A 70,723-nucleotide genomic window follows, 5' to 3' on the forward strand; every position below is an offset into this window, starting at 1 on the left:
CACTTTTTCTTTGGTCATTTTAGCCTTTTTGGCCAGGGTGAAGGGAGTATCTGCCATCAAACAAGAAGGCAGCCGCATGTAGCTATGATGATGTTTGCTAGTTCACCTTACATGCATTAATGTAATAACGTGGTTAGCCTACTCAACGTAAATTAAACACGAACAACATTAAGCTACTCACGCAGAGAAGAACGGCTGCTGCTGCCATCATCATCCTCATCATTTCTGCTACACTGGCAGGGCTAGGAGCCAGGACTCTACTCTTCAGCTTTTTGGGGGATGTTGCTAACTCTGGGTCCGATAACAGGCACCACACCTGCAGTAGATGCGCTCGGTGTGAGGTCTCGCAGCAAACTATCAAATACGGCGCATTTCTCGGCTTTTAAAAAAAGACGCTATGCGTCGCCAGGTGTTTCATCGGATTTCAGGTGTTACCTCCTTTCCACAGTATCAGCTTAAAGCACTTGTTGCAGGCTGCTGAGTTTGCATATTTTGCTGTGAAGTACAGCCAGACTTTTGACCGCTTCGTCTTGGACATTTTTAATCTGTAGCTCTGCTCTAAAAGAACGTACGTACCTGGACCCGCCTACTATCCCCGGAAACGTAAAATGATTGGCTACAATTCGAAGTGTATCACATCTCAGGAAAAAAAAGCACCGAAATAAAGCACCGAAATGTGCGCTGCTTTTCGGTCTGGTTACTACCGTTTATGTCAGAACCGGTGCCATCATGGCACCGGACACCGGTACCCATCCCTATTCATGTGTCTCTTCTCAGTGAAAATAAAGATCATTCTTGATTCATGTGTTATATGTACATTATTCGACATCTCACTTCTGTTTCATTCAGATGCAAGCACATTTAAAGTAGCCAAAGTCACAGAAATTGGCAGTTTCTGTCTCTTGTATAGCTTATATATATATATATTTATATGATCATATAATCTTCATACATTTGGCAGTGTAGGCTGACTGCTACATACACATGTGCATGAAACTTATCATCTAACGCTACAGGAAAGTACAAGATTCAGCTGCACCATGCTAACCCCATCAACCCCAAACATCAAACATTGTTCTTCTGCTCCATAAGACATCTACCGATTTCCCTGCTCAGCTCAGTCATACTCCTTGTTCTAAAATCACGCTGACTAATTAGATTGAAGTGGAACAATCACATGCTGCAACCCACTGACAGCTACTCCAAGTGTGTCACAAGAAATACAGCTGTGACCAAAGCCCAGCGAGGAAAACACTGCACTCATTATCTGCCTCCTCTTTGGCTCCTTTAGCATGTTTTTACCAAGGGAAAAACTTGAGCGCTTTATATTTTTTGATTATAATTAATATAACACAAGTTGTCTGGAGAGAAGAAAGGCTCTCATTGTTTTAATTCAGTGTTTCCGACTGTTGCACCCCCAAAATAATAATAATAATAAACATGGTGTGCAATAGATAATTAAGAGCACACTCGCACGAATACAACAAAAAAATCAGGCGGATTCTTGCTTGGAAAAACGGACAGATTTGACCTCAAATAGAGAACAGAAGAAGGGCTAATAAACAGTCTGCCACGGAGCAATCTTTAGAATAAACTACCCTTTGATACCTTGTGGGACTTGTTGACATTGTTTCCTCCTTTCATTTTAGACGTGGCAATTTCTAGTCATGGATCGCATGCAAAAGAGGCAGGTCACATGCTTGCCGCAGCTGCTCGTCTGTCTGGAGAGCAGGCACGACAGGCGAAAAATAGCTGATAAGACGACTCTCCGGCGATTGGAACAAGCTGCAAACTAGAGATCATGCCAGTTTTCTGATCCTTGTTGAAGAGTGATTGGTTTGCTGATTGATTTGAGCGTAAGGCCTTTCAACAAAACTGGTAGTTGTTGGTCTTCATCAGAGGCTGCTCTTCTTCTTGGTGGTCACAAGACTGGTCACAGGGGCTGTCGAAGCACTCGTCACCCCCTTCACCCTCCGTGACCTGCTCCTGCACGTTCTGGTACATTAACTGCGGAAGAGGTATCATCAAGATGGTGAGAGTTATACAAAACATGATTACAGAGTTGATATTTTAGACTGACATAAATAGTGGTATTGTGAGTATCTTCAGTTGGAACAACAACCAAACAGACATTATCGCAAAGAATCTAAATCGTGTAATTGGTCTGACTTCACAACTAAATTTGCTGTCTCTTAAGGAGCCTTAAATTAAAAGAAACAGGGTTTCCCGAGGTCATCTTGGCCGGGCCGCCACATGTTTTTCTCCCTGGGTGCTTTTGATGAGGACACATCAGGACCACACTGCACATGCAGACTAACTCACCTGTCCCTGCTCAGGTTGGTCCCCAAGTAGCCTTTGTATCATGTGACAGATTTTGCTGAAGGTGGGACGCTCTGTCGGCTCCAGATTCCAGCACATCTTCATGATACCGTAGCTGAAATCAAAAAGAGTTCTTTCAGAGAAACAATTCATGGTGTACATTAAAGGGGTTTTGCACTCTTATTTTCACTCCTCAGACTGTGTGGTGTAAAGTCGAGTTAGATGAATAAGGAGAGGCTTATGGAGGCGGTGACGCAGTTAAAAAAAAAAGACAAAAAAAAAAAAAAGACAGACTTGTTTATAAGGACCCCTGCCCCTACAGTTCCATTTAGTTGCCATGAAATAGCAGTTACATGGCTCTCTGGCTTTGAGATCATGTGGCTAACAGGCAGAACTGAGCCTGACTCACAGCAGAACAAGAAATGATTTGGCCCTGACTCAGATTCAGTCTATTTCCACAGCACATTTATTCCTGGCTAGTGTGACATACCATGGCAAATCAGCACACACAGATGTTAGGGCTGTATCGCAAAAAAAAAAAAAGTCTTTACTTTTTTAATTTCGATGGCTTGCAAAGTTTGGAGTTTGGACTTATTTAGTTTGAGGTTTGAGGTCAAGGGAGAACCCAAAAGCAAATAAAATTCATGAATAATGGAAGTGCATTATGAGGTTATCTCATCTGTTGGTTATTTCAGATGTCAGATAGCCTGCGAGACTGCAGGAAGGGGAAAAAATAGGATCTTTGTTCATTCATAAAGACCATTTAGAAAACAGACTGTTTGAACTTTGGGAGGCTAGCGCCTACTCACGATCAGCTACATTAATAAGTCTGTCATCTTAAATTAACTTGTTACTAGTTAAAAGTCACCGCATGTTATCAGCTGATCTCACTGGTTAGTAAGCATAACCATAGTATTACTCCTACTATTGTTTAACTGCGTGCCAGGAGCTGATACAAAGGCCTTTAATTGGATGATTTGCCATTGTATCAGTCGTAAAAACTCTGCTGATAGTCACTTGATACGCCCGTAAAACTCAACTGATAATCAGGTGATGGCTAGCAGGATAAGAGCCTCAGACAAAATAAAGCGTTTGAGAAAAAGGGGAAGCAGTGACTCATCCCTGAATGAGCCATGCTGCTGAAGTGTCAAACTTACATTTCAGGTGGAGCAAAGTCTGGTTGGGACATCTGGTAGCCACGCTTCACCATCTTGTAGAACCTAGTGTCCACAGCCATGCTGGGGTAGGGGCTTTTGCCTAGTAGTGCATAACATGTGATTTTCAGCACCAACCCATGAAATAAATGCAAGTAAGCACAGAAGACATGTTTACGGATTCTTACCTAAAGAGAAGATCTCCCACAAGAGGATGCCATAGGACCAGACGTCACTCTGGACGGTGTACACGCAGTCAAAGATGCTCTCGGGAGCCATCCACTTCACTGGCAGACGTGCCTTTGCACAAAACAACACACGAACAAATTAAGTGATTTGCAGTGGATACCATGTAAGCAATATTTAGCTCTTATCAGATCAAACGCTTACATTGCCTTTCACCACATAGTTGGAGTCATTCATGATGTCCCGTGCCAGACCGAAGTCACAGATCTTTGCCTCTCTGCGACTGGTCAGGAGCACATTCCTCGCAGCCACATCTCTGTGAATACACTGCACACACACATTTCACACAGTTTGTTTCTGCTTTGCCCAGTGAAAGACAATAAGATCAGTGGAAGGCTTAATTTAGAACAAAAGATCTAATTCAATTCAATTCAATTTTATTTATATAGCGCCAAATCACAACAAAAGTCGCCTCAAGGCGCTTCATAGATACAGAGAAAAACCCAACAATCATATGACCCCCTATGAGCAAGCACTTTGACGACAGTGGGAAGGAAAAACTCCCTTTTAACAGGAAGAAACCTCCGGCAGAACCAGGCTCAGGGAGGGGCGGCCATCTGCTGCGACCGGTTGGGGTGAGAGAAGGAAGACAGGATCTCCATCAAGAAATGTACAATGTCAAACTATGACTAAATATGTAATGGGAAATACCCATCATAAGCCCAGGGGAGTGGTTTAACACACAGGGACGCTGTGTAAAAACAAATGAAAGCTCAAAGCAATGTTTTTGTAAGACATTAAGACCCCATATATTTTTTTAAAAAAGCAAAAAGGTAATAAAAAAGATTTTAAAACTGAAAGAAGTATATGATTTTGATATCAGCTTTAAAAAACATGGAAAGGGAACTGGTCACAGCAGGATGTCTCACCTTATGAGATAAAAGATTTCAAATGCCTTCTTTGTCCCATTTTTTAAAATCAGATAATGCCCCATATTCATAATTCTTGCTATGGAGCCACACAGCAATACATGCATAATGTGGGTTTGCATTTTTTATGTGCATTTTAAAGCTCCCCCTGTTCCCATAAAGATTTTTAAATTAGCCAAACCACAGTTTCTCTTCGATGTCTATTTTTTATTGCAATGTTACTTACGGATTAAAGATCAACCATTGCTCCTGGTATGATTTTTATAATGACATTATGTATCTTAGATAATCTACTATCTACGTCATTTGCAATATTAAACAGAGGAACATTATCCTAAACTGTTTGCCCGGGGTGACGCTCTCCACATTGTTACTTCTAAAAGTCTGAACCTTTCCTGGAAGCTTCTTAATGAAATCATGTTACACCTGCGGTCAGTTAACCTCACACCCATCCTGCTTTCCAATGCATGATTTTTTTTTTTTGGCTCTGGTATGAAATTGAAATCATGAAATAATTTGTCATATAAAACAACAAAGTTTCAGCATTGTTGTGTTGTACTATTTCAAATTAAATGCGGGGCTGTAACAATTTGTGAATCACATTCTGTTCTTATTCACAAAACAAAAAATGTCAAATTTCTAATCTGTTAATGGAGCGTTAAACTCACATTTTTCCTGGCCAAAAAGTCGAGGCCCTGAGCTACTTGGAAGGAAAATCTGAGCAGGTCATCAATATCCAGCGGCCAGTCACCACTCTCCTCACAGACAAGGTCTAGAAAAGAATCAGGTAGGAATAAAATCCTGCGGTCAGCACACTGATCGGATCATTTTCAACAATTGAAACCTCAGGCTGATGATGAGCTTACCTTCAGATGATTCCACAGTTGGCAACTCTGCTAAGCGGCTGGGTCTCATCTCCAAGTAGGTGCTCGAGGTTTCACTGGAGATCCCGCTATCGCTGTTAAAAGTAAACAGAGATATCAGTGCTTGGATACATTTCACATATCCTCTTTCATTAAGTGTGTTTGCTGATGTACCTTCGAATGAACTGCTTCTGATTGCAGATGTTCTTGTAGTCGGTTGAATTTTCCATGATGTCGGGAATATTCATGACAAAGTTCACAAATGTCTCTGCCTTCTGGCGAAGGAAGTTCAGCAGGTCGCCGAGGCTGCAGTACTCAGTGATCACAAGCACTGGACCTGATAAGGAAACCCGCTATCTTATGACCGTTGAAATGAGCTTGCATGCTTAGTTAAACAGGATTTTCCATGATATGGATGACTTCTAATTTTAACACAAGATTTTGCAGTGCTTCCGTTTCATCTGCGTTCTCTGACCTCCATAGGTGCAGGCTCCAAGTAGGTTGACGATGTTCTGGTGGTGACCCAGGTGACTCAAGATCTTCAGTTCAGACATTAGAGCCTCCCTCTCATCTGAATGGGCACGGGCTGCAGAAACAGTTTTTTTTTTCAGAGGTCTAAATATAATGTATTTTACACAGAGTCAGTCTGACTTGCTCATGTGGACAATAACCCCTCAGTTAGGTCCTATTTTCCATGAAAGATCTGTCACGCTCAACTCAAAAAAACTCACAGTGCAACAGTGGATCCAAACCTTTTAACATTTTCACAGCTACACGCATCACATTGTCTTCCTTTCCCATTCCATAAGCAGTGGCCTCAACAACTTTTCCAAATGCGCCTGCACCCAGGATCTTCCCTGTTTGTAGAGAAAATACACAGAGGAGCATTTTGACTTCAACCTAGTCTGCAATTTACAATCAAATATTCAATTATTATTTTGATGTAATATAATGGGAATTTAGTCAATTTCACAAACACGTTGCACACCTAGTTTGAGCTTGTCTCTAGGGAACTCCCACTTTTCATTGTAGGGCAGCTGCGTGGGGTCAATGAAGGTGTAATTGTTCCCATCTCTCGCCTCAATGATCTTCCAGCGGATCTCATACCTCGGTTTCTTAAAAATAAAGTCAGTAAAGAATGGAGTAACTGCTTTCTTTAAATGTTTTTGGGCGTCATATTTGGATGTTGGAGAAGCTTCTTACAGTTTATTTTGCGATGTTATTTTTTAAGAATTGACTCAACCTACCTGCTTGTATTTGTAAAACAGGAAAATGAGGAGCACAAGAAGGATGGTCAAAATCGCTGCCGCTCCAATCAGAAGGGAAGTAAAGGGCCAGTCTGTTCATAGAGAGAGATTTCAATGTGAGTTAACCTCATTAAGACTGGCTGTGTGACATACAAGCTGATGCCCTTAAACAGAATGTATCTAGCACTTGCATATTTATTGAGGATCATTAATAACCATGCTCAGAAAAGAAGAGAAATAACTTTTTTTTTTCCATGAAAGAAACATTAGATCAGATCTGAACCACATCCAGTAATGGTACTCTAGAGAAATTAGAAATTTAGAGAGCAGCCTTAAAGTGGACATATGATCGAGTGCTCACCGTTAACGTTCACAGCAAGAGTGTCACTGCTGACGCCAGCGAGGTTGAAAGCCACACACTCAACCGTCATCCTCCTGTTGGAAAACGCCACAGTGAGGATGCTTTCCACTTCCACAGCCCCGTACTCCTCCCTCTGGACCTCCACTGTAGGAGCTCGGAGAGGGATTGCCAGCTGCAGTCCGGTATTGTTTTCATTGCACCTGCACAGAGAGAGAAAGGCAATAAACTGACAGAAACATCACTGACAGAAAATCACTAAAATCACTACAGTTTGTGTTCATTCACAGGGTCAGAGACTGGGTGAGGTCTTTTATGCGCAGTTATACTTACGTGGGTCGGATTCCAAAACACTGATACCAGATGATTCTGGGAGGAGGATAGCCATGCGAAGTGCAAGTAAGTGTGGTTACATTTTCCCATTTCACGACAGCAATTGGTCTCTCTGCCAGTGGGAAGAAATGAGGGGGAAAAACAATAATTAGTCAACAGTGAAGGATTGAGATATATGACCAGTTGACAAAGAAAAAAATTAGACAATGTTAGTTTGTGTTTCTGTCACTTACGATACATCTGGACTTGAAATGTGATGGATGCATTGGTCATTTCACTCTGAGCATAGAAGGTGTACTGGCCCTGCTCCTGTATATTCATTCTTTTCAGCTGCAGAATAGCATGGTATCTAAGACAAAAATAAATAAATGGTGAAAAAGAGGAATATCTACAGAACCAGAAGTGACTAATTTGGTGGCTTGAATTCAGACAGCTCCTATGCATCATTGGTGAAATAAAAAGAGAACAGCACTCTTCCCTCTTTGAGTTTCATGACCTGAGGAAATATAATGACCTGGTCAGATTTACACAGAATGCAAGGACAGCAAATCTCAAATTTAGTAAAACTTCCTCTTCCTGTAGTACACTTGATTTTCGCACTTTTCTAACTGTACTGCTGAGATACCAGAATGATGAGTAGGGGTATTGCACGTTTCTTTCCCATGAAGCTATTTTAGTCCACCTGTTGTTGTATCGGATGAACTTGTTCTCCTGCGTGGCTGTGTTGGGAGATGTCGGCGTGTCCCATCTGTGCTTTGTGATGTGGGGGTATGCTTCGATGAGCACGCTGAGCTCCAGATCGTCTCCCTCGCTCACCTCGACCGAAAGGCCCTTGTGGGCCAGCTTAGGCGACAGCTGGGGTGATAGTCTGATGTAAGGCTTGTCTGCTCAAACAATGAAGAGACAAACATTTTAGTTTATTGAACTCATTAAACAGCTTATAAAGTGAATACTTTAGGCTCTTCTTTATAAATTCCAAGAGGTTTTAGCTGTCGGGTGTTTTTTTGTGGCTTACCCACAACCAGCAGGTATGTGGTCGAAGTGTTCACCCCTGCTTCGTTAGAACCGATGCAGGAGATGTTTCCTGTGTCTGCCAGGTTCACAGCAGCGATAGTCAGTGTGCTCTCTATGTCCAGGCGATTTTCACCATTGGAGCGAACTATCTCTGTGATTTTTGGGCCCTGAAGACAAATACATAAAGATGTTTAAAGAAGAAAAAGAAAATATTAAAATTTTGATTAGTATCACTGTAAAACGTAGAAATATCTTGTACTGACAGATTTGGTTGTGTATTTCCAGGTGACGTTGTAGTAGAAGTTGGGATTGTGTGTTGTGCATGGGATCTTGAGTTCTTCCCCAACTATGCGTACATATTCCTCTGTCTCCAAGAAGACGTATGGAGGGAAACGGAGCTCTAGAAAAAGGGATATATCATACCCAAATGTCAAAATAGACACAAGTGGTAATGGGCTGATTCTTATATTTGTGTTTTGAGCGCCTACTTGAGCACTCAAAGCACATTTTTCTACACCTAAGTGCTTTCTATCTAATATTCACACATCTGTGTTACATTCAAAATCCTATAAACGCATCAGAGAGCAACTTGGGTTGAGCATCTTGCCCAAGGATACTTAGGCATGCAGACCAGAGACAGAAGCAGCCAGTGACTGAACCACCTGCTCTACCTCCTGAGTTACAGCCACCACAGACAAGTTTCAGTTTAGAGGAATTCTGAAAAAAAAAGCTTTGGAAAATTATTTTTCTCACTCTGAATGACATTGATGGAAAAGGCCTTAGAGGTCATCTCCACTCCGTTGACCCTTGCCGTGCAGATGTAGTCAGCATTAAAGCTGGGGTGAAGGCTGTGGATTTGAATGCCACGGTCTCTGAAGATGGTAAAGTTCATTCCTGGTGGCACAGAAGTGCCATTGTTCATGCGCAGGCTTATGTCTGTAGCTTCTGGGTTGGTCAGTAGGCAGGGCAGCAGGTAGCTCTCACCCTCCTTCGCTACCACCTGCAGGGATGTGCTGCTGGTCCAGAAAACATGACTTGGATCTGGAAGAAGGATTTTCAAACAATTAACTAATGCGAAACTTAGCCTGAACACTAATAAACATCCAGCTAAGCACAAACTTCAGGAAGCTTACAGCAGAACAACAGAAGCTCACCTTTTACATACACATACACCGAGGACTCACGATGGGACCCGTTGGTGTAATAACACTTGTATGTTCCAGTGAATTCTGCGGTGGGACGTTCGACTTTAAAAGTACGGACAGTCCCATTGCCCCTGGATATGTAGCGTCTGTGTTTGGGTAGTCTGGTTTGCCAGATTACAGGCGCTTCACCCTCACACCTCAGATCCAGAGGTCTTCCAGCTCTGACCACCACCTCAGCGCTCTTAACCACCTTGGAGTTTAACTTGATCACTGGACGTCTCCACTCAGCTAAAAATAAGAAACAGTACAAATTAAAATGACTTAGAAAAATAGGGTAGAACGATTTAATGAACTGAATTTGTTCCTGATGGTCTCTGAGGGTTTTTATTTATTTATTTTTTGTGTTGCATATCATTTTTGGTCTCGCCATTTCATTATCTCATCTGCTCTGTGATTCAGAATTATTTTAAGAGTATGATTCAGGAAACAGATTGAAGACTCTTGGCTCCATCTATACTTGATACTTCTGCTTTTCACATTGTTGTTATATCTCAACAGTGGTGGTAAAAAAAAAACTATTACTATGGGAAACTTCAAATATTACTGCTGTAATTTTTGCTTAGACCCTTTGTCTTTGACGCCAAAAATAAAACTAGAGACACACTTAAGAATTTTAAACACATGAGAGCGGAAAAATATTTATCAGCCATTTCTGAGGAAGGGATTTCGTGTAATGGGCCAAACCCTGAGGGGTTAATAAAGCATATTTTTGCAACAAAGAACACTGATTTCTTTGATTACTTTGGTGAGAATCTCAATGTTTTTAAAAACTGGATCGTGCATTACGCCAAATTACCGACACTGGAGAAGCTGAGACGTCTTTCCAGTTAGAGGTCATAAAATTTTCCATTCGGCCTTTCTTGCAGTGCGTGTTGAATCTTGAAGCAGAACTGAGATTCCACGTTCAGCATTTTGTATTCGCCACATAGCACAATGTAAGACACTGAAAATTAAATGTCATGTGAAGCCAGCATTTTATTTCTGATGTCCTGCTCAGCAGTGTAAACAGCTACCTTTGCCCCAAAGTCCTTCAGCTGTTAAAAAGAGCTATTCATGCAACCTCAACATGACCTAATATAAACGTCATACAATAATCAACCAAAAAGCAAAGCTAATTCATTCAGATCTAACTCAGCGAAACAACAAATGCTTTTATCTATTAAAATGCAAATAAATGAAATTGCAATTGGATGGCTGTCGGGTGATACTCATATTTGTGATCTTAAATATTATCACAAGAACAACCCTAAACCCCCCAAAACTGAAGACAATCAACAGCTGAGAAGGCTGTCAGCTCTTTTCTGCTGTGAGTACAAGTGCATCACTCCAAATATGATGAGTATGTTGTTGACATGTTTACATCTCACATTTAAAAACATAAACAGATGAATGCTATTTTCTGTAATCACATTTAATTCGATTTCACTAACTTAATCTTTTAGTGTTACACAAACTTTACTCACACAGTACTTTTCATTCTTCAAGTCTATCGGGGAATGTGACCGTTACGTGCTTTACCCAGTCATCTTTCACATCTAACAAATAGTGGTTTTAACGTGTACGTCCACATCAGTTTTCAAAAACAAGACAAAAACGAAAAGCAAACATCTGATATAAGGGGGGAGAAATCATAGCAATTGTAATTGTTGCTTTTCAGAGCTTACCTGAAGCAGTGGAGGCCACAAGCCACAGCATAAGGTAGGACAACATCCTTGATCAACTCAGACCTGCAGTTTAAACATTGTTACTTATTAGCGCAGGAAGAAAAAACCTGATTTGTAGTGATGGGTGCAAGATTAAAAACAAAAACCCCCAAAGAAGCAACTGTTGCTATCACTGAATTTCATCGTTTACTTCTTTCTGAATGATCAGGAAAAACACTGAACAAACTGTTTCCATTATTATTACCAGTGTAATGAAACCAGAATTGAAATATTAAAACTTGAGCTCATAAAAACAATTAAAGAATGACATACCCGAGAAAGAATTTCATTGGTGCATGTATTAAAAGTAAAGAGTCACTCTAACTTGAAACACAGATTTATGAATTATAGAAGCAGCCCATATTTCTTTCTAGTGTTTTCACCTGCAGATGTCTTCAGCTTGGGTCTAATAACTTCCCTGAGTCAGAAGTTTCCAGCATCCAGAGCTGACACAGCTGAGTTCCTCGTTCCCTTTCTGTGCGTCTCCGTGCTCCTTCTTCTTTCTTGTTTACAGGCTTTTTGCCACAAGTCACACAGCAAACAGAAAGTCGTCTGGAGAGCAAGTGGTAGAGGGGTGGAGGAACAATGTGTGTGTGTGTGTGTGAGAGGCGACGTGTTGGGGGGTGGGGTGGGGGGGCAGTCAGCATATCATGCTTAACAAATTAATGAGGCAGTGTCAATTGGCCTCTGAAAGGCACAATAATATCGAAACATCCGCAGAGGTGAGACCAATCATCTTCATCTCCGCTGAACTTTGGACATGCTTAGAAATTCAGCTCGGTAATAAACTGTGAGAATGGACAGTGAGAAAATTAAAATTACGGAAAGTTTTCCTTTTTTTTTTAAGTGTGCTTGAGTTGCATTAACAGCAGTAATGACAGTGAGAGACACCAAAGAAAACACCAGTTATCCAAGCAATACTACGATTATACACTTTATTGTCACATTTACAACATAGAAAATGACACATATAAAAAATACATTTGTAAACGTTAAGAAGAGCTTTGGTACCATAGCTTGTGATAACAGTGATCTTGTGCATTTTACATAGAGTAAGAAAGGCTACAGGAAATAAAGACGTGTTCTTCCTTTAAGTGGTGAATTACGTTGAAACACAGTCAGTGTTATCCAAAGCAACAGAAGACTACAGGTATTTTTTTTAGATTTTTTTTCATGTGTACATATTGTATGGCTATCTATTTCTTGAGCAGCAGCCCTTCATATGCAAGCAACAACAGCCCAAGACAACAATCAGTCTATACAAAGGCACTCATCTGTGCCATCTTGTGCTAAGGCAGTGATATGCTGTATTTATTTTTTTCACTTGAGAGTCACAGAAACTGCATATCATAATCACTCTAACATTAGATCCCGAGTTGCTGCGATGCAACTTTCACATAATTGAAATTATTTTTTTGTTATGAATATCCACATTTTCTACATAAAGTGCAAATCTGGCACAGAACTATGAGTTAAGCATACAGGACAAAAAAAAACTCCCAAAAGTTTCCATACACACACATCACATACAAGATAATATTCAAAATACACAAATAAAAACACAGATGCTGTGGCATATTAAACTAAAAAATAAAGTATATCTCACATTAAAACAGTGCATGTGGAACCTGTTTGTATTTACTACGATTAGTCCTCTTGACTGTACCCAAGGTAAGGTTTTCATTTATATATCGCCATTTCACATCTGATCATGCTTTAGGACAAAATGTTCTGCAACTTGTCCTTTAAAGGCAAATTAGCTTCTTTTCAGGTTCTTGAGGATGTTTAACCTCTTACCTGAAAAGCCTCTTTAGCTCTAAAAACACTGATGTGGGTTAGCAGGTCTTTAACCTCTAGCCTGGTTGTCACCTGTAGGTGGTCCTCATCATGTGAGTCATTATGGAAACATGGGTGAAACTCACACTTTGACCCATGCCTTGGGTCTGGTGATCCTAAGAACTCACATGATAACAGGGTGGGTGAGCAACTCTTGGGACTACCTCCAAGGAGCTTTTCAGATGAGAGGTGAAATGTCTTCAGAAACCTAAATAGAAGTCTAGTTGCCTTCAATCAGCCATTTAAGCCTGTTGTGACGTGGACAAAATCTACACAGAAAAATGGATTCGAGGTTTTCTCACAATATTGTGTCAATGATTTCGTACTTTTTAAAAAAAGGAAATGCAGCCTACTTTTGAACAGTGAATATGGGGAACAGTTGTTGATTAGTTATCTAAAAGATAAAGCACTTATTTAATAAGGCCTCATAAGCCTCACTACACGTTGTAAACGAAGTGTAAATTGTGAGGAGGGTACCGCATTAATTTGTAGCAAGTTTCCTAATACGTACAACCGAATGACAGAAGACAATTTTGTAGTTTACTTGTAGTTAAAAAACAAAAGAAGAAACGTTCTGTGTGCTTAGTGAAAATACAGAGATTTCCATCTCAGTCTCTACTTTGCTACATTTTAGTTTATTCACGTTCCCTTTTCAGCCCCAGAAAGGAAATCTGTTTCCTCTGGGCTCCTAAATCTGGCTACAGGAAGCTGTCTTCTACCTCGGGTGTCCCGGAGGCGCCCAACAGAGCGTCTCTCTCGCTGGTCTCTTCCAGCCGGTCCTCCTCTGGAAGGGTGTCAGCAGTGTCCTGAGATATGGAGTCGGTCTCCTCCCCCACACCTACAGAGCTGAAGGTGAAAAAAAACATTCACAAGTTCACACAGTGCATTTAATCACAAAGTCGTACACAGACAGCTCTTTTTGAGATGTTGTTCTAGATGAAGTATTTCAACATGAACACAAAAAGGTTCATAAAAACCACCAAAACATATATTGGTGGTATAAAAGCCCAAGGTGCTAGCTGTCTTATTATATCCGTATATATTATTTTCATATGCCAGCTAAATGGTGGATGTTTATTTGGTTTTTATTACCAAATACGATCTAAAAAAAAATCAGTGATCTGTGTCAGTGATCTTGGACAAAGGTTACAAGGTAAGACTTCTAAGTCAAATATAAAACAAAAACATTTCCATCACTGGTTTGGATCACTCCCAAACTGGGAAAAAAAAATCTATGTTCAAGTTAATGTGACTAAAACTAAAACTTTGGTGGTTCAAACATTCATTTTCTCATCAATGCTGAGTGTGTGTTTATCTAAGCAGTAAAAACACTTCTCCATAATACGGCTATTGTTTCAGCTCAACATCTGGATGAGTGGGTGTTTGGATGAAAAAACTGCTTGGGTTAAGCAAACACAAATTCATCTTTGTTTCAATCCCTGCTCTTGGCACACATTTGCAGCATCCTTTCAGTGACTCTGTACCTTCCAGGACTTTCTGATGGCACGTCAGTGAAAGCGTCTTCTGGCTTCGGGTCCGGAATGGGAATGATGTACTCGTTGTATGACAGTATGACTTCCTGTGCCTCTTGTCTGAAGTCTTGTCTAGGCCTTGAGTTTTGGTTGTAGGCATCCAGTGGAGACTGGAGTGTGACAGGAGATGGGGTGCCAAATGCTGGGTTGGCGATTGGAAAGGGTGAGGTCAGCCGAGGTTTGGTGCGGGCGACTGCCGGGTGGTCACTCTTCGTGAAGTTTTCATTGGCTTGGTTGTATCTCTGTTGTCAGGAGAGAGAGTTTGATTACCTTAACAGCGTAGGAGCAGTCTGATGAGCTTGTAAGAAGAATGATGATGAGCATTTTAGTGAAATTACTTGTGTTTCTTATTGACTGTGACAAACCTAAACTCAGGAAGGGGTAATTTCTTCAACCTCTGATGATGATTTAATATATTCAAAAGAGAGCTACATCAATAGTCTCCAAGTCACTAGTTGCACTCCATATAACAGGAAGAGCTGTCATATGGAATGCAACTACTGCGCTATGATGCTGCTGCTTTTGGCACCTTGCTTCACACTTCAAGGTAGGTAGTGTGGCATTGGTGACATTAGCTCATTAGAAAAATAAAAGCATGGAAAATGTCATTCATTTACTTATTATTACTTACTTGAAGAAATAAAATATTACTAAATAAATCATTCAGTATTTCTATTCTGTTTTCTGTTTGTCAAAAATATCAAAATTGTTAGAAAGATTTTTAAATATAGTGATTTCATTTTGAGGTTATATTGCCAACACTTTCTGAAAACACTTGGAACATATGTAATATGTGTTACTATAATATGTATTAATGGTAAATGACTGTAAAAGACTGTAAAAATATTTTTAAATCACTGTATTGGTGGGAGGTAATACAAATACTGAATAAAAGAAAGGGTTAGGGTTTAGTGTGAAACTGCTTTATTTTAAAGAATAAAAAACAAGTAACTATTATTGCTAATGTCATAAGGTGACTGAAAAAGAGCTTAAAAAACACCAGATTTCCATCTGAGTTTGGCTGAAGCAGAAGCATAAAAATAGAACCATAAAACTGAAGTACAATTTTAAGGTTAAAGTGAAATTACTGTGAAATTGCACCAATATAAAGTACTTGAATGCTTGCCAATATCTCATCCAGCTACTAGGAAGTGTTATTATGTACCTTTTTATAGCTGTCCGTCAGCATATTCCCCACGCTGTGGACCAGAAATGAGAACTCGGGCCTTTTCTCATACTTTTCATCCCAGCATTTCTTCATAATCTCATAACTGCAACACGAGCAACATGAAATAAGGAAATAAGTGTGTTTCTTTTCAAAAGTTGTTGAAAAGGCAAGAAAATGTCAAGGTGACAGTGAGACTCACACTTCATCAGAGGCATGGGTGGGTTTGGCCATTCGGTAGCCTCTCTTCAAAGCACTGTAGAATAATTCATTCATGGGCAAATCAGGGTAGGGGGTCCCTCCTGCAGAGAACATTTGAGATCATTCAAAAGCTGACTTAGAAATCAGAAGCAAAGGCTAGGAATCTAATTGAGATCTGTATCTAACATAATGCAACCTTGCACACAGAATTACATTGTTTCAGCCTATGAGACACTGAGACATTGAGTGAATTTAATGTGTTTTCCAAGAAGCAGAACACTGACTTATTATTTCAACTTCAGTAAAGTATTTATTCTGACCCAGATCTGTGAGAAAAATTGACCCATAAAGTCCAGTTAATTTCACATTTAGACAAGGAAATACAGATAATTTCGTAAGTGTCTTGCTTACAAAAGTGAATTGTATGTTTTCATGACTCTTGCTTACAAGTGCATATCCTACAAACTGTCAACTTTGTTTTTATGGTACTTTAAAAAAAAAATGGTGAAAGAATGCTTAAAAACAAACAACAAAAAACTCACAATACTCTGAGTAAGGAAATGCTGATTTCAAAGCTTGACTGTGCCTAATTGGAAGATTGACCTCATATGAAGCTTCAAAGGAACTGGTACTGACTTGCAATCAGACATAGAACAGAAGATTTGCCATGGCCTCCTATACTCTCCTTTACTGTCACATGGAAATAGTATGTCTCTTTATTAGTTACACTTGAGGATAGAGAAGTGCGTAAAGAGTCCAGGACAGTTTGTGTGACAAGCTTCAAAAGACCAAGCAGGTTTAAATGTTCAGTACAAGCAATGTTCCCTCTAAGCTGCACGTGTGCGCAATTGTGCACTGCTGGCACGGTCTCTGCCCACAGAAAATCTGCGTTGCGCACAAAAAAAAAAACTACCCTGAATTGAAATTAAGATTAATACACTAACAATTCTGTTTTGCAGTGTTAGTCAGTAAGTAACTGAAGTAGTTGCAGTGTAAGTAGTAAGTAATCCCGTATGGGATTAGAACGATGCCACCTTATCCCATAGTTCAGCCTATAATGCAATTCACACTTGTATATACGCAGCTAATCAACGTCGTTGACAGGCTATGACAGCGTCCTTATGTGCCGACACCGGTGTTTTAGCTAGCAAAGCGGCGTGGCTGATGTGGAGTGAAGCCACGTTAATGACAGCGTGTACAACCATTGGAGATGTGAGCAGGACAGATGGAACAATTGACGGAAAAAGTGTGGACTTTATACCAGTTTTTAAATTGTGTTGATAGGCCACGTAAAACCAGAGTTATGATAAAAATATATACAATGTTTGGTTTTCTTCCTGAATACTATCGTTGTTTATATTTTAATGTTTATATATAACGGTAAAAACGGCGTTTTATTAGGAAAACGCTCGAAAGCACTCTCCGCCTGTGACCAAAAACAAAACCAAAAAACCCCACCCTTTCCTATTGGTGGAAAAATGTACCATGTCGACCAATCAAAAAATGATATGGCAACAAGGCATTTAGTTGTTTAGGAAGGGAGAAGTTTTAGGAGTGACGGAGGTGTTTTGAGATGTGAGAGATTTTCGACGTTTAACGCAAATCTTGTGTAGTTAGTGTGTAGTGTAGTCAATAGTTTTGTTGTGTGTGTCAGAACAATGAGGCGACTGCTGAATGTTACAGGTGTTACAGGAGTGATACATCTCCCCAGGCCTGCAGGTATCAGGCTGTTGTTCTCCTTTATCTTATAGTGGACAGAAATATTTTTTGGAGTGGCACAAATAATTTGTGTGGCATCAAATTTGATGCAGAACAGCTGATTGTTCTGTAAATAGTTTGAAATGTTTATTTAAAAAACCGCCTTGGCTGCATTCTTAGGTAAACAGCTGCAAAAATGCTTTTGCGTTTGCATAACTCAGTTACTTTTTTGAATAAGTAACTATATAATTAATTGCCCAACATTGGTCATTATATACTGTACAAGTCAGAGCTTTATAAAAAAGAAAAAGAAAAAAAAAGTTTTGTTTTCAAAATTGGAGTTCAAGTAATTTTTTTTACTTCCAATAGTGTTAACAGACTGCACAGGTCATGAACTAATTTTTTTTAAATTTTCATTGTTAGTGGGCTAAAGCAGTTAATTAGAAGTAGTCTAACATAAATGTAAATGCTATAATTTGATTATTTTAATAATAAATAATAAATATAATAATAAACCATGTAACTTGGATGCTGGCGTGACCACAGTGCACACGTCTGGTGTTGCTCACAGTGATCCACGAGATCGCTCAGGGAGTTTGCGTGTTCGCTCAGACACATGAAAAATTAGAGGGAACATTGGAACAAAGCGTCCTACATTACCACTTACAAATAAGGTGATTCTCTTGTACAATATGAATACAGCACTTCAGTAGTAGGACTAAGAGCTTTTTGTGTGTTGATGTGAGTGTGCCTGAACTGACCCAGTGTGAAAATCTCCCAAAGAAGAATGCCATATGACCACACATCGCTTAGGGTGGTATACAAATTATGGAAAATGCTTTCAGGTGCCATCCACTTCAAGGGAAGGAAAGTCTGAATAAAAGAAGAAACACATCTTATTAAAGAACCACTGTTCCTAATTTGAAACATGCAACAGTCAGGAGGGCTAAAAGAGTCCAGCTAGAATTTATTTGCTGCTATTAAATTTCTGTTATACGCAGATAAAAAGCCAAAACAGGTGAAAAATTGTCAGAACAGAATAGAATAACTTTCCATAAGTTTTTCCATAAACCACTGTTTTTTTTTTTTATACTTACATTGCCTTTAGAGATGTAGTTGGAGTCATGCATGATGTCTCTGGCCAGGCCGAAATCACAAATCTTCACCAGCTTCCCCTCACAGATCAGGACGTTCCTGGCAGCCAGGTCACGATGGACACACTGCGGAGGAGCCAAACGAATATACCTGTTGTAATCATCACGAGGTTGCCACATAAGCACAATTTTTGCTTTTACACATCGTTGCAAATTTGGATGCTGATTAGCCAATCTCTATTTCTTCTGTCTTCTTTTGACACAGTCAGGCTAACTGCTTTCTCCAGTTTCTTTTCTCTTTTTAAAATTTTTTTTTACGCTAAACTAAGCTTCCAATTCTTCTCTACATAATCGGAAAATTAAGACTAATTTTCTAATTTTATATTTGTTTAAATGGGCACAAAATGTCAATTATCTAGAAGGTTGAGATGAGTATTTTATAAAATATCATACGTTCTTAGAGGCAAGGAACTCCATCCCCTTCGCCACTTGGTAGCTGAATCCTAAAAGATCTTCGTAGGTGAGACTGGGAGAGTCGCTGATCACCAGGTCTAATCTGTTGACTCCTGAACACAGTGACAAGGTGAAAGGATCAGCAGGAGAAAAAAAAAGGAAGGTGATGAACATGAATGAAGACATTGTCTTTTGTGATGGGGGAACTCTGGCTGTCCTGTGACTGCCCGGGTAAACAGAGATCAGGCTCTTTATATGTTGCCACATTTGTCTGTACATTATCTCCAGCATTTGATCAGTTAAGAAAACAAGTATTCATTAGTCTATTATATGTAAAGCACTGTGCTTTTCAACCAGAAGTACAGCTTATAGTGGCAGAGTTCATCATCCATCATGGTTAAAGTGATTTTAAAACAGTGGTAAACTGGCTCAAATCAAACCTTGTTCCTGGTAGAAGCCGTGTTGGTAGAGAGCCTCGTACGGAGAAGGCTGGATATCTGCATATTTGATGGAATCTATCTGCTCTTGCATGGGAACGTAGACTGAGGGCTCATCTTTGCTCATGTCCATGTATCCTCCATCGCTCTCACTTCCGAAAGACACATAGCTGGAGGGATGGAGATATATATATATTTATATATATTTATTGTGTCTGAGAAAGTGCACTAAACTGACCTTAAAGGCATATTTATTTATGCTCCTTCATCATCTGAAACTTTACAACAGAAAAATATCCCCTTAGGAATCAATAAAGTATATTTACCTATCTATGAGTAAATTTTTCAAAGTACATAAGAGGAGCTTTTAATAAAAACAACCTCCCACATCATACAAAAAGGCCCTTTGTGCAGCTCTGAAAGCTCCAGTCTGCTTCGCTCACCCTTTCCTCTGGCTGAGAGGGGTGCTTCCTCTGGAGATGAGACAGCTGTAGTCCTGGTTTTTCTCAGCATAGTACTGCAGGAACGTGTGCTTGTTCCTGTGCAGGTAGTCCACCAGGTCGCCATAGCGACAGTACTCAGTCACCAGGTACAGAGGGCCTGTGATCAGAGAACAAGAAGTAAAACAATAACAATATTAATACAATATGTTCTTTATACTTTCTGATGTATGATGTATGCCTCATAAAATCAACTATAACTTTCAAAAATATAGAGCTTTTATACAGTACTTTTTTCACTGTGTGGTTGATTCTATGCTTTGAGCATATTTAACTGAGGGACTCTATTTTGATGCTTCTCTTCGCAAAAGCAGCTGTTCTAGATGTACAAAAAACACTTGTAAGCTCTGATGTGTTACAGTTAATGCGCTTGGCTGTTTTCTTTCATTCAGCATTCTTTAAAGAAATTCCACAGCTATTTTAAGTGCAAGACATGCCAACACTCATTAACTCATTATCCAAAGTGCAATGTAATATGAATTCTATAATCTAGAGCAGGAGTTCTCACATTGTTACCCAAAAGGAGTGGAGTGGGAGTAGAATAATGGATACTTTTTTCTATGTTGTAGAGTCAGTAGAGTCAGTAGTCAGTAGTGATATGAATATATTCACTATTAGATGTAGCAAAAGTTTACATTTCCAAGGGTATTATTCTGAGAAACCTCTTGCTATAAATGGTAGAGTCACAACTAATACTCAGAAGCATTGCATGCCATTTTAGGGTAAATCAGAGCACTGTTTTAAGAAGTTAGACTTAAGGGTTTAGGAAGTCTGGTGAGGTAGTATAAAGAGCCATTTAGAAAGGTCCATTTAGAAAGCATGCTATGGTAAATGGGTTAAACATCAAATTTCTAACAAACAGGCTGGTTCAAAACCTTATTTGTACTTGGTTGACTAATTTTGTTCATTTTATTATGCTTTCAGTTTCCAGTAGTTTTGTTTTTAATCATGTGTAAGAAAGCCAAGAAGGCTTTTCTATTCATTTGACCAGTGAAATAAACTTGTTTCTGGGCAAGAAAAACAAACTTCCAAAATTGTAGTTTTCTATATTTCAAAAATCATTTTCTATTAGCCACATTTTCTTACTTAAAAGCCCATTTCCTTACTTGTAACCTTTTGTACTGATTATTTTGATGGTAAATGTTCTGTGACTTTAATGTTAAAAAAAAAATAGGCCAATCCAGCACCACATGCCACTGAACTTCCCGCCTTTGACTTAAACAAATCTTCACCACTATTATCCGGTACCTTTTGCATTAAACAAAGCTAAAATGAGCAGACAGACATGTGTATCAAAGCAGTTTTCCACAGTTTGTCATTGTGATGCATGCTCACCATGTTTGGTGCAAGCCCCTAGCAAGTTTACGATGTTGAGGTGAGGACCCAGATGACTCATGATCTTTAACTCTGACATCAGGGCCTGAGTTTCACTCCTTCTGGCTGTAGCTGGATGTCAGAAGAGGGAAAAAGAAGGGAAGAAGAAGATGGAAAAATTAGATGCATAAACTTAGGGTAGTTGGAAGTAGTTACAAGAACAAGAGAACTAAGAACCCTGAGAGCAGGACACACTGTGTCTTTGCCAAACTGCTCAATGACCTGTGAGCTACGACTTGAATCAGGCTGGCAAGCAAACTAAAGCTCAGCGGGCTGCTGCTCTCTCTGAGCCCACAGGAATATGGCACTGGTGTCACAACATCTGACAGCTATGCGGGGGTCCATATACTGTTCACACAAATTACGCACATGGCTTTCTGCTTTGTTTTTATATTGTAGGGCTTACATTTCAGCATTTTCACTGCCACCTTTGTGCTGGACTGCGAATGCGTGAGACCATATGCAGTTGCCTCGACCACCCTGCCAAATGCTCCTGATCCAAGAGTGCGACCTGAAACACAAAGAGGAGCTCAGAAGGACAGAGTCTGAATGGGGCCCACATTGGCCCTGCAAAAGTAAGGGAGACCATTTTAACTAAAATAATAGTGTCAGCAAATGTATGTTATTTTCTGAGGAAGGGAAGATTATTGCAGATAAATAGTATTTATTAAGAGCATATGATGTTTTTCTCGATGTTGAGATGTGTCCTGTTTGTTGGTGAGCAGCTGACTATGAACATGTCAGTCGTTAAACATGAAAGTTTAAAAGCTCTCTGTGAATAGAGCTTTAAAAATGAAGTGCCACTGGAGCTGATAAGAGACGTTTAACAAGGTTTGTTTAGTATTCCAGTGTCGACTGTTCCCAGACAACACAAACCACCCACAGCACTACAGCTACCGGGCAAAAGCTCCAGTTTAAAATGTCTGTGGAAGCAAATACCTCTATTTAGACAAATAAAAAGTCGCAAGCTGAAAATTTAGCTGCAGCTAACCATGAATTAGTGTCCTCGGTTGACTAAGCTAATTTTAATGCCTAAGATAATAAATATTTGTTCAATCCTCAGTGTGTTGATGCTTTAATAGATTAAAAACTTTGTGCCACATAATTTTTTTCATATTTTTTTAACCGCACATAATATTTTACCATTTATGGAAAACCTCTATTAAAAAGGTTTAATGTAGTGGGAGAAAATTACAAAGACATTTTCTGTTCTGTTTCTTTTTTTTTCTTTTTTTTAAAACTATTTTTTAATAGTTTAATCTAATTTAATTTGGTTATGCCATTTAAATGTGTTATTATGCTTCACAACATAAAAATATGATTCATATTTTTATGCTGTTGTCGCCTTTGTTTTCAGCATCATTCGTAACACTGCAATTTCTGATCTTCATTAAGTTGGTTTTCCCTAATTTGCATGAACAGGAGCAGATTTAAGTTAAAACTGCACACATGCAAGATATTAGGATTTCCATCAGGACTAGTTTTTTTAGCTGAGCTTAGCTTATCATCTCACCCAGCACTAGGTGGTCACGACGCATTTCCCAGGCCAGGTCATAGGGCAGGTGGATGGGGTCCACGTAGATATACTCATGTCCATCCTGGCTCACAGATTCTATCACCTTCCATCTGATCTCATAGCGAGGTTTCTGAGAACAAACAGCATTGCTTTTGAAGAAAGGAAAATTGAAAAATGGAAACTAAAAAATGTTTGAGTTTCTCTTACCTTCCTCCAGATTGCAATGAGGATGATGAAAGACATGATAACAATGACCACTAAGGCTAAAACAGCAGCCAACACTGCCACCTGGGAGAAAAGGGCTGCAATAGGCAAGAGGACACAGAACATTAGACACAATATAAATAACCTGAATCTCCACATTCAGCCACATGGAAATTAATTTATAAGTATAAATGAAGCTATGTTTTGTCTAAGACATACAGTCTACTAAAGGGTAAAAAGTTTGCTTTGTGTCTCTATAAACTTATCAGGCTTTCCTATAGTGTTTGTGCAGTTTAAGCCAATACAATTTAATTTAATCCTATATTATCATTTACCCATGTAATAGTAAAGTGGCATAGTCTATATTTATATAATAAAAAAATTACAAACTTAAAGTATAATTTTCTATAATATCCTTTCATCTACCCTAATATATATATACATAAAAAGAATCACATGACACCTACAGCTGAATACCAGTTTGATGTCCCGCCTGCTGATGAGCCCCTCTTGATTGCTGGTCTCACACCGAACTGTGACCTGCTGAGGTGTCTGGAAGGTCAGCTGGCTGCGAACCTGACTGACCTTTCTTGTCTCATTGTAGCTCACGTTCGTATGGATGCTCAGCACCTCTGGCTCTGGTGTCAGCGGCTTCCACACCTCTGTCTGGTTGCTACACCTGCAGAAGAACATTAGATCGGAGGGTGAAATATTTCCAGTCAAAAACAGACGCACTGAAAGTAAAGCGTGTTTTGGTCAGCCCCCTGGTGTTCCTTCTGTGATAGTTCAATGGGGAAATGGGTGGTAGGGACTCACTTGAGCATGCTGCCACAGCTGTACCACTGTATGGTTGGGGCTGGCACCCCTTCTGCAACACAGGTCACCAAGTGTCTTTTCCCTGGGAGACTGTGGTCGGTCAGGTCTTTAATCTGAGCGGGAACTAAACACGGTGGCAGCAGCCATTAATCATTGCTGACTCGGAGAAAAACACAATCTGTCCTCAGTTTTTTCCATTCAGAAATACAACTTTCAGACAGTCGGTCAAAAAATATAAAACACCACACAAAACACGTGGGAAAATTTTAGCTTAAAAAAAAAAAGGCTCACCTTGGACCTCCAGGTCAAAGGTCATTTCCTTTAAGTCATCTCCATTGGTAACAAGGACAGTGTAGAGGCCCTTCTGGTCTGTCCTCACCCTCACCAAGGTGAGGACACTGACATACCTGAGGGACAAGAAATTCTTTTTTAAAAAATAAAATTCCCTTTCTTCCAGTACTGAAAATGTTGACTATTTGTCTGGAGAAATGTAAATTAAAGCTGACTGGCAAAAAGTTACAAATTTAATCAGATCTACTTTAATAAGAGACAAAACACTCTTAAACCAAAAAACAGCAACGCTGTTTAAAATGTAAATAAAAACAAAATGCAATGATTCATGTGTAAAAAATTTTTTTTTATTTTACTTTTATGTAAAAAAAATTGTAAATTTAAATATTAATTATGTTTTTCATGTTCTGTTGTGAAAAAAAATGTGGTTATATGAAATTTCTAAATCATTGAATTTTGTTTGTATTTACATTTCATACAGCGTTCCAGCTTTTGTGGAAATGGGGCTGAATACTAAATGAACTGTTCTTTAGATATGAGAGCAAACTCATTTCTAAAGTCTTCAAGAGACTTTGTGAGATATGAAAATATTAAGAAGCAAAAACACTGTGCACAAGAAGGACGGGTTTAAATGAAAATATCTGGTAGAAACTCTGTGATGGCACCAGCTGATGAGTTTACACTACACTATAGTGGAATTAAGCTTTCTTTGTTATCGTGTTTGTTGTTTGATTTTTTAAACAACACAAAAGAAGATGTAATGTTTATGATGTACCTCATTATCAGAGGACATGACAGTTTTGTCTCATGTGTTGTACATAGCTGTCAGCGTGGAGGTGGTGACCTTGTCTCTCTATTTGTGAACCACTAGAAAAAAAAACATCTTGATGTTTCTTTTTCTTATTTATTACAGCTGGAGACTTCATGGAACTCGTTAACATGAGTTGTTTCTTTCTAACTACCTATCATCATCCCTGCGGTTGATATCTCACTTAGATATTTAATGTGTGTTGGCAGGAATGTGAAAACATGGCCTTCAAATTTAAGCTTTATTTGACATCCGTTTGAAAGACACAACTCAGTAAGTTGTGACAAGCATTTGGTGTTTATGGTTCCTGTGTGATGAACGATGGCGTCCAGCCCTCCAGAGGGTATCGTGTTTCTCTCCGTGGAGACCCTTATCTGGCGATGACTGACAGGAGCAGACTGACCTGTGGAGGCTGTCGCCCTATCATAGGTCCTGTGCTAATTGTTTAAATGTATCAAGGCCGTGGACGTGTTTGGGTGCTTTGTGGTGTGCGTGAAACTAAATACTGGTTGGATGTTCTACCTTATTTCATGCTCTTGTCTCGTGTTGATGATTTTGTCTCCCTCGATGGTGGCGCCATCCTTGGTCCAGTAAACCTGTGGGGGAGGGTACGCCTCCATCGCCACTCTCAGCTCCACGTTCTCTTGTAGCTTGACTGAAATGTTTCGTTGCTGAGGCGGTTTGATGTCCACAAAGCCGTTTTCTAACAAGAAAAAGAGCAACGTATATATGCAATGCACTAAATGTAGTAAATTATTAGAAAACACATGTAGTGACTTATTGATGCACGTGCAAACATTCTGAGAGGTACAGCAAGTATTCTTCAGGAATAGTTCTCTCAGACTACTTAATGAACATTCAAGGTTATTCTTAGATATTGGCACCTTTTGTTTCATGACAGAGTATCAGCTGTATTCTACAGATGGCTGTAGACTCACTGCTCAAGTCCCGTTGCCACTGATTTTCAGTCCAGTTTGTGTGTAATTTGGCATACTCGAGTCTTTTTCTCATTTCCTTTCTTAAAGAATGGCTTCTACCACTGAGACCATTATGATGAGGCATCAGAGAACAATAGATGGATCAAATAAAGGCAAAGATGCATCTCTCAGATCCTGCTTCAGGTCTTTGTTGGATTGTTTTCCTATTTCTTAAAGGCATGACTTTCAGGTCCTGTTCATCTGCTCTAGGATATGTTTTAGGCCTGTGTCTTCTCTTTTATTCTTCTCTTATTCAGGTTTCCTCAATTTCTTTAAGGACATGCTGCACATCCTGCTTAGGTATTCCCAGTTTTTGGCTAAAGCCTCTTTGGGAATCACCTTGTCGGTGCAAAAATACTATTTTATGTCTGTCAAACTGTGTTATCTTTGGAATTTTTCATAGCTTTAACCAGAAATGGTAGCAACAACAACAACAACAACAACAACAACAGGATGATGCTTCAAAATAAAATTTAAAATTGGACAGAAAATGAGTTGGAAAAGCAGCCGGTATCAAAACAAAAACTTCTTAATTTTCATCTTAAGGAAGCCTGGAAAACTATTACTCAAGACCACTTTAAAAGAAATTCAAAGCAAGTCTGTCTCCTAGGAAGCAAAATATAAAGAAATAAGAGGTGGCTCAAGACTTTTGCACAATACCTACTCTCCACTCCACTGATATTTTTGCAACTAAAGATTTTGTCCATGAGAGCAGTGAGACTGAACCAAAACCAAAAATGTCCTAAAATGTACTTTCTAGTTTCACATAGCTGGGCACTACTTTTCCCTGTGTTTCTATTCAGACTGCTTTTCTTGGTCTAAGGCTTTTTGATGTGACCATTTCTCTGTACAAAACCATTTATTAAGCTGCTTCTGTACTGCTGCTCTACATTCTTGAACCTCTGTGGTCAGACACTATGCATCTTTTCCACTGAGATGTCCAGTGTCCACCATTAAACTGTCCTGGCCTCCTGTCTCTACTAAACATGGAGCTTGGAGCTTGTATAAATATAACACACCTCAGTGCAGGTGGAATAAGCATTAACTGACCTATACGGCATGCAGTGACGATCAGGAGACAGAGCATTAAGAGAAGTACCATATGATGAATCCCGCTTACCTTAGCAGCTAAGATGCTGACTCACTGTATGTTAACATTTGAAGTCAAACCCCAGTTACATAAACACTGTGAGTCTAAATATTGCTGTACCCACTGATTTACAGCTCTGTTTCTCAATGTATCACTCGAGGGATCCACACCGTGTCAAAAGTTTATTTCACACTTTGAAGAAAAACAAAGAGAAGTGATCTTCATTTCCTTTAAAAGTAACTCCTCTCCCACCGTAACATCCAGAGGTTGACATAATAAGCAGTCTTTCCTATGTCAGCAAAACGTAATAATAATCTGCACAGCATCAGTTTGTTTTACTTTTGTGTCTATGTCTATGTGTGTGTGTGGGAGGAAGGTGGGTGAAAGGCTGGTGGTGTGCTTGGGGGGTTTTATCTTACCAAGCACAGTGATGTTGACGCTGGCAGAGGCGCTCTGGTCTTGTATGCCCTCATGGACGTGGCAGACATATTTTCCACTGTGGTCCACCGTGGCCTGGGAGAAGACCAGGCAGGAGCGCATGCTCGTGGGGGACAGGACATCAGTCAGTGGCTCATAGAAGTCAAGCTAAGAGACAAGTGCAAGAATAAGATGTGTTTTAATATCGGACTTTCAGTGAGCTCTTATTTTTGCAGTCAGACTTATTAGGAAAAGCTGTGAGTTTGTTTTAAAACATGTTCTAATAAAGCCATAAAAATAAAACTTCATCATCAAAGATAAAACGGAAACATTTCAGCTTCGCTGTTATCCAAACAAGGACCTACAGAGACCCAGTTATTACAATACCAGCCTAATGTGAGCTGTGAGTAAAGTTTCACAGCAGAATAAAAACTATGAGGTGTGTCTCAACATCTTGATATAATTTGGGCTTGGTCCAGAGGCCTTCGAGTGATCACAAAGGGAAAATGGAACAATAGCGCTTGTTCTGCTCCACTCCTACTCACCCCTCTATTGGGAATATCCCAAGAAAAATTCACCAGCTCCACTCCGTGCACTGTGCAGTTTACTGTCAGTGGTTCACCCTGCTTCAGGACCGTCTTCGAGGCATTGATGTAGGCGTCAATGGCCTCTGGGACTGGGACGAGAAGAGAAAACACAAGGGAGAAGTGAAAAGGGTGTGGTAATGTAATGTAACTAAACAATAATGTCTGCACTAAGGGTGATCAAGTTATTAAGTTGGAAAGAACTATTTCTAAAACAAGCTCTTCAACCTGAACACCTACCCACAATGCTGAAGACATAGAAGGCCTGAGACTCTCGCACTTCCTCGTTCAGCTCTCCCCGACACACGTAATTCCTGTCCTCCACCGGCGCCTTGTAGCCCTCACTAGGAACATACACCCCACTTACGGGTATGTCAGTGTCCCTCTCGTGCAAGGTGACAGTGATTTTTGGATTGGTGACCACACAGGGGATGGTGCTTTCTTCACTGGTCTTTGTTACCATGCCGTGAGAGCTCTCTATGAACCACACGTCAGGATCTGCAGACAGACACATTTTTTATGACAAAAAATATTTTTCTATTGATTTACTGCGTCTTCCTCAAAGAACTTCCTGGAGGTTTTTCACCTTACTCTTCTTCAGAGCACTTTCAAAATCACAGTGTTTTCAGAAGCTCTTTATTTACATGCAGCATGGAATTTAGACAGGTTTTTTTCAATTGTACTGTACAGTTAGCTTTGCAAACTCTGAATCAGGAAGGTAAACCAAAGGTAAGCAAACCGGGCCCCACCTGGGACAAACACAGCCACCTCCTCTGTGTCTCGAGTGCGCTGATCAATGCACTGATACACGCCCGTGTGCTTCCAGCTCACATTGAACAACGTCAGAACGCTGGATGTGGCACCGCTTTGCACGATCTCGTAACTCTGGTGACCCGGTTTAGATGGTTCCAGCTGAAAGTACGGCACGTCGTCCATCTTAAACTTCCACGTGGTCTCCCCTGAGCCGCTGCAGGTAAGGGTAAGAGAGGAGCCCTCGGCCAGAACAAACTCTTTGTCACCGGGCGTGATCTCCAAGCAGCGCAGCTCAGTGCAGAAACACAGCAGAGCTGCAGTTTGCACAGCAAGACAAAAAAGGTCAGGATGGAGGTCACAGAGACTGCAGCAGGAGGTGAAAGGTTAAATCAACAGTGTTGGTCAGATCCTGCGCTATCTTTAAATGATGAAGGATGTGAGTTGTCTGCAGCAATTTAGTGGGAGGGCGATGACGCCTCGTCACTGATAAATACATTTAAATTGAAAGAGGTGAGTGAATGCATCAGTTGTGTTGTGAAATCCCACAGCTAATGAATCACAGAAGAAGTCGCTGTATTCTTTAAACATTCTGAACACAATGACTTCATACTTACTTAATAAAACCTGAAACATGCTGTCCCCATAATCCTGACCACATGTTTTGCAAATTTAATAAGATATAAGTTATAACCCATTCAATTATATCATTTTTTTATATTAAATTGTTATATTAGATATCCAAATCATATTAACTGTGATTTGTTATAAAAGAGTCCCAGTCTTGCAGTATCTATTTCCCCTAATTGTAAAATACTCCATCCAAACTTAGCTTCAAGCTTCTTGCTTCCCTTCAAATCACTTTTGCTTCTTCTTACACAGTTTCACTTTTTGTTGCTGAAGAAAAATTTAGGCCTCACCTGTAAATGTGACTAACAGGTGGAGCGGGGATGCTGTCACCTTCCTCATCACGGAGGCCTTCAAGTCACTTTGTTCTGCAAAAAGAAAAACAAACCAACAACGAGAGTGATCCTTTTCAGAAGTATTTTGCTTCAACAGTTAAGTGAAAATGAACACAACAGCAAAATTCTGTTTTCTATTCAAATCAATGAAGACAAATCTTGAACAGACTTAACATCTGTCCATGTGAGGATGAGCTTCATATCATGATGGATTGGTTCCTGCTCTCGCAGGCTCCACAAGGTCAGGTTAAGTGCGAAAATAAATCGTGTGTGTCAGAACAAACTGCGTCAAATGAAAGAGAATGACACCAAACTATGCTCTTCTCCCACTAAATAGAAACAAAAAGTATTGAGTTTGTTATCAGGCTGCTTTCTTTAATAGCGACTGGCCCTCACAGAGAAACTGAGGTACCGATGCAACTCATCAGGTATTTGATGCCTCGCTGCACCAGGACAGAGCAACAATGTCTGGCTCTTTTTGTTCCCGGTTCACCAGCATTCTGCCCGCTAACAAACGGGTCACTGTGTTCGGCTTTGCAACGCGCTCGCTGGCAACAATGCTGCGTCCGAGCTATTCCACAGCCATGCTGAGCCATTAATTGGTTTTGCTAAAAACAAAAGTAAAAATGAGGGCAGTCACAAAAGCTGCTGACAAAGGAGTGCACTTGGAGTTTTGAAAGGTTGCTATGGTTTGGCATTACTAATAGGGTATCGTGTTGTACACCAAAGCGATGTCAGCATCAATGGATTCAGCACTTGGGGGGGTCAAAGTTGACCCATGCTTACCATCATCGAGACTGTTATCAAAGACCTTGAAGTTCTAATTGTACAGCACAGTGAGAGGCCAAAGGAAAGTGGGGAGGGGTGGTTTGCTGTTATGTTTAGGATAGGGGTTAAGGCCTGCAGCACACAGGCGTCTGGAAACAGTTAAGGATGGATCACAGGCCTATACGAGGGTGGGAAAAAGAGAGGGCGGAAGACTGATTCTTGGGAAGAGCGAGGGTGGAGAAGGAAGAGAGGGAGTGAGCCAATGGAAAAATTGTGAAATGTATTTCTAGAAATCGCTCCCCAATTTAACATTTTTATAAGATAATGTACACCAATTGCACCACCTCTATTTTAAGAAACTGGGCCATTTTCCTACATTACATAATAGAACACATGTTTTGAAGATTACATCTCTCCATCTAATCACGAACAAAAAGGCTTCACGCTTCATTCATCAACTAAATATCTTTGGCAAGACCTCCTTTGCTGTATCCATCGAGCTGCACAAAATTACTAAAGGTGGTGTTTTGACGTATAAACAAGACGACACAGCTGATCAGTTTGAGAGTGGTGGTGAAGCACAAAAAGTTCTGTGACTACCCCAAGGACATTTACTCAAACCAGATACATGTTGTCTCTTTAAATTAACTGCCTCTGGCACTTCCGCTCCCAAAACGAAAAGCTCACAGCTCTTGAGTTGCTCCAAAAACATGACTGGTCCATTTCCTCCCCTGCCTTCTGCTTCCAATAAAAAAGGGTGAAGGAGAAACAGACAGAGAGCGCAAGAGCGAGTGAAAGAGATGTTATGTTTTTATTGTGTTGTAGTTCATTCACATGTGCACGTAAACATTCTTAGTGGCACATAATGGATACTGGATGCATATAATGTACACACAGACACATGCTGTACAAGAGTCCTGTCATACATACAACTTACACACACAGAAACACCCGCCAGACCTCTCCCGCCTTTTCCCCTTTTTGTCACTGATTTGGGTGTACAGTTCACGTTCCCACAGAAAAACTGAAACTTTCCCAGGGCTGTTGATACACTGGGGACCCTGCCGGTGATGACGGCAGAAGAGGAAGGGTCACCTCATCCCCGGGGGACCCCGGCAACATGCGACAAGGTCCGGTCCGCTGAGGAAGCCATACATCAGCACTCTACAAGTACTAGTAACCTCAGTGTCAACGATAGCGACAACAGCCAAACGCAGAGATGCCAAAGGCATGTGTCTTTTGGCAGTATGAAAGCAAAACAAATAGCTCTGTGACTGGCTGCTGATGATATGTTTGCTAAAACAAGCCAAACTGGTACATTAAGGGCTACTACAGGATGTGAATTCACATCTAAAAATCAAACAACAGAGATCATGCTGAGATTAACAAGAGTCGAGGTGTTTTCATTAGGCTTGAGAAGGGACAGAAAAACAATGTTTGGTTGTTCCAACACTGGTTGATGGGCATTGTGACAACATGAGAACACTGAGAGGGAAAAGCTACTTTCAGCTGCTCCCATACTCACAGGAGTCACTACAGTGGGTGTTTGATTGGTTAAAGTTCTTATGCTGGATCCTCTTCCTGAACCTTTTTATGCTTTCTTCCAGGTTCAAACCAATTATCTTTTGCTTGTTAAGCAAACGTGTAAACCACTACACTGTGGAGCCACTGACCTCAAAGTGGGATGTGCTCTCAAGAATCATGGCCCAAAGGAGTCAGAAGACCACTTACACAGGAGTTAGGAGAGTGAACATTACCACAGGAGGGATACTTTTAACACTGAGATTAATGCTCATCTTTGCCTTGGTCAGATCTTTGTGTGAGACGGGAACAAACAGTGTTATGAAGTCTTAAAAGGGTCAGGCCACTAGTAAATCTGCCAAGAATGCTTGGCAACCTTTCAGAGATGTTAATAAAGCACTTGGTAACAGTTTGATCCCTGAACCACAGGACAGCTCTTTGTCAGCACCACAGAGACAACGGAGTCATTTACAGTAAGAAAGGTCCATAAACTAAGTGAAGGGCTTCTCAATCAGAGAATTAGAACGTGTAGAATATCTTAAAGGATCTCGAAAGCATTTTTCTAACCCAGATGTTTATTGGTGTCTTTTGAATCTTTGAAATGGTATACTGCATTCCTGTAGTAATCTTGTAGGTCTGGAAAAAACAACAACAACAACAAAAAAAAACCAAACAAAAAAACACAAGTGATGTTTGTGTTAGTGATGGCATAGTAATCACAATGGGGGATAAATTCTTATCACTCTGCATGAGGTTTCTCACAGATGCTTGGGAATTTGGTGGCTGATTGACCCTTCCCAGTTTTCATAAACAATCCTGCTACACTCAAAGTGTCACCAGCTAATGAGGAAGAATGCTAAAGTCAACCTCCTTGGGATGCACGCAGCCCACGCTCAGCCTCAGGATTCAGCTAAGTGTGTAAACGCCAGTCCCCAGCACCCCGTAATCCCACTCCAGGGATTATCTATATATACTGTAGCTCCATGTTTCAGTTAAACATCTGGCAATGATAAAGCAGTCCTCGATGAGGTGGGAACGACTGTCAGAACCACATTTGTAGCAAACTGTTTGCTTGACCGTCTCCCGAGTGGGGGTAAGCTTGCACTTGGAAAAAAGGGAGGGGGGGAAAGTGTAATCTCTAACAAAAGAGAAGGATTTTTGAAAAGCCTCCCAAAGTGCAGCTGGAAGGCTCCGACTTCCTGTTTCTGGGAAATTTTGCGGTCTTGTGTGGGTGTTAACCGAATGTGTGTCATGGACACAGAAGACCATCATAACCACCAATCCAAATAGGCTCAGAAGCAACAATCAGTAGAAATCTGACAGCAATAAGACTTCTACAAGGAGGAAAAAAACCATCTTTGATTCACAAGCTTCACAGGCGAAAGATGTAAACTCACCACCAGATATGAAAAACAACAGAGAAACAGAAACAAAACAACGGCAGGCAAGAATAGACCAATTACACCAATGACAAAGCATGACAAACCATTAACACACCACAAAAAGAACTGCACACATCACCAGACCAGACAGTGGGATAAACAGCAAAGAGAGCACGCAAACATACGGAATATACCTTATGGGTAAAACCACATCAAAGAACGGAGTGAGCCAGCAGAAGGCGCACACACGCAGACTTGCATCACAGACTGTGATGTTTACTCTGCTGAAGTGCCCAGGAAGCCACCATACAAAAAAACCAAACTTCTCCAATTTAGCAGTCACATCTTTCCAATGAAAACAATTATAGCTCAGAATGTGAACTATTGCTGACAATCAAGATTTTTATAGGGCATGCAGTGTATCATTAGACTATCTACAGTGCAGAATAAATGCACATGCCACATTTGTCTTTTTTAGTTTTTGTTTTTCGAAGGATGCGACGTTTTCCTGACGTATCTCTGAACAGCAGGACTTGGCAAGCTCTGTGGGAAAAAACTGACCCAGTGATTCTTTGTTAAAATAAACCTCCATTTTTATCACTCATCTTGAACTGATCATCCCCCCTGAGGAAAACCTTCTGGTCTCTCTGTAGCAGACCCATGATGCACTGTTCCCACCCCAGGCGGCCTCAGTGTCCATCAACTCCAATAACTCCAGTATCACTAATGCACACTTTGTACATTACAGGAGCTGTAAAAATGATAGCACAGTGAAGCCCTATGAAAGGTTCGGCTACAATCTCATATAACTGATTTTTAGCAGGAACTGCTTTTGGAGATTGTGTGAAACTTCATACTTTTTGATCTACAAATACAACTGCAAAGGAAATTTTTTTTCTTTGATTTGTAGTATAATCTTGGAACAATATATTGCATTTAAAGTAACATTAATTAATGTTATTGGCAACCAGGGACCAGCAGAAAAAAGCAGCTAGACACAAGCAGCTAGGATGTCCTTTGATGATTACGTAAAAGAAAATAAGTGCAGTGCAATTAATCTTAAGACACAAATTAAAATGCTATAAAAATAAAACAAAATTTATTTTTTCTTAATTTCTAGTGAAATGTGCATCTTATATCTACATTTGTAAATAAAAGATTACCAAAGTCTACAGAGGTCGCATTATGCTATCAAAAATAAATGTTTAAGTTCAAAGTAGCAGGGAAAATATTATTTTTAAACTCTGAGATCATCTTCTAGCAAACTAAGAAAAAAAAAGATATTGTAATGCAACAGGCATTAGATCCAGGGTCAAATTACCGAAAAAGGAAATGAGACTCTTCTTTCAGGGATCACAGAGGACACTGACCACCAGGGTATCTGGTGAGATGACCTGCTCTTAACTGGGAGGAGAGTCCTCGTGTCTCAGAAAGCACTTGAAAAAATACCATAACATGCTTAAAAGTGGCATACTAGAATGACACAGAGTTAATACTTTGGCCTGTAATCAGTGATTCCCTTAAGCTGCGGGGACCCGTCTCTTTATCAATTGCCAAGACTCTTCACTGAAAGGCTTCAAGTTGTCTGATCTGCACTTTGCAGTGCACGTTGATCAAACATACTGGCTGTGACTCATGATGTTTACTCAGTTATTCCAGAAGTGTTTCATTCATGCACTGCACCCCTGAACTCCTCAAGACATTGGAAGACCACTAAGAATAATGATGTCTGAATCCAATCCAGTTTTATTCATACAGCACTTTGTACATTACACCAAAACATCAAACAGCTCATTCTCAACCTAATATGGGCAGAGATGACTCCAGAGAAAAAAAGCACAGTTGCCCCTGGTATTCAGTTTAATCTTAGAGACTCCACAAATCTCAACGACCTTGATGTGAAATGTGTAGTCAATAGCTCAGCCATATATCTTGCTGCTGATTTAAAATAAATAAAAATGTTAAAAGAATCCTAAAACGACTGGGGAGTCAGTGGAAGGAGGCTGAGTGGAAAAGGCGCTCCTCTTTATAAGTATTTGATTAAAGATTAGCAGCATTTTGACAATTATGCAAATGAAATGTTGTTAAGGAAGTGTAACTCTTCAAATGAGTTGTAAAACTGATAAGATTTCACCTTGGATAAAAGCCTCTGTTAGAGAAGTCATCTCCTTATCTAGTTTAAGATCAGACTCAGGTTTGACACTTAAGGTTGGTTATTGTGGGTTTTACATATGGCCCAAGTCCAAGAGAGGATCAGCACAATCCCCACTGGGTCTGAACACAATAGCCTTGGTTTTACTTTCACTGAAATATTAAAAAAATTAAGCATATCGATGCTTTTATGTCCTGATATCATCTTTTTACTGAAATGTAAATTTGCAGATCATCTGCATAAAAATGACACGAGAAGACTTTACCTTATCATTCCCCAGGTTAAAGTCCATATAATCTCCTACTGAGTCCACGTGTGAATAAAGCAGTTTTACTGCCCGGAAAATTTGCACACCCTCCTCAGCCTCGGCAGAAAGCTTAGAGCACACAGGGAGCAGCTCTTAAACGTTGGTCTGAATCAGGGTCACTTTCTTAAAAGATATAACTGCACTTTTTGAGTGCCCTTCCAGTTGATCTCATCTATCTAATTTTAGCACCTTTAACAAACTAAACAAATTTAATCTCTTACCTCTCACTCACTGATGATCTAACAGTTGCCATTTGCCAATAATGCACACGTCATACCCCACATGTCTTTCCACTCCAGAGCCTTTGGTGTCATGATGTATTTTCATGCCAGCCAACTTGTATAAAGGGCATTTTTTTTTGTGTTTTTGTGGTCATGACTAAAAAAGGTTCTTCAGATGTGTGACTCACTTGTTCTGACCTCAAAGTAGGTTTCACTATTATGCAGCAGGACACTATTAGAAAACTGTTAGACTATTAGAAAAGTCTCTACCGGACAAAAAGTGCTTGTACGCTGAAACTTAAAAAGCTACAGCTGCACCGAAACCATCTCAAGTTTGCATTATCAGCACTGAAAAATCTGCCTAGTACTCCTGTAACAGGTTTCCTTCTGTTCGGTATTTGGACACAGTGCTTGTGAGGTCTTATCACAGAAACCAAAGTAACTCTATACTCATGCTGAGGCAACACATGTTTGGGAGACTGCGGATTTTGGTTCAGTGCCTTTTAAACAGAGTTGTAAATGCTGTGTGTAGTGGCAGTTGGGGGAGATGTAAAGAGCTTCTGTGTGAAACCCATGGATGTAGAATGACAGCTTTAGATGTGGCTAGCGTTTGAGATCAATTTAATGACTTTTCAGGAACCAAAATGAAGGAAAAAGGGATTACGACTTACAAACTTAAGCAGCCTCTGTCATTGAAGTCAGTTTTCCTCTTTCAAATCAGCTGGATGTGATTTTGTCACTGCCAGTCAACTCAATAAAATTGCTTATAGGGTATACAGATACATGCAGCTCATGCAGATACATTTGCTAGCATAAGCGACACAACATCCTTCAAAGATTTTTCTCCAAAAACGTCTCCACCCATGTTCATTGTGGTACCCTCCTTTTTTGCTGCACGATATGAGACCCCCTGCCTCATGAGAAATGAAGTACGCCTACACACACTTCCAGTCCCTGCACTCCCTCCCAAAAAGAAAGAAATTGAAACAGCTGAATACAATTAGGACTGACTGACTTTAAATTCCATCTGTTTACCTAAAAAAAAAAAAAAACAACCCAAGGAGACGGGAATTTCATTTTAGTGGATAACTTGTGCTATTTGTGCATAAATTCTGTAATTTTAACTGCTGTGCAGTTTCCCACATTTTTTTGTCTTGCTTTCAGTGAAGCTAAACTGTGAAGATTAACTTAACAAAATGCTCCTTCATTTTTAACTGTGCAAAATATTCTTATCTCACAAAAGACTGTTTTTCTTTATCCTCCTTTCTCATTGCACTGTATCACCATTTCCAACATGTTTTTGTTGGAAAGAGGACAGAACAAACTCCAGGGAGAAAGCCTGGTGCTTTAAACGAATCTGATGGAGACCAAAACTTCCTGTTGAAAGTAAGCCTGTATTAATCCTTATGCAATAAATCCAGAGAGGAACTCATAATCAACACTCATACAAGGTTGGACACAGCTGTCAAGTCATTTACTTGAGTAAAGGCAGGAAAATCAATAAAAAAAGACCACATTATAAGTCAAAGTCCTACACTTTAAATAAAAGCTCAATATTTTGTGAAATAAATATTTTTCATCTTTTGCAAAGAGTTCAGTGAAAACATTAATGCAACTCTGGGGGTACTGATTAGCTTAGCTTAGCACATAGACTGAAAACAAGGGAAAGATGTAGTGGACCTTTCTCATCAGTTTCTTGGTTTTACACTTATTTAATCTTTATTTATCTTTTTTTACGCTATATTTTTGTGATATGTGCATTTAGTGTAGTTTTGCATTTAAAGTGTATTGTGGTTTTATGTAAATGAATGATATAAATTTTGTTTTTGCACAAGCCCAACAAAAAACATGGGTTGGAAATAAGCCATAGGTATAAACTGTGTGCAGCACATCAGTCCCATGCTCTATACTGGCCTTATGTCAAACTGCATTTAGTTACATAAATAAATAAAAAATATTTATTTCACAAATTCATCAAAAGCTACAACATGCTCATTTGTGTTGGGCTGTTATTTCCCTTTAGCGACAACTCAGCAGCTGTTATTAGATCTTAGTTAAAATGTTACTAAATCTTGATCTGAGGAAACCTGGAACGTGACTGGGTGTTTACAACAAGATAAGTCATTAATGAGGAAGTAGTCTCTTAATAGTCTTCTAGTAATTTTCTGCACTGTATTCACAGTGCAATGTTTTTTTTTTTGCATGATTATGACACCTTTCTTCGCGATTTTAGGCTGATCCCCTTCCAAAAGTTTGTTATTGTGCGACAAGAGTATATATATAATAAATCAAATGAATGTTTCCTCAATGAACAAACTCACTTCCTGTCTTAAGATGAGATGCAGCTGCCTGACAGCTCTGTGCGAGTGGGAGGGAAACAATGAGGGGGGAGGCCAGATGGACAGCCATACAGGATGCTTTACTGCAGCACCACTTGGTGCTTTTCATTAAAGCTGTGTGACTCAAGCATAAAATCTAAGTACAGCATGAAAGAACCAGCAATGTACAAAGAGGCTCTAGACTGATAGTGTTAAGAAAAGCAACAGCTCATTCAAAAAATATTGGTGGTGGATAATGAGTAAGCCAATGAGTGTCCACCAGGGGATGAGTCAGAGTTTGTTCTGTGAATCTGAAAAATGAACCAATCCGTGTCACGATACATGATGTGAGAGTGTGTAAGTATTTTAACTCAGTGTTTCCTCTATAAACAAGTTTTTTTAGATGAGGGTTGCTCAACTTTGAGTTGAAGTCACAGAGGATAAATGAAAACAGGACAGAATGGGATAAGTATTTTTCAAAAGTTGTTGTTGAGCTCAAAATGTTACACATATGCACATGTGAGTTAAATCAGACTCCTGGCATGTTTTCTGCATGGTCATAATGTGAAGCACATTTTCTCAAAGCTGCTGGCATGCAGAAGGCCTAGAGAGCCAGGAAACAGCTGATGTCGACGGATTAGGTCTGGGCCAGGGGGAATGGAGCCGGCTGGGCTGCACTTCATCGGGGCCGTAGAGGAGCACTCTGCTGGAGTACATACCAGCAGCCTGACGCAAGACAGGAAAATCCCCACTTGTCAGAGTCAAAATTAAACTTTTGTTTGCAAATCTTACAATAAAGATTTGTCACAGCTGATCTAGTGTTTTATAAGTTGGTGCCGTGAAAGTAGAAGCTGACTTTAAAGCTATGAAATGAATGCAATGCAGTCTAGCACCATTGATGGTAAAGGTATGACATGCATGCAGTCTTCCAGCGGTTCATCTACAAAAACAATGCCAGACAGTGCCTGGAGTGAAATATCCACAGCGCCAGAGAAGATCAAAAACTTCAAAAGGACACTCCTGTCTGTAGAGGAGGAGAAGAGCATCCACAAAACACATGCCAACAACATTTTGATTACAGCAGATGCCAAAAAGGTCCCCTGTATGCAGAAGATGAATGTGCAGCTAACGAACCTAACAACCTAAATACCAAAGTCACCATACACAACAGTCAGGCGGGAAGGTTTTCAGGTGCAAAACACGTGTTGGAATATACTGAAAAGACATGTATGCCACATGTGTCACAGCCATTAAAATGGCTCACAGTGCTACAATATAACTCGTTCCAGCTACTAAAATCTTCTGATGAACAGGAAGCGATGATTCAACTAATTATGCCGGCTCGACTCGGCATTCTTGAGATGAGACCAGGTTGCTGGTTTTACGACATATCTACATTACAAAAGAGAGACTGAGTAACACAATTAAAAATTTAGGGTGGTATGTGTTAACACTTAAAGGGAATTCCTCCAAAGAGGATGCTGTTGACAGTGATAGATGCTGGGTCTGATATCGGTTCACAGCTATGGCTCTTCAATGAGCTTCTCCATGAATCAATGCAGAGAAGATTGAAAAGGGAGGAAAGTGACCGATGGTTTGGTGTTGAGGACCCCCGGTTCACTCTGGGTGACTGAAGAGGGCTGTACAAACAAGCCCTTTAGCAGCGAAGCACAAAGTGGAGAGCGTACAAACAGCTTGTACTATAAACCCTACTGTGTTTGTGTGTACGCTAGACCCCGGGACACCTTGTCAAATGCATTCTGTTAGTGGGAAAATAAACAATGTTAAAGTTGTCCAATGTGAAAGTGTCAAACAGTTGCTGTGTACAGAGATGCAAGCCATCACTATGCTGATGTTTGAACAGGTTGCTTACGCTCTTTCACGCAGCGTTGCAATGGCTGTTGTGTATACACACACACACACACACACACACACAAGTATGTGGGTAACGAACACCACCAAGAGACAGCAACAACATCACAAAGACATACAGTTGTTCTCTTGTCAAATCGAATCAGATTTTTTTGTTTAAAAAAGCTATATGAAACTTGGGTCCAGTGTTCAGGATGAAGTGCGTCTGTGTCAGATGGCTGTGGAACTCAATCTGTCACGGTGGGCTTCCCGTACAGGATAAGTGAATTTTCACCACTTCGTACAGCCCTTTTTTACTTCTGCCAGCAGCTGTCAAGCAGCTGGAACTTATACTAAAATACTTGACGGTGACAGAGAAGTATGCTTCTTACCTTCAGACGAACCCCAGAAGCGCAGAAGAATCTTTCCTCTTTGACCAAGAAGGTTGCCGGCCAGCAGAAGGAAATTGGAGAGACTTCCAGTGAGATGTCTCTACAGGGGCTGCTGCTTCAAATGTATAGATCCCTCTGATGTTCACTCTGAGGTTAATCTCTCCTGTCCCAGGAGTCCGTTGGAGGAGGTACTGCAGTGAGCCCGGCTGTTTGTTTAGTCAAATCACATCACCATGGGTGTCTCTCTCTCTCTCTCTCCACTCTCACACTCAGAAAGAGTGTTCTAAGAAAAAAAAAGTTCCCAACAGAAACATGCACACACAAACTGTGCACACTCCACCCCTGACAGATCCACACTAAGCAGAGCGTCAGTGTCCACCCCTGCTGAAGCTGAGAGAGAGCAGGACGAGGGAGAGGAGGGAGGGAGCAGTGAAAGAGCTGAAGCAGAAAGCAAGAAGTTTCTAACAGGGCGACAAAACTTCAAAATACAAATCCAGTTCTGCTTGTTGTTCTAAGGTAGAGGCTCAGAGGTCTGAGCCGGAGCGATTTGTTTATGAATGGAGTGGAGGTGAACTGAGACTGTCTCTATTGGCAACGGCAATCTGGACCGCATCTAACCCCCCTCCATAAAACAACAAACACAATAAAAAGGAGGAGAAAGAGTGAGAGAGTGAGAGAGTGGTCCAGCCAGGAGAAAAAAAAAGGTTTTGGCAGCGCTGATTGCACCCTGCTTTGGAAACAAACATGGAAGTCTCAGTTTCTCAGGAAAAATAACTTCCCTTACATAATCACACTCTTAAAAACAGGTATAAAAGTGGTTAAAAGTCGGGACTTTAGCTTTAGTGAACCAACTTTTTTTTTTACATTGCTTTTTATATCATATTTTTTTCACGTGTTTTCTTTTTCCCCTGCATGAAATAACTCAACACCTCCCACCATCCCCACCCCCTCTTTCTCCCCTTTTTTCCCTTGGCCTTTTATCCTCTCTTTTATAAACACAAGCAAAACCATGTAAATATGTCGGCTCTCAATACTAGCTTTCTTCCTAATTCAATCCTTTCCCAGGATATGAGAGGATGTTGTGAGATTCGCTACGCAACACTGCAGCTGAATAAAGACCTGTTCTATCTAACAAGCAGGTCGGGGCAGAAGGGGGGGGGGGGAACAGGAGCTAAATTGGAAACTAACATGTTCTCCTCTAATTGAGAGGGTAAATCTAAAAGACCTGCTCGCACTAATTAGAGTGCCAGCAAGCCCCCTCCAGTTATTAGATAGGAGGGGAGCAACACCACACAGGGACAGTTCCTCCTTTTACATCTTTCTAATTCTACCTATGTAATTAGCACCTACTTGCAATAAACCTGCTCTAAATCCACTTATTTGAGCTCTTGAATCTATTTGTAGGCGTTTCATTGCTTGTAATGTCAATAAAACTGTAGACCCAAAAGATAAAAAGGCAGTAATACAGCAATAACGTGCTCGTCAGTCACGTATGTAAACACTCATGCACACACAATTCTTTATCAGCATGAGATGTATAATTTTAGCATCTTTTTACAATGCAGTGCTGGAGAGAGTCCACAACGGGATGTCTACTGCTCTATATATGGCAGCAGTCCTTGTTTACCCCCACAGAGTGGAGCAGCTCTTAACAAGTGGGATTCCAAAATATTCTGCCTCAACAATACTGAGTCTCTTCAGCCTGTCAGCAGCTAACAAGTAGTTTCTCTCACTGCTGATCTGCATTAGTGTTATAGCTTGAGTGCAAAGCAGTGCAAACACGCTATACGCTTGTTTTCCTGCTGGGTTTCAGGAAAAGGTAAAAGTTACACCGCTGTGTTTGTCAAGTACAGGCCATTATAGAGGTACAAGAGTTGAGACAAAGACCTGTAGAGGCAGGGAGCATATATGCTAAGGTCTAGACCTGGAGCTGAACCTGTTGGACCTCTGATAGATGAACACTGACGAAAGTGTTTGAACTACGGCTGCCTCCATTTTAAGTTGTCTGGATAAAGGATATATGACTTTGGGGCACCTTAAAGCTTGATTTCGGCAATGTGATCTGGGACTAAATCTGAGAATGAACCACAGTTATAAGACATTCGAGATAGACATTCGAGATAGACGAGATAGCAAAAATCAAGAAGAAGCAATACAACATAAAACATCATCATAACAGCATCATCACATATGCGATAATAAAACACGATAACAAAAGGACCCGAAGAACACAGCCTTACAAGTCAGCTGATATTTATTTGCAGGGCTTTTATTAGAGCAGCCTTCCAGTTGCCTTTGTTGCTCCACACCACACACAACAACTCCTGTCAAGTCTCAGCAACCTACTGAAATAGGGAAGGCTAGCTGTGTTGGTCAACCTCCCCTAACGCCATTTCCTGAACCCTTTACTCCACCCCCCCGCTGCAGCTGATCTGCAAACTACACCCCGCCGCAAACACACATCCATCCACTTTCTTCTTATCCAGTTTGGGGTCTTAGGGGCCCTGGAGCCTATCCCACCTAATATACACCAAAAGACGACATACAACTTGGTGAAGCTGCTATCACTCGCTAAGACACAGAAACAGACAGCTCACAATCACACCTAAAGCCAACCAGTTAACATAAGATGCATGACTTCAGATTGTGGAACTGTGTACCCACAGAGAACCCATGCAACCATGCAACGACAGGAAAACCTACAAACTCCACAAAGAAAGGCCCCAGCTGTGTGCTGGATTCAAACCCAGGTTCCTTCCGTGAAGCAATATTGTTAACAACAACACTGAAATGGTTAATCCATTAATCAACTAGTTTATTGTCAGACTCAGCAACTACTTTACAAACTAAACCAAAAACAGAAAACCTTCTATGGTTCCAGCTTCTCCAGTGCAAAAGAGTTTCTGCTTGTCTTTGCCAAATGTTGTGATCAATTTACAAATATTTAGTTTAGGGCTACTGTTCAAATGGAACGATTTGTTTCATCTGTTACTTCAAGAACTAGTTATGGGAATGAATGAATGAGGTTACTGGAGGAGAAATGACAGAAACTGCATCCGTGCCCTCTCTCTACACTCACATCTTAGCGCAATTTAGTTGCATGGTGTCTAACACATTGTCAAAAAAGAGAAGACAACAAAACAACAATGCATTGCTATCTATTTTGCATTTAGGGAGTGTGGTTAAATTTAAACTAAATATATAACTTACCACGATGCTGACTGTTAAGGGTAAAACATTCCCTATACCAGCTCTCTTTTTGGAGTGGTGATTTTTGAATAGATTAAAAAAGGAAACAGGCATCTTAAGGTTAAACAGATTTAAACTAAATCTCTATATATGGAATTATAACTATACAGTAATGGAAATGTTCAGGGTTTATCAAGGTCAAACTTTACTTTGTACATTAAGACATACCCTCATAAGTGCTTTAACCGCATTTATTTATTTTCAGGCAAGCTGGCTTGCATTGTGGTCGCCATCAATGTATTTCAAGCGTTGGATGATATGTTTTCATGTTTATGTTGCAATTTCCTTAATGATCAGGCCATTTCCATTAACATCAGCCAGCTTCCCGCTAACAGTTGATAGGCACTGTAGCTGAGAATGATTATCTTGATAGTGACATGAATCTTTTATGATCGTTTTATATAGAGGACCTCATGCACGGACTTGATAAGTGCAATATATAGCATAAGGCACAGTGTCAATAGAAGATGGAAAGAATAAAAAGCTAACAGTGAGAATGATGATGACAAATAAACTGTGTGCATCTTGTTAACGACAGGTCAGTTGTATGACTGAACTTGAAAGACTCCAAACCAGGAAAGTTATCTGCTATTATTCAGCTTTTTGCTGCCCTCATATGGACGTTTTGAGCCATGACATAGCGGGGAGCAAAGCTACTTTGCTTTTGCTTGACCTATGTCCCTATTGGTCTTACATCAGAGCAGACTATAAATGATAAAGAGCACTGGAGTGGTATTTCAGGATTTTTATCACGTGTTTTCCTGGTTAATCAAGCTCACAACACAAAGAGTTACAAAGGAGAACCATATTCAATTTTGTTTTGTAAGAAACTAAAAAAGAAAAAGACAAAACAGGAGAAAAACCTATGTAGTCTGAAGGACTACAAATGTATATTAAACAGCTTAAGAGAATAAAAAATTTGTTATACTTGCCATAATGATGATACTGAAGAGTATTATCTGGTCAGAGCCATAGCTGCCACTGAAGGGAAGCAGCCTATTTCTACAGCTATGTTTTCTACATGTTCTAATCTTCCTGTGATGTATATAATTAAAATATGGACTTTAACTAATTTACTTACATGCACATTTTCCATGTTTTTTTTTCAATACAGTATGCAAATGTAATTTGCTTGATTGGTTTACATTTAGTTCATACAATGCACGTTTTCCCTCACGATTAATTATTTGAGTAAATAAACCTTTAATTTCATATATTTAAGTTGTATCTTACTGAAATGTTTTACTTGCATGTTTATTGGGGTTGAAGAATTAAAAGTTTTTAGTGTATGTGTTAGGATGCCTGGGTCGTTGACCCAGGGGTTTTGAGTTTATTATATTATTTATAATTTCTAGTCTTTGGGTTTTCATTAGAGTCATGTCTTACGGTTTGTCTCTGTGTAATCCTTAGTTGCTGTCTCCCCTGTCTGCTATATCCCCGTGTCCAGTCGGTGTCTGTGTCTGTCCTGGTCCCACATTTCTGTTCCCTCTGTTGTAGTGCCTGCATGTGAGTCTGTGTCTTTTGTTCAGTCTGTGTTATGTGTTTCCTGTTTTACTTTGAAGGTCTCTGTCTTATCTCAGTGTGTTCAGTTTACGCTTCCTTGTCTCGTCAGTTCTGATTTGCCCCAGCTGTGTTTCCCTCCTGTTGTCCATTCCCTGATTGCTCCCTCTATGTATTTAAGCCCTGTGTTTCAGTTTGTCATTGTCGCGATCTACCGTTTATTTAGCTGTGTGTTTTTTCAGTCTGTTCGTGTAAGTTTAGTTTTGGTTACTCAGTTTTGTTGTTTTTTTTAGTTTAACATTAAAGTTGTATTTAAGTTCACCTTTGGTTTCCTGAGTCTGCATTTTGGGTCCTTCATGTCACCACCCCGGCGTGCACACAGCCCCCACATAACAGTATGAAGATTAAGTTGACAGTGAAGAAAAACAATATTTAAGCTTTAAAATAAGAAGCTAAATTATATGAAAATAAAAATAAAAACAAATAAATGAATGTGCATTTTTTTTAATCTTCGGCATGGCTAGACGAGGTCTTTGTGGGTAACCGGAAATCCTGACCTGATTATTTTTCAACATATGTAATTTTATATTTTAAAAATGTCCTTACTTTGGGAAAAAAAACATATTGTGGTATGTTTTCCTGCTTGTTTGTTTGTCTATTTGTTTCCTTCCACCTCTGTTCGTAGTATTATTATTATTATTATTATTAATGTTGGCCTGTAGTCTCTGCGCTGAATTTAAGCCCCCTTATATACATGCACGCGGAGGCACATGGACTTCCCACGCATTCCACACATTGTACCGCCTTATCAAAATGATTCATCAGGGCAAACCTGGTAAATCGGGGTCATTGCCCTGACGTCGCAAAGACCAGCAGGCAGGTGAGTCTCAGGTAAAGCGTGACGTCAGGATGATACTTTCGAACTCCTTGCCAGTAAATCTATAAAGGTGTGTAGTCTTACTGCACAGGTAGCCTGAACCTTAGACTGAAATGAAAACAGAGCCTGCTGAAGATAAACTCGGGGGCCTAACATGCTCTTGGAGGTTTGATTTTTCCAGGTCTTCCATAGATTCACCCTACCTGTCGAGCGAGGATACTGGGATGTACCCCAGCTCTGCTTCTATCAGACAAACGGCTCAGGCTCTGTCACTGAACAGTCAGTACATTCCGCCTCCGTATGACTTCCCCAGCTACCACCATCACGTCACGGGAGTCGGTGATTTGTCGGCAAGTACCTGGAACCCCCTTTACGCGCCCCGGGAGGAGTATCCCTACAGCTTCCCGGGGTCAAGCCCCAACACCGCGCAGGTCAACTTCACCTACCCGGATCTGAGCAACGCTCCTTCCGCCGCTGGAGGGGGATCGCTCACCCCTTACAATTTCATCTCTGGACAGGATCCCCTCATTCCCAGGAAAAGACCACAGGAGCCCGTTAAACAAACAACTTCAGGTGGGATTTTAATTTGTCATACTTATTCTTAATCATAGGCTTATTTTGGTCTGCATAATGTAATCAGTGAATTATACAGATATAAAGAACATTTGTAACATCTTCATCTAAGAGTTGCTTCATGCATACAAATATCTGTTATCTGGAGTACTTCAAAACGCACATGTATCTGGTTTTTTTTCTTCTTCTTCTTCATTCTGATCACATATTAGCTGTCTTAAATGTTAACAAGTGACACAAACAGGAAATGCAGCATCTTGATAAGACACATCCTATAGGGGAAGTAGATTACACAACCTCCTGGGTTACTTTTGTAGCTGTCACTGTGGTTGCATGACTGACTAAACCTAAAAAAAAACGTACAAGTATGCGTAACACACGAGAAACACATGCAAACCTGTTTTAAGTGAAAAACAAACCCAACTTCAGCAGGCGCACATTCATCAAGGTGTTCGCCTCTCTTTGGACAATCATGCTGTGAGATGTCAATGGAAAGCTAACAGTGGAGGCCATGAAGTCTACACAAGTCTCACACCCCACCCTCTCTGTCCACTGGGTGGGTGTGAGATGGTGACAAACTGGATAGATAACACTGGAAGTGCAGGAAGTCTGCAGAAGTTAAACTAAGTCTCCTCTAAAGGCTAACCCTCTCTTAACCCTCTTGTGTGTATGTGTGTGTGTGTGTGGCTGGATCAATGCTGTCACATGAGCTAGTTTTCTGATCAATAACTGTGACTCCTAGTTTCTTGAGTGTGTATGTGAACATGCGTGTCAATGAATAGCTGCCTATGTAAAGAGCTGTGTAGACAGCACTCACGGTGATAAGGAGAAGCATTGATGCAATGCAGTGGGGAGTCTTTGCCTTCGTTATAGTGTGAGCACGATTAGTAGAATTGATGAGGTTTTAAGTGGCGCCTGAACTTGAACGTGGCACCAGACTGTTTGGCCACGACACACACATTTCATGACTCACTGACACAAAATTATTAATTCCTGAAAAAGATGTGGGCCATACACATGAATAAAAAATGACTCTATTTACTTACATTCACTGTCTTTATTTTTGTGCCTTTGTTTACTATTCTTAATATTTATTGATTTTTTTACTAAAGAGCAATTGTTTTGTCTGATTTAGGTGGGAAGACTCGCACTAAGGACAAGTACAGGGTGGTGTACACTGACCACCAAAGGATGGAGCTTGAGAAAGAGTTTCAGTTCAACCGCTATATCACAATGAGAAGGAAGTCAGAGCTGTCAATGGCGCTCAGCCTTTCCGAGAGGCAGGTGAGAAGATTAGAGTAAATAAACGGGCAATGTAGAAATTATATAGAAAAACTGAATGTAGAAAATATATAGAAACTGTCTAAGACGGTGAGACTGTGTAACTTTTGCGTTCTCTCTTCACATTCAAAGAATTACAAACGCCTACCACTTTCAAAGTAGCCAACCACATGTTCTGTTTTTCTGTTTTTTAGGTTCCTCCTTAGGAGGAACGAATAAGATAAACTAAACTCACAGCAGAAAAACCCCATGAAGCAATGAGACAGAGTGTGTTTCGTTACTGTTGAAACTCAGTTAGGAAACAGAATGTGGGATTTGTTAGTGCAACCCCCCCCCCATGGTTTGCACTAACAAATCTATAGGCCAAGAAGTATATATTTGTCACCCCTTTTGTGAGTGACAATAATAAGGAAGGTCACTGCAAATTTAACATGTTTATGTTAGGGGTATAAAACATATGCCCTAATTTTTTTTTTAACTTTGTAAAGCCAGAACCATAAAATAATTACATTTTTAGTTACTGGAGTTTAACCTTTATCTCTATCATTATCTCAAAGAAATCCACTTAACTGCCAAAAAATGCTGAAGTATGTTTAAAGTTTGCTGAACAATATTTAGACAAGCCTGTGAAATACTGGGGGAATATAGTCTGGTCAGATAAGACTGAAATGAACACTTTGGATGGCAAAATACACGCCATGTTAGGAGGTCAATAGGGCAATGCACATCACCCCAAAACACCAACTGTGAAGTTAAGAGGTGGGAAGGATGAATAGAAAAATGTACCAAGACTTTTGTGATAGAAATCTTCTGCTATCTACCAGGATGATGATGATGATAATGAAACGAGGGGTGGACGTTTCAGAAAGACAATGATCTCAAACACAAAGCCAAGAAAACTCTTGACTGGTTTCAGAAACAGAAAATAAAGCTGCTAAAATTAGCCCAGCCAATCACATGACCCGAATTTGAAAATCTATAGAAAGAACTAAACCTCAGAGTTCATAGAAGAGGCCCACAGAGCCTTCAGGATTTGAATTTCTGTTTGTGTGCGACTAGTTTCTCCACACAGGAGGCATCTTGAAGCTGTCATCACCAACAAAAGCTTTTGCGCGAAGTATTAAATAAATGTCAGTAAATGTGTTCAATACTTTTTCCCTGTGTCACTTCTTATTATTACACATAGTTTATGGACATCCGCAGTTTAATTTGTCTTTGCATGTGCGGACTGGATCGGTTGTTACTGACATCTGGTCAGAATTTCATACCATGTGAAATATATTTTGCTTTGAAAACTGGTGATGTGTTCAATACCTATTATGCCCCATGTGTATAAACACACATGGGGTATAACAAAAATGATCTTGGCATTTTTGTGGAATTTCATGCTCACCGCATATATCTGCATACACTGCAGATATCTGATTGTAAACAGTGTACCACTGATAATGTACAGATCTCAAATATGGCATTAACTTTGTGTTACGAGGTTATTATCTCATTTGTGGGTTTCTTTTTTTTCTTATGTGAAGTGAGATAACAGGGAAGGTGGAGCTTGGATTTATTTTGTTGATGTTATTGTGCATTAGAAACAAAAAACTGCATCTGTAGGCCATCTATTACCACTGTGCTGTAGTTTACTTATTCCCATGGTTAAGTGTAGGGTTTCTACTAATGCAGCACATGTGAGCACAATGTTCTCAAACAATCCCCTCTGGAGAAACGAGCTCCAGAGAAAAAAACGAATTCTGCAAACCGTAATGTCAACATATGTGGCCAAACGCATAAGTAGTGTTAATGGTGAAACCCTCAATCTTACTGTCATTATGCTGTTCTTGTTGTTTCTTCTGCCTGCCCTTGCAGCTTCTTAAAACCACAGCTGAGTGCAATTGTTGTAGCTCCCAGAGTAATTCTGGGAAAGTCAGAGATTACTAAATTTCAAGTAGATGAAGCAAGGCAAGGGAAAGTTACCACAGAAAGCAAAGTCGCTGCAGTTTTCAACTTCCTTTTAATGCAGCAAATAAACGATTTATAGAAGAAATGAAAACGATAATGATGTGCTGTTTCTTTTGATGTCGTTTAGGGAACAAGCCATAATGCTCCCTAACTGAGAAATGTTCTTGATGCTGATATCTCATGCGTGTGTGTCTCAGGTGAAGATCTGGTTTCAGAACAGACGTGCCAAGGAGAGGAAGATCAACAGGAAGAAGTTGCAGCATTCCCAGCAGGCCTCAACAACCACACCCACCCCACCTGTACTGTGTGCACACAGTGACACTCACAACCCCGCGAGCCCCAGCAGGAACATTTTGTCAGACGCAGTATCGGAGGAGTACTAGGTGAAGTCTATGTGAAAGACTGGCACTGTATCTGTGTGTGTAAATAATGTTTTTAATAGTTGTACATGTTCACCACAGAACGAATGAAAAAGATTCACATGAAGATCACCTCTATTTTACAATGTCACCACCACACGTTTGTCACATGGATCGAGTCGAGTGGGCATTTATTCCACTTGCTTGTGTTAATCATTATCAACGTGAAGATAGCGTTTTAACAGTGCGTGCCCAAGAAGGAGGATTCGTGTCTTTCTTGTTGTCTTTTCCTTGTATATGTATCCATTAACAGGAATATAATGCAAATGCAGATATAAAAAACAAAAAAAACCTGACAACCCTTCTTCTTGTTTCCAAGGCAGTACCATGACACTAACACGCCTTTTTTATGACAACTTGAAGTTACAGGAAATCAGATGGGAAAGCAGATATCTAATTCGAAAGCTGGTTAAATTGTTCTTTTTGTTTTTCTGAAAACATGCATTTACTCTACATTTTAGCTGCAGCAAAGCAAGGGCAGTATTATTAAAAGTGTCACTGGTTTTAGACATTCAGACGGGAGAGTTTAGCCACATCCTGAAAAACTGCTGAAGATTGCTCAACTGCATGACTCGTGATTTACTGTCGCTGTGGCACAGACATTCAGCTCTGGCATGGAACTGGATATATTAGTTTTATTTTAAAAAATGTCAACACTTCTCTATTTTTTTTAGAACCCAATGTCTGTATATATGAAATGTTAAAGGATGTGCTGTACAAGCAAGAAATGTTGGCACACTTTGATACTTCTTCACTGTAATGTTAAAGAAAAGGAAGGAGAAACAAAAGATGTGGAAATTTAGTAGGTATGAGTCATCTAACGATTAAAGGTTTTTCCATTTCTAAATAAATGACTGACTTATCAACAGTGCAGTGTGTGCAGTTGTGTAATCACAAATGTTTACAGTGTAAGAAAGTTACCGTTTTCCAATTCAGCTCTCCTGAATTTCAGTGTGTTTGTGCATGCTTTTGTGTGTTTCAAGTGGAGTTTATGTTGGCTTTGCAGCTTAAAGCCTCTCCTCAGCACTGAGGTTTTATTGATTTAGAGTTGTATTTTCTGTTAATTTGCTCTAGCCACATTCACATGGGTCAATTTGCTTTTCATACACCGCAGTTTCTGCAGGAAAAGGCTTCTTGATGAAGAAATATAACATTAGTATGAAGTTCTATCTATAAATGCGCAAAATGAATACATTGGCTTCCTGTCATCACTTTTAAGACTCTAAATGAGCCTACAACGCTTTATTTGTCGGTTCTTTTTTTATGTTCACACTCCTGTCAGAGGTCTTCCAATCAGATGTGACTTCCATAAACTAGACTTAAAAATAAAGGTGACTAACATTTTTCTGAAACGTGTCTCTGAAACGTCTTACGATTTCACACTAGAACTGCAGAATCTGTTTCTACATTTAAGTCTTTGCTCCAGCCTCATTTCTACTCTCTGGCCTTTAATTCGATCTAAACCTTGACATTTCCTTTTTGTTATGGTTTATTATTGGCTGCCTGTGAAGCACTTTGGTCAACTCCGGTTGTTTTAAAGGTGCTATATAAATAAACTTGACCTTGACCTTGACATTAAATTCATCACAATAAAGCCTAAGATGACCTCAATTTTATATCCTTAAATTACAAAAAAAAACAATAAATAAACACAACATTTACATTCCTTAACAATCTTTTTTCTTCTTTTTTATTGTGTGAAAAAAGGAAAACAATTTTCAATTTGTACAAGGTGTATTATAGATTATAGGTTACAGAAAGAGAGGAAAGACACAGGACTATTTTGGTTTTCGGTTTTGTAATTTGCATTATTTATTAGGCAGTTGCCACTTTAAGGCATAAGTGTGTGTGTGTGTTTGTTTTGTGCTCTTTGTGCATGCATGCGTGAATGCGGTTTGTATGTATGGCTGAGTGTCTGTGTGCATGTGTCTATAACAAAGTCTTACATACACACTTTGTCTTACAGAAAAAAAAGTACCAATAAAACTACAAATACTGTACAATACTAAAGAAAAAACGTAAAAATGTTTTCATTCTCTTGCGCTAAAAATATAAATTATATTCTGTTTGAAAAGCATTTATAGTTCAAGGCTTTTATCAGTTTAAAAACTGAAGTGCTAAAGACCAGAGAACATGCGCCAGTCTGGTTTTATAGTTTAACAGCTTTGGCATTGCGAGGCAGCATCACATGATCATGTCACGACAATTATAAAATTCCCTGGTGTGTATGTGCTTCAGCTTCTCGTAGTGAATGTGCAACAGTTCACTCGTTTGGATTTCCTATGCCACACACACATTAAAAGGTAAAAACAATGCTGGCCATACTGCCGCGCTCTGATGTACAAAGCAGCATTTGCTGACTGATCACATGATCAAAAAATAAACTCTGAGGAAACTACAACTGTAATGGACCATAAACACCAATTTTATGGCAGTATGAATCAGCATAAAGTTAGTGCATGGTTATCAACCTTTGACCCCATATCAAACCAAATGTATTTCATCTGTTTTGTGGCAACAGTTGCAACTTCTGCATTTGTCAGGTGACAAGATATTACCAGTATTTTGGAGCAAACACTCAACCATGAAAGGTATTTTCTTCTTTTTATAAAACAGTCTAAATGCAGAAAAGAGGAACTGAAATGGGCAAAAGTTACAGTAAACCGAACGGGACCAAACTCATTCGGCGCCAGTTCATTTTAATAAAATATGGTTTATACAAATGTGTTATCGGCCTTCCTGTGCTTCAAAGAGACGCGATAGTCAGCCTGACCGTGTTCACACCCACACCAGAGGGTGTCGGTACTGTAAATGACCCTATTTAGAATTACTCTGCATCTGTAAGAAAAGGTTCACCATGCAGTGCTCTGCACATGCATCTGTCTGAGGCTCAAACAGCAATGAAAAGTTTGAATCTTGAATCTCTGTAATCTCTGATTAATGACTTGGTCTAAACATGTGCATTATCCTGTTTTCAACTGTGATTCTCCTTTTAACAGCTATTCATCTTAAACATTATTACTTAGTTTTAGTTTTAACACAGGCTAAAATAATTTTCCATCCATGACCCTCACTCTACCTCCTGATTAACGCTAAAACATCTGCTTCAGCTGATTTTTGTTCAGCTGACCTTTTATTAATTTAAAATTATTTGAATGGATAACGGCAGTTCTTCAAACCTGTAAGTTAGAACCTTATATTTGATTAAAAACCATGCACTGTTTGAAGAGACTGATGATGTCATCTCTGTTTTTTTGACAGGTACAACTTAAACTCGAACCGCAAACACGTAGGAAGTGTAATTGAACTAAATATAGAAAACATAAGTTGATGCTGTTAAATGATAAACAGGTGGCTTCAGCTCAGAATCTCACATGCAGTAAAACAGCTTTCTTCCTCAAACTACAGCTAGTTCACTGAACTCCTTTTAGTGTAGTCACAAATCATCAACACAAACATTTAAAGTACAGTTTAAATATGAAAAGTAGAGGTGTCTTTACATTTTAAAATTGAATTTCTGAGTCAATTTTACATTTTAAGGCAATTAAGAGACAGTATTTATAAGATTGCTGGTCTTGATACAATGAAACAAAAGGCATTCCTTTTTTTTAACAACCAGTGTCACAATTAAACCTACACAGCCCACTCCACTGTATTATTGCACTAAGTGGTTATTGAACTTTGATCTTATCCAAACTGTTTGAGCAGAAAACAAAAGAAGAAAGAATGAAAACCAACGTCTGAGAAAAAAGCAGAAGTACTTGCATCATGGAAACAAATCCCCTCACACGTCTGCTTATTGTGAACTTCCTGAAACACTTTGCTGTAAATTTATCTTTGGACTGAAGAGCCAAAGGAAGACAACCTCCACCTACAAACTACACTAAACTGTTAATAATATGGTTATTATTAGTCATTACCCACATCTTTTTAATAATCACACTTTAATTAAATGGATTTTTTTTGTGGCATTAGATTGAAATTGGCCGTTTTAAGATAAATGAGTGCATCATGTATTGTTAAAACTATAGTAATAATGCAGTTTATCAGTGTTAAGACAATAAATAAGATAAAATATATCCATAAATTATAACTACGATTAAAACTATTACAACATCCTATAAATATAAAAGCTAATAGAAAAATATGAATAATTAGGTTTAGAAATGTTAAATAGCTACAAAACTACCGCAGCTTGTGTAGCATCATATGAAAGGATAACCCAGATGTCACCTAAGTCTGAATGTGCTGATGCTCTTTTATATAACAGAATCACAGTGAAAGCAAAGAAAATCAATACGTATGAGATCTGAAGGTTTTTATTTTTCTGATGGGAAATTGAATTAAATAAAAGACCTTTTGGCATCTTGACATCATCTCCTCTCTCCATGGACCTTCAGTCTGTGTGAACACACCAACAACCTAAATCACCGGAATCTTTGGACCTTTGCATACATACAATCATCTCCTGTTGGTTCAGTGTGCCGAGATCGCCTTGAAAACTTGACTTGGCCGTACTCCACCTCCACCTCCGCCTCTGTTGTTTGCACCCCTGGCCTCCCCTGTTGCTTCATGATCCTGACATCAGCATAGGTTACATCTTGGTCACGTTCCTCCTCTGCAGAGTAGAGGAGGAACTTTTTTAAAGGTTTTAATTTTTGTGAAGTTTCAAAAATATTTTCACAGTGATATCTGCTGCAGAAAGACCTGGTTAGCTTCAGCTCATAGACTGGAGAAAATGAGTCAGATACAAAAATGGCTTTTAAAATGAGTTCTTTGGCAATGCTTAAAGTTTATAGTCGACAGATTTTGTTACCTTTGTACACAGCGGTCTACTCAGCTTTTAGTTAAAGCTTATTAGTTAACAATACCCACATATTTTATATATGACAGAGGAATTTTTGTACCTTTTGGTTTTGTAGGTTTGTTGTTTTGTTTTTTCCTCTGAGCACAGATGACTGCCACACCCACAAGTAAGAAAAACACCAGTGCTGAGAGAACACCACCGATCAGTGGCAAATGGGCTGTTTCAAAAGCAAAATACACAAAAAAAACAGATGTTTCAGTTATCAAATATATGTTTTTTTGTAAAGGAACATAAAGAAAGAGAAAGTGACATCAGTGGATCTAGTTAGTTTTCACTTACTAATGTACCATTGGTCATCACTGTTGGAAGTCACAGTTTCATTGTTGAATTGTATAATTGACACTGTGCCAGTCTCCTTACCCACAGAAGTTGGTGTGACTGGGGTAGGTTCTGTTGTTGGTTTTATACACAGGCTGTTACTGTCCACAGGCACCCACCCTAATATCTGTGTCCCATTGATTGAGGTGCAGTTAATGAAACCTGGCAGAAAAAAACAAATAATTTGAGAAAGATGTTAGAAGTGAATTAGTTGTTATTATTGACTTTCATTCATAATGTTGTCACTCACCACAGGTCTTCTGTTCTTCTGAGACATCGCTGATGTTGTTCCTGACTGAGCAGACCAGACGTCCTGAGACGTGCTGTTTCAGAGTGATGTTGTTACTCCCATTTCCAGAAAGGAGTTCAGCATCTGTCAGTGTGTGTCCATCCAGAGTCCAGCTGTACTGAGGACTGTCCCCTCCCTCAGAGGAGCAGGACACCCTCATCTCTCCCTGGGACAGACACTCAGAGACTAGCAGGACAGAGGACACAGGAGCTGAGAGAAACACACACAGATGAGTTAGATTTCAAATTTAAATCTTTGTCATTGTTGATGATCTCTAATGAAGAACAGGGAAAGCATAAAATACATGTAGCTTGTGTATTTTGTGCTATATCACTAAGGTTATCAAAACAATGTTAAATGTATATCTATAATCTGTTCCAAACAGAGAAAAAAAAATACCTTGAATAAACAACTGTAAAGTCCACTCGCCTGATGATTCTCCATCTGACCCAAAGGTTTCAAGGGTGCAATTACCACTGTCTGCCCTGCTCAGGTTATTGATCCTAAATGTTCCATTACTGGGAAAAAAGCTAGATCTATGTACTATGGTATTAGAAATAACCGTATTATTGCTGACAAATAGTATTACTAATGAATTCTTTAACAGTTTGATTCTAGGTATCTCTGAGGTGCTGTCCATCAGCTGGATGTCAACAGTTCCTCCCAAAGCTCCATAACACTGAGCTCCATCCCGTCTGCCATCACAGTGAGTTTCCACACCTGCATGGAAAATGTAAAAGTAAACAAAAGCAAAAACTAAAAAACAGTAAGGATTCAGCTAACAGCTCTATCTGACATTTAAGTTTTAATATTTTTAGAAGAACATTTAAAAATGACCTTAAATCAGTTATATCAGTAGAAGTACACATAATTAACTGTATGTCGGAGTTTTGAATTCTGCAAGTAGCCCAGTATTTTTCTAAAAAAATAAATAAAATTCCTTTAGTGAATTTTTAATTTTAGCATTTTAAAAATATATTTAACTCACCCTATAATTATGATATTGTGTTGCTTATGAAAAATATTGATGCAAAAGCTAGAATATTTTCATTTTTTAGTTTTTGCTACCGTACTGTCTGTAAAATACATTTTACTGCAGTAAAATAACCCCCAAAAATATTTTAAGTGCACATTCATGTTGAAATGTTGAATTGATATTAGAATGTAGCATTAATGTAAAGTTAAAGAGTTCAGACAATAGCCCTGTTATTATGTTCAACATGTGTTTTTATTTATTTATTTATGTATGTATTTATTTATTTTGTAAAACGTCATTGACAGTTTTGAATCCTGTGACTCCAAAACATGCTATTTACACACAGAAATGAAGTATGATGAATTATAACATGAAAAGCTCACCATGAGAGAATCCGAGCCACATCAGTAGCAGTCCAACTACAGCTTCCATGTCAGCTGCTGAGCTTCTGTTGATCGTCAGCAGCTTTCAAGCCCTTTTCCTCAAAAACAAACGTGTGTGTCCTTCTCTGAACAGACTGCAGTGTGTCCTGTTAGTGATCAGCCTCAGAGGAGAATGTGTGAAAATCTTTACGTGAGGTCGTATTGAAGTTATCTTTTCATGCACTGAGAGGATGAAAGGAAGTGGTATCAGTTTTTCTTCCCCTTTTAGCCCTGACGAAAAAGAGAATTCATGTGTGATAGACTGAGAGGAAGAGAAGGAAATGTTTATCATTTATACTAAAAGACGTTTTGACTAAGACATATTATAGATTAACATGGAAACGATCAATTACAGAAACATGTTTAGGTGGCAGAATAATAATACATCATGGCTTATAACAATGATAATAATAATAGTCCAGTGTTCTAAACCACTTTAAGCTTTCCTTACCAAACTGGTAAAAGTTAGAACAACATTATGAGTAATGATTCTTTACACACACTGCATACTAGAACACTTCAGTATTTTAAAACTCATTAGATTAAACTTAGATAATTGAAAAAAGGGGGTGTGGGGTGGACAGCACTGAAAATGTAAGTGCAAATCTTATGAATGTATGCATATCTTTTAATAAAGAAATAAAGTTTTATATAATATACCAGATTACAGTTAAACTAAACAGAGGTAGAGGTTTTATTATTTGATTTTAAAATCTGAACATCAAAGTAATAGAACAACAACGATCACAGTTTTTTTTTTTGTTTGTTTGTTTGTTCTTTACACAATGTGTCCCTCTAGTGGTAATGAATTATACAGCCTTGGAATTTATTGGACTTTGTTTCTGGCAGCTTCACAGATACTTTTTAGATTTAATATTGTCAGTTGTAAATCTCATCACATTAACCCCCCCCCCCCCCCCAAAAAACAAACAAACAAACAAACAAAAAAAAAAACCCCAACCCAAAACAACTTTTTTAAAAAGTGTTTTGAGGGAAGAGCTTGCTGTGTCTGTGTGGGCAGTCAGAAATAACAGGATGACAACCTAATTGAGTCAGATACTCGAGGTTAGAGCAGGTCAGTAGTAAAATGCAGGCTGCTGGTTTGTGTTCCTTTTCATATAAGAATAATTTACATCCCGACTAAAGGGATTTTAAGAGAACTAGTTTTTCCAGTCTACAGGTGTTTTTCAAGAGGAGGAGCACAGGTACACAAATCTTTCTAAACCCTCACAGCAATGATCAGGCTTTTTGCTTATTACAATTACTGATAACAATTAACATGGTTAAAGTTAAAAGCTTGATGAAAATAACAATTGAACAAAGTTAATATTCACTGAAACAAATGTGACGTCATGGTTCACCTTCTGGTTTACTTATAAATATAACCTTTCATTGTTTCATAGTTTTAACATGAAAATACCAACACAAAACCATAACTTACATTTAAGGAAGGGTTAGCAGTAGAAGGCTCTCTTTCAGTGTCCTGCTGCCACTCAGAAAGTATGCAAAAACAAGTTAAACATTTAAGAAATCTATCATTAAAACTGGTAGCTTAGCCAAATGTCCGAATGTGTGTTTGTGTGCGTGTGACATAAAGAGAGAGCGAGGGGGGGAATCCTATGAGCACTGCTCACTAGAACATAGCCAAATATTTAAATTATTTTACTGGGTCCAGTTAGCAAAGCATAAAACTTCATCAAAATCCTTTTTGCACCAAATGTATCCATGTAATTTTAAATTACGGACAATGTTAAACCGATTGGTGGCAGCTCATTATCACATTACCACTGATAACCAAAGAGTTCAGTGTCTGAAAATATATTCATTAACAGTAGCTCTGTGTGTCTCTTATGTGTCATGGTAGATGTAACCAGGTTTTTAATTGCATTTTGGAGAATGATCACTCGGATGAGGCCTTGATGTCTCTATTAACAGGAGAATGGAAATCCTTAATCTGCAAGTCTGCTGTTGTGCTCTTTTTATAAGCTGGTAGTTATTAAACAAGAACACCACCACCACCACCACCACCAACGACGACGACGACGACGACGACGACGACGACGACGACGACGACGACAACAACAACAACAACAACAACAACAACAACAATAATAATAATAATAATAATAATAATAATGAGTTAAAGCTAATTTGATTTGAAGATGCATTATTCCATGCCACTGGTAACAAGAATATATAACATGAAGGGAAAACATTGCTATTGAGTAATCGTCTTGATGCATGCTCAATGTTCCGGGTAAGTAAATCTCCAAAAGTTGATTCTGTTCATCTGGATGTTTTGTGGGAGTTTCGTCACTCATCCAAGTGACTTCTTCAGTCTCAGCTGACTGCAGGTTTCCCCAATCTTATAAACATTACATTTACATAATGACTGAAACTAGCACCACTGAAGGAACAATGGACTGGGAGGTCACCTTCATCATAATTATGCAAATTCTCACGACCATTGATCAAAACCCACTGATCAAAGCCCACTGATCAATGGCCAAGAGTACCGTACACAGAGAGTTGAGGAATGGCTGCAATCACAGCTTTGTAAGATGGTGAAAGATGTGTACATCCTCATCACTGAAAGAGTGTCCACTGGCCTGCGGGTGTAAATAGACTGCAGAGTCCTGGCCTGACGAGGTAGCTCTTCTGTGTTGTGCCATCCGCTTTGCCAGAGGTTGTTTGGTTTCCCCAATGTATAATTCCTGGCAATCCTCCTGGCACGTAACAGCGTACACTACGGTCGTGTCCAAATTCATGGGCTGCATCCTCCTGAGGAATCTGCCTTCACAGTCTACGTGGGCCGGGCCCTCAGAAGGTCGGGTAGGCCGGAAGTAAACGACTGTGAAATTGGACAGTCTAGCCTTCAGATTTGTGTCACTGCTGTCTCGGTGGAGTGTAATAAACTCAGCTGTCTGCTCCTTGCTATCTAAATATAACACGACACTGGTGTAAATTCTGGAACATCTCACACTTCTGTTTAATCAGTTTTCGGTTTGATGTTGTGTGAAAACAAAGAAGGAACCCATCTAATCTAATCTAATCTAATCTAAAAACTTTAATCTCAGCCAAACCGATTTACTCAAAAACAAATAAAACACTGAAAAAGCCAAACAATTACATTTTAGGTTATCTAAGTGACTTATATATTACGTTTAACCTGAGTAGCGAAAGACCGCGGTGATCTGAAAATGATGTGCTGGGAGTTTGCCGTTCTCTGCGGCTCTAGTGACACTCAAGCTCCCGGCTAGCTATCGAGCTGGTGGATAACACACGTCTCCGAAAATGTCGGAGCTGAGGATAAAACACAGAAAAACATGAAGGTGATTTTCCTGGCCTGGGATTTCATAAAAGTATTCTGCAGTAGATCAAAAACGAAAGAAAGCCATTGATCAACATATGAACATGATGAACTGATGCGGCTGAAGTGAAACAGAGCAAAGTTACAGAGGTTTTACTAGAGACACAGCCAAGCGTTTTGCAATTTTGCATAATTTTAAAAAGTTTAAATTTGTTCAGTAGCCTATTGAAAATAGGCAGAAAATAGGTTTTCTTTTTGGAAGTAAGTGTAACGGAGGGAAGGTGATTTTTTTTCAGTGTTCGTTTAAAGGAGGGGAAACCTTCCTCCAAAACGGACAGAGCAGTGGAGCCGCCAAGGGAAAGCACACGAATTTAAAACTATAAAATTAAAATATAATTTATTATATTTAAATAGTTAAAAATGTACATGAATTAAAACAACCCTGGCCAGGGGACAACCCAATAAAAATCAATAAAACACAACATTAAAAGTCCGGTGGCGTGCGCCACGATATAAGAGTCAATAAAAGTTAAAAATCCAGCGGAGCGGTGTAGGAGGGGAACCCAGCGGCGTCCTCGCCTTCCTCTCCACGTTCTGCGCCCCGGTGCGCTAAAGGAGGGAGGCAGAGATGATAGATGATCAACCTATCTCTAATGTACCACAGGCCTTCAAGGTGGCTGCAGTTAAACCTTTACTCAAAAAGCCATCTCTAGACCCAGCAGTCTTAGCTAATTATAGGCCAATCTCCAAACTTCCTTTCATATCAAAAATCCTTGAAAGAGTAGTTGTCAAACAGCTAACAGATCATCTGCAGAGGAATGGTTTATTTGAAGAGTTTCAGTCAGGTTTCAGAGCTCATCACAGCACAGAAACAGCTTTAGTGAAGGTTAAAAATGATCTTCTTATGGCCTCTGACAGTGGACTCATCTCTGTGCTTGTCCTTCTTGACCTTAGTGCAGCATTCGATACTGTTGACCATAATATCCTATTAGAGCGATTAGAACATGCTGTAGGTATTACAGGTATTGCACTGCAGTGGTTTGTATCATATCCATCTAATAGACTCCAATTTGTGCATGTAAATGGAGAGTCCTCTTCACACACTGAGGTTAATTATGGAGTTCCACAGGGTTCAGTGCTAGGACCAATTCTGTTTACATTATACATGCTTCCCCTAGGCAGCATCATTAGAAGACATAGCACACATTTTCACTGCTATGCAGATGACACCCAGCTCTATCTGTCCATGAAGCCAGATAACACACACCAATTAGTTAAACTGCAGGAATGTCTTAAAGACATAAAGACTTGGATGGCCACTAACTTTCTGCTTCTTAACTCAGATAAAACTGAGGTCATTGTACTCGGCGCTGAAAAGCTTAGAAATATGGTATCTAACCAGATTCTTACTCTGGATGGCATTACCTTGGCCTCCAGTAACACTGTGAGGAACCTTGGAGTCATTTTTGACCAGGATATGTCCTTCAACGCACATATTAAACAAATATGTAAGACTGCGTTCTTCCATTTGCGCAACATCTCTAAAATTAGAAATATCCTGTCTCAGAGTGACGCTGAAAAACTAGTTCATGCATTTATTACTTCCAGGCTGGACTACTGCAATTCATTATTATCAGGATGTCCAAAAAACTCACTGAAAAGCCTTCAGTTAATCCAAAATGCTGCAGCAAGAGTACTGACAGGGACTAGAAAGAGAGAGCATATTTCTCCTGTTTTGGCTTCCCTTCATTGGCTTCCTGTTAAATCCAGAATTGAATTCAAAATCCTGCTCCTCACATACAAGGTCTTAAATAATCAGGCCCCATCTTATCTTAATGACCTTGTGGTACCATATCACCCTATTAGAGCACTTCGCTCCCGCTCTGCAGGCCTACTTGTTGTTCCTAGAGTATTTAAAAGTAGAATGGGAGGGAGAGCCTTCAGTTTTCAGGCCCCTCTTCTGTGGAACCAGCTTCCAGTTTGGATTCGGGAGACAGACACTATCTCTACTTTTAAGATTAGGCTTAAAACTTTCCTTTTTGCTAAAGCATATAGTTAGGGCTGGACCAGGTGACCCTGAATCCTCCCTTAGTTATGCTGCAATAGATGTAGGCTGCCGGGGGATTCCCATGATGCATTGAGTTTTTCCTTTCCAGTCACCTTTCTCACTCACTATGTATTAACAGACCTCTCTGTATTGAATCATACCTGTTATTAATCTCTGTCTCTCTTCCACAGCATGTCTTTTATCCTGTCTTCCTTCTCTCACCCCAACCGGTCGCAGCAGATGGCCGCCCCTCCCTGAGCCTGGTTCTGCCGGAGGTTTCTTCCTGTTAAAAGGGAGTTTTTCCTTCCCACTGTCGCCAAAGTGCTTGCTCATAGGGGGTCATATGATTGTTGGGCTTTTCTCTGTATCTATGAAGCGCCTTGAGGCGACTTTTGTTGTGATTTGGCGCTATATAAATAAAATAGAATTGAATTGAATTGAATTGAATTAATCCTCCATCTTCTTATTTGACCTATTCCAACCACGGCAATACTGGGGGACCAAAATACACATACATCATCATATTTGCTATTCCCCTGACTAACCCAACTGCTCTTGACTCCGTATCCTGTCGACAACGCCAATTATGTAACGGAGGGAAGGTGATTTTTTTTCAGTGTTCGTTTAAAGGAGGGGAAACCTTCCTCCAAAACGGACAGAGCAGTGGAGCCGCCAAGGGAAAGCACACGAATTTAAAACTATAAAATTAAAATATAATTTATTATATTTAAATAGTTAAAAATGTAAATGAATTAAAACAACCCTGGCCAGGGGACAACACAATAAAAATCAATAAAACACAACATTAAAAGTCCGGTGGCGTGCGCCACGATATAAGAGTCAATAAAAGTTAAAAATCCAGCGGAGCGGTGTAGGAGGGGAACCCGGCGGCGTCCTCGCCTTCCTCTCCACGTTCTGCGCCCCGGTGTGCTAAAGGAGGGAGGCAGCGGCAATTACTATTCTTTTAGGCAGCTTTCAATCATTACAAGGGGAAAGTCAAGAGACTTACCCCGGGTGGGCAGAGCTCTCAACTCCGCCCGCCGCTTCTTTGTAACTGTCACTCGGCACCGGCCCGTCTCGTTGCCTCCAATTCTCTGCAGACGCGTACTCTGGCCTCCTGTTGCTGCAGCAATCGCTCGCTCTGCGTCTCTCGTTGCCGGCGCTGTATCCTCCTCTCTGACGCCAAGCTCCACCAGACCCCCGGGCTTACAGGCGCCGCCGCCTGACACCACTCACACCCGCCCGTCTCTCAAGCCTCTTTCCAAGCCTCTTCCTCAAGCCTCTTTTTGTGTGGCCTGCCAGGCCCTCTTATTGGCCTCCGGGACCTCCCAGGTGTGCAATAAGGTAGGGGCGGAGTCTTTCCAGGACAAGTCACCAAATAAATACCATAAAAACATGCAGTAAAACTCATAAAAATAAACCAATGTACAATATTAAAATATTAAAAAAGGTAAAACACGGCAAAACATGCATTAAAAAACCCTAGAAACTTGTCCCTTTCCACCCCGTGACATAAGTAAAAGGAAAACAACAGCGGCCGACAGCGCTGTAAACAACGGTAGACTTGTGCGCAACAAGCAAGCGAATAATGCAGAAAAAATATTTTTAGACACGAAACTGTTCTTGAAGTATACTGAGAGAGAGAGAGAGAGAGAGAGAGAGAGAGCTGTGCATGAAGTGTGATTTTATCGTGGTGGAAGCAAAACAGCAAAAGTAAGAGGGAATTCATGACGATGTTTATGTGAAGCTAGTTTGGATCTTCTTTTGCTGCTGGTTTAGCCAAAAAGGGCGTAAACACAAAGCGCGGACCCGCCGAAACATCAGAATCAGTGAGCTGTCGGCTTTCAGCCCCGACTATGTCCGTGCTGTGGGGTGATTCTGATGTTTCGGCGGGTCCGCGCTTTGTGTTTATGTTTTTGTGCAGAATCCGTGTTCCTGCTCTCATTTACTGTTTTCGCTGTTTGGTGTTGAAATTTTGTGAAGTTTAACATGAGATTCTGGCGTTTCGGGCAAAAAAAAAAAAAAAAAGTATATTAAAAAATCGATTCAGAATTTTAATGAATCGACATCACGTTAGAATCGACTTTAATCGATAAATCGATCATCAAAACCCACCCTTATTATTAAATACATAAAATGTATTTAATAATAAAAATGTAAATATAAAATAAAAATAATTTGATATTTACTTCTTTGCCATAGTGATATCTTATAATAGCTACTAGGCGATAGCTCTGGTGACTAATCTATAATACTGTCTGACAGTGACATGGTTGTTTAAAGAAAAACTAAATCATTGGTTTCTTAAGTAAATTCCAATATTGTCTAAAAAGTTCTACTACATTTATTTATTGATCTTTTTTTTTTTTTTTTTTTTGCATTTTGCAGGGTTGAGATGGTTTAGGTATATGCAGAGGAGGGATAGTTGATATATTGGACAAAGGATTTTGAAGACTAAGCTGCCAGGGAATAGAAGACCACAGAGAAATAGTCATTGATGTAGTACTCACAGCATCATTAGTTCACTGCCCTGGGTGGTACTGCTGACTGCTTGGGTAAAACACACAGTTTGGGAGTTCACCACTGCCAACAGCTAGCTGAGTGTCAGATGAAGTCTTCAGTTCCTCATTATAGGAAGCACTGACAAGGTGTGAAAATATGTGCATTAACACTGTGCCAATGCACATATTTTCACACTGGCCTTTAGCTTATGATTATTTCCTGTTCTGAAGCCAAACTGTATTTATTATACCTTCTTATGTTCTCTCTCTTATGGTTTTGTCCAACACTTGTGATTTATTGTGATATAATGCTTTGCATGTATGTTTTGCACTGCTTTGCCCCTGCATGCATAATTTTAGATAATAGTTTTCCTTAAAAATACTTCTAAATGTTTAAGAAGGTGTTTAGCTGAATATGTAAATATCGTTAAGCAACAGTAACACCCCTGTGAAGCAGGAAGTGAAACTTCACAGCTCATCTTCTGATACTTTCAAGTTTTACATATCCAGTCATCCATCCATTCACACACACATTCACACACTGGTGATAGCAAGCTACATTGTAGCCACAGCCACCCTGGGGGACACTGGCGCCACCGGGCCCTCTGACCACCACCAGTAGACAACGGGTGAAGTGTCTTGCCCAAGGACACAACGACCGAGACTGTCCAAGCTGGGGCTCAAACCGGCAACCTTCCAATTACAAGGGGAACTCCCAACTCTTGAGCCACGATCGCCCAAAAGACATTTGGTAAAATCAACATTTAGGAAGATCTACTAAATGCAAACATAAAGCTATGAGTGTATAATAAACCCTACAGAAAGTTTTATTTGTTGAACCTCAAAACAATGTAAAAATCTAAAATTGCCAAATTATGTGTTGGATCATCCGATGCTCAGCATACAATAAAGGTACAATCTGTGATTATAACGGTAGCTCACTAAACATTAAGACATATCCCTGGATGTGTGTGGTAAGCAGTGTTGGGACTAACGCGTTATTAAGTAACGCGTTACAGTAACTACGTTATTATTGTGGTAACGAGCACGGTAACTAGTTATTATGCCAAAATCAGGAACGCGTTAGTCGTTACTGGGATTTAGATAGGGTCGTTACTCGTTACTTCGTGTGGTGGCTATCGCGGAGCTTCCACAGATTCAATAACATTAGCAAGTGTTGGAGGCCAGCAGGTGGAAGAGAAGGAAAAGAGACCCAAGGCGGCCGCCGGTCCAAGTGTGAACTGAACTTCAGGTAAGAAGTTATGACCTGCAGTCTATCTGGGTCAGATATAAACCAAGTTTAGGTGGAGTTTATTTTCGTTATTCTGACTTTTTCCGTACTGCGTACTAGCTAGCATGACGGAGTTTCTATACAGCTGGGTGGGTGCTATGAAGTTAATGATGTTGAACTTTATTTTGTTCATAAGTTATTAGAGTTGCCAACCGTCCCGTCTGGTATTCAGAGAAAATATTACGCATTTCTTGTTGAGGTGAAAAGGAACAATTTGTCCCGTAATTCGGCTACATTGAAAAAGGCACAAAGCTGGAGTTATTCTGTGTCTTTGCTGCACAGCTGCCTCTTCTTCTTTCATTCTCCCCCCTCCCTCTCCCGTTTCTACTTCAATCATGAAAACTGATCAATGATCAGCTGATCGGCTCTCTTGTTTGTTTATCGCCCACTTTGCGCCAGAAACAGGAAACCAGCCGATGTCGCGTTAAACAACAGCAGCACGTTTAAGCTTGATCAGCTGTTGTTAGAATTTATTTAATATTAATTCCTAGTATCAGCTGATGTTTGCTGGAGCCACAGCTGCAAAAAAGCTGCTGGTCATGATGTCGGTTTGTTTATCTGGTGAGAGGGAAACATGAAACCAGGAGATGTCCTTACTGAATCATCAAAGCTGAACAGGTGATGGAGATACAGGTTTACCTTTTAGGTGACATAAATGAGTTGAAGGGAAGTTATGAACTGTTTCTGAGAGACAGATAACCCCAGGATCCTTTTTAGGTGTGCAGGAGCAGAGCTAGCAAAGTTTTGCCAGGGGTGCCAGGTGGGGCATTAACAGGGAGAGGTGGGCACAAAGAAATACTTTTGTTTCTTATTCTCATTTAAAATGTCTAGCTTTTAAAAAATAATTATCTGAATCTTACAACAAACGATTGATGCATATATACCATCAAAACAGTGAACATTACTGTCACAACAGCGTTTGTTTTCATTCAAAGGCTTTATGATTTTTCCTATAATGGTGGGCTGGTCTCTAGTCAAAACGCCCGGGCCGATTTTTTGTCCCCGTCCAGCCCTGTATGCAGCTCATCTGCAGTCTGGTGTTACCTACATCTTCCTATTCAGAAGGCAGAATTTCTGAGTTCTGAGTACAATCAAAGCACCACGACTGCAGTTTTTTGTGTTGGATGTAAAAGGCGCACATGACGCTGTGACGTAGGCTAGAATCATGGCAGCAGTCATTGACGGTCCAGGCGTGGGATTTCTCTCGTGGAAATATGTAATATCTTTTCCTTTCTATTGGTAGGTGGCACAGTGCACTTGTGGCAAGTAAGCAAGCTAAAAGACTGGCAAAGTTATGGAAGCAACACATTAACAAGAGAATTCTGAGTAAAACCAAAGTTACTTTCCCTAGTAACTAGTTACTTTGGAAGTAACGAGTAACTTGAAGTAACTGAGTTACTTTTGATAGAAGTAACTAGTAATGTAACTAAGTTACTATTTTAAAGTAACTTACCCAACACTGGTGGTAAGACTGAGCTGAATCAATGCATCGAGAAGTTTGTACTCCAGACATGAGGTCAAGCAAGTACTGAGACAATATACATAGGCTATATCCCAATTCAGGGTCTGCAGCCTTAAAGCCTGCATTTTAAGGCTGATTACGTCACAGCGACACAACAAAGGCTGCTCGAAATGCGGCCCTAAAATGCATCCTTCATTTCCCTGAATTTTAAGGATGTGGCGGTGTAGACTTCTTGGCCCAACATATCCCAGAAGGCAGCGCGGCGGTGGGTGTGGATAATTTTGCCGAAAAAAACGGCAGAGGAGGGGCGCCTGAAGAGTAAACTTTTAAAAGTAAGAACTGAATATTATGTCACTCTTTTATGCGCAAATGTTTAATAACGAAGAACATTAAAACATTCCTGTTGGCCACATGTCGGCAAAGTTATGTGACATTAGCGATGTTTGTACTAACTTGGTTTTAAAGCCTTTCCTTTAAAATATACGCCGTTCAATAGTCGACCTTAATCTTACAGAAAATTTTATGATTTTATGGATATTTAAAGTAAGCACTGAGACAAATTTAGTAATGCCAACATATTAAAAGAACAATGTTTGTCTCTTATATATAACACAGTTATATATACAGTGAAGATTTAAGGTGAGAGGAAATATAAATAAATGCAGCTTGAATCTTTACTGCAGCTCAGTATTTGAAACAGAGTTCATTCACTGCTGTAATAACTAATAATGATTGGAATGATAACTTTAATATTGGCCATATTATATTTACATTACCAAAGTAAGATGACTTTAGTCTCATGAACAACATTAGCTAATTGTTATTTACTAGCTAATCTTAAAATGACTGTTTAGTACAGAAGTAAAGCGCATGATTTCACAGTCCCGTGGTCTCAGCCTCAGATACTTATCAAATCAAAGCTCATGTAGAAACAAACAAACAAATGAACAAAATATTTTGTCCTTCATTTCTGTCAAACAAAGCTGTATGAAACGTTTCCAGCTGTTAGTGTCATGGTTGCTAGGCAACCTGGGCAGCACGATGGAGGCTAGACCCATTTCAGAAGCCTCGCACTTCCGGCCTTAGCGGTCTTTGAGTACGCGGCCCTTGTGGACCGTTAAGGCTGCGTACTTTAAGGCTGCAGACCCTGACTTGGGATACAGCCATACATTACAAATTGTGCGACACAGGAAGTGGAACTACACACGAAGAACAAGAGACTAAAGACCACCAAAGTAAAACAGGAAGTTGATGGCAGACTCAAAACATGCAACCTTGACAGAAACACAAGAGATAAACACGAAGACAAGACTGAAGAAACAGAATGGAAATACAAACAATAACACAGATAACAGGAACATAACCATCACCCGATAGACAGAAAGCTATGGAGCTCAAAGAAAAATTTTCATCTCAAAACCCAGAATTAACATCAAGACCTTTGGAACAGAAGCACAAAACAAACACAAAGATGATCAAGAATCCCAAAATAGAGAAAAACTAAACATCCCAAAACCCCCTCAAAAATCAGGAAACATGACTGTCTTAGATACTTCTAAGTACAAATAACATGCCAAGATGTTGAAAACAAATCCAGAAAATTATCAGTATTGTGAGTAATGTGTCTATAACAAGCACTTTGATGTTGCTTAAATCTATTACTGTAAGTTGTTTCTTGAGCTGAACATGAAAACATGAAGATGAAGCTGTGGTGACTTGGATAATAACCTTTGTTCTGTTAGAGTCAACTGTACACAAAGACAGAAATTAAATGACCTTAATATCACCTCCTCCCTCTGTGAACCTTTATTGGTGCAGTCCGTGTAAAAGCACTGACCACTTATATCACTTGACTTTCTGTATCTTGGCATACATACAGTCATCTCCTCTTAGTTCAGTGCCGAGGTCGCTTTGAAAACTTGACTTGGCCATACTCCACCTCTGCCTCCGCCTTTGCTGTTTGTTCCATCCGGTTCCCCTGTTGTTTCATGACCCTGACATCAGCGTAGGTTACTTCCTGGTCTTCTTCTTCATTTGCAATAAGGCATAACAATCAGGTGTGGCAAAAACGTAGAATGATCATACTTATTCGCTTTCTTGATAAGAATTAAAAAAAAAAATTTCACTCTTAAAAGTTTCCATTGTTGAAGTGTAATATTGTTACTTTTGGGCAGACGTGTTTCCTCACATTTCTTGTTTAAGCTATGAGGAATAGTGATACTTGCAAATATCACTCACATGAGACACAGTGATCAATAAGCTTTGCTCAACAGCAAAAAACAAACAAACAAACAAACAAACAAACAAAAAACCTGCAAGAAAGAAAAATATAAGCTGAGCAAACTGAGTTAGCAAAAATTTAGTTTTGTACCTTTTTCTTTGGTTGGTTTGTTGTTTTGCTTTTTCCACTGAGCACAGATGACTGATGCACCCACAACAATGAAAAATACCAGTGCT

The 70,723-nt window shown here is 39.7% G+C and overlaps 4 protein-coding genes and 1 pseudogene across 9 annotated transcripts; 1 reads left to right on the plus strand and 4 right to left on the minus strand.

The window, feature by feature from the left end:
- Positions 1–362: 362 nt before the first annotated feature.
- On the minus strand, positions 363–11,912 carry csf1ra (colony stimulating factor 1 receptor, a). Of its 4 annotated transcripts, none has more exons than XM_085132910.1 (22): positions 11,695–11,912; positions 11,273–11,335; positions 9,558–9,836; positions 9,157–9,444; positions 8,667–8,803; positions 8,405–8,570; positions 8,072–8,273; positions 7,623–7,738; positions 7,390–7,501; positions 7,060–7,259; positions 6,699–6,790; positions 6,440–6,566; positions 6,183–6,308; positions 5,927–6,037; positions 5,626–5,788; positions 5,455–5,546; positions 5,257–5,360; positions 3,864–3,986; positions 3,662–3,773; positions 3,477–3,576; positions 2,323–2,434; positions 363–2,007 (listed from the first exon to the last, which is right to left on the minus strand). In XM_085132910.1, the coding sequence occupies exons 2-22, from the start codon at positions 11,316–11,318 to the stop codon at positions 1,867–1,869; spliced, it is 2,949 nt and encodes a 982-aa protein (XP_084989036.1). In that variant the 5' UTR covers positions 11,319–11,335; positions 11,695–11,912; the 3' UTR covers positions 363–1,866. The 4 variants fall into 4 exon arrangements, with proteins under 4 accessions (XP_084989036.1, XP_084989044.1, XP_084989053.1 ...); XM_085132918.1 differs by having other exon boundaries at positions 11,585–11,912; XM_085132927.1 differs by having other exon boundaries at positions 366–2,007; positions 6,204–6,308; positions 11,695–11,911.
- A 320-nt stretch (positions 11,913–12,232) lies between these two features.
- pdgfrb (platelet-derived growth factor receptor, beta polypeptide) lies at positions 12,233–41,529 on the minus strand. 2 transcript variants are annotated; one of them, XM_085132900.1, is made up of 23 exons: positions 40,929–41,529; positions 29,975–30,049; positions 29,054–29,371; positions 28,545–28,802; positions 28,266–28,396; positions 27,723–27,888; positions 25,759–25,939; positions 24,429–24,544; positions 24,138–24,261; positions 23,789–24,000; positions 23,325–23,419; positions 23,115–23,247; positions 22,008–22,112; positions 21,563–21,673; positions 20,171–20,327; positions 19,731–19,897; positions 19,291–19,403; positions 18,841–18,963; positions 18,505–18,616; positions 16,047–16,146; positions 15,845–15,950; positions 14,632–14,921; positions 12,233–13,993 (listed from the first exon to the last, which is right to left on the minus strand). In XM_085132900.1, exons 2-23 carry the CDS (start codon positions 30,021–30,023, stop codon positions 13,846–13,848), a joined length of 3,315 nt encoding a protein of 1,104 aa, XP_084989026.1. In that variant the 5' UTR covers positions 30,024–30,049; positions 40,929–41,529; the 3' UTR covers positions 12,233–13,845. The 2 variants fall into 2 exon arrangements, with proteins under 2 accessions (XP_084989026.1, XP_084989018.1); XM_085132892.1 differs by lacking the exon at positions 40,929–41,529 and adding an exon at positions 30,186–34,782.
- A 4,953-nt stretch (positions 41,530–46,482) lies between these two features.
- Positions 46,483–52,282, plus strand: LOC146524543 (homeobox protein CDX-1-like). Its single transcript, XM_085133178.1, has 3 exons — positions 46,483–47,127; positions 48,263–48,411; positions 50,562–52,282. Exons 1-3 carry the CDS (start codon positions 46,668–46,670, stop codon positions 50,745–50,747), a joined length of 795 nt encoding a protein of 264 aa, XP_084989304.1. The 5' UTR covers positions 46,483–46,667; the 3' UTR covers positions 50,748–52,282.
- A 167-nt stretch (positions 52,283–52,449) lies between these two features.
- LOC146524544 (uncharacterized) lies at positions 52,450–57,915 on the minus strand. Of its 2 annotated transcripts, none has more exons than XM_085133009.1 (6): positions 57,617–57,915; positions 56,657–56,977; positions 56,219–56,467; positions 55,930–56,130; positions 55,691–55,807; positions 52,450–55,401 (listed from the first exon to the last, which is right to left on the minus strand). In XM_085133009.1, the coding sequence occupies exons 1-6, from the start codon at positions 57,663–57,665 to the stop codon at positions 55,211–55,213; spliced, it is 1,128 nt and encodes a 375-aa protein (XP_084989135.1). In that variant the 5' UTR covers positions 57,666–57,915; the 3' UTR covers positions 52,450–55,210. The 2 variants fall into 2 exon arrangements, with proteins under 2 accessions (XP_084989135.1, XP_084989143.1); XM_085133017.1 differs by having other exon boundaries at positions 56,011–56,130; positions 57,617–57,911.
- Positions 57,916–68,272: 10,357 nt separating this feature from the next.
- Positions 68,273–70,723, minus strand: part of LOC146524545 (uncharacterized) — a 3,118-nt pseudogene continuing 667 nt past the window's right edge.

Source organism: Neolamprologus multifasciatus, chromosome 2 (genome assembly GCF_963576455.1).
Source record: "Neolamprologus multifasciatus chromosome 2, fNeoMul1.2, whole genome shotgun sequence".
NCBI lineage: Eukaryota > Metazoa > Chordata > Actinopteri > Cichliformes > Cichlidae > Neolamprologus > Neolamprologus multifasciatus.

Excerpts from the sequence above, each read along its gene's own strand:
- csf1ra (XM_085132910.1), bottom strand. The coding sequence starts at position 11,318 with ATGTTGTCCTACCTTATGCTGTGGCTTGTGGCCTCCACTGCTTCAG. Across the intron at positions 6,791-7,059 it reads TCTTGCTGTGAACGTTAACG|ACTGGCCCTTTACTTCCCTT; the intron begins GTGAGCACTCGA and ends CTCTATGAACAG. Across the intron at positions 2,435-3,476 it reads GACTTTGCTCCACCTGAAAT|CTACGGTATCATGAAGATGT; the intron begins GTAAGTTTGACA and ends TTTTGATTTCAG.
- pdgfrb (XM_085132892.1), bottom strand. Across the intron at positions 20,328-21,562 it reads AGGGGCTTGCACCAAACATG|GCCCTCTGTACCTGGTGACT; the intron begins GTGAGCATGCAT and ends CTCTGATCACAG. Across the intron at positions 15,951-16,046 it reads ACCCATGCCTCTGATGAAGT|TTATGAGATTATGAAGAAAT; the intron begins GTGAGTCTCACT and ends CTCGTGTTGCAG.
- LOC146524543 (XM_085133178.1), top strand. The coding sequence starts at position 46,668 with ATGAAAACAGAGCCTGCTGAAGATAAACTCGGGGGCCTAACATGCTCT. Across the intron at positions 47,128-48,262 it reads CGTTAAACAAACAACTTCAG|GTGGGAAGACTCGCACTAAG; the intron begins GTGGGATTTTAA and ends TGTCTGATTTAG. Across the intron at positions 48,412-50,561 it reads TCAGCCTTTCCGAGAGGCAG|GTGAAGATCTGGTTTCAGAA; the intron begins GTGAGAAGATTA and ends TGTGTGTCTCAG.
- LOC146524544 (XM_085133009.1), bottom strand. The coding sequence starts at position 57,665 with ATGGAAGCTGTAGTTGGACTGCTACTGATGTGGCTCGGATTCTCTCAT. Across the intron at positions 56,978-57,616 it reads GTGGCTCGGATTCTCTCATG|GTGTGGAAACTCACTGTGAT; the intron begins GTGAGCTTTTCA and ends TTTTCCATGCAG. Across the intron at positions 55,402-55,690 it reads CAAACCTACAAAACCAAAAG|AGGAGGAACGTGACCAAGAT; the intron begins GTACAAAAATTC and ends TCTACTCTGCAG.